General features: G+C 31.7%; 3 protein-coding genes and 2 long non-coding RNA genes across 6 annotated transcripts; 2 read left to right on the forward strand and 3 right to left on the reverse strand.

Moving 5' to 3' along the window:
- Nucleotides 1–9,298: 9,298 nt before the first annotated feature.
- On the forward strand, nucleotides 9,299–14,370 carry LOC145322002 (uncharacterized). The gene is made up of 2 exons (XR_013880481.1): nucleotides 9,299–9,477; nucleotides 13,940–14,370. It is a non-coding gene; the product is annotated as an uncharacterized LOC145322002 (long non-coding RNA).
- Nucleotides 14,371–23,864: 9,494 nt separating this feature from the next.
- On the reverse strand, nucleotides 23,865–29,926 carry LOC145322009 (uncharacterized). 2 transcript variants are annotated; one of them, XR_013880482.1, is made up of 5 exons: nucleotides 29,796–29,926; nucleotides 29,386–29,528; nucleotides 25,597–25,637; nucleotides 24,907–25,049; nucleotides 23,865–23,934 (listed from the first exon to the last, which is right to left on the reverse strand). It is a non-coding gene; the product is annotated as an uncharacterized LOC145322009 (long non-coding RNA). The 2 variants fall into 2 exon arrangements; XR_013880483.1 differs by lacking the exons at nucleotides 29,386–29,528; nucleotides 29,796–29,926 and adding an exon at nucleotides 28,924–28,979.
- A 360-nt stretch (nucleotides 29,927–30,286) lies between these two features.
- LOC145322997 (solute carrier family 49 member 4-like) lies at nucleotides 30,287–36,238 on the reverse strand. Its single transcript, XM_080165383.1, has 13 exons — nucleotides 36,147–36,238; nucleotides 35,668–35,743; nucleotides 34,698–34,813; nucleotides 33,945–34,014; nucleotides 33,129–33,186; nucleotides 32,774–32,827; nucleotides 32,557–32,581; nucleotides 32,337–32,446; nucleotides 31,769–31,827; nucleotides 31,516–31,648; nucleotides 31,163–31,204; nucleotides 30,758–30,840; nucleotides 30,287–30,382 (listed from the first exon to the last, which is right to left on the reverse strand). Exons 1-13 carry the CDS (start codon nucleotides 36,155–36,157, stop codon nucleotides 30,287–30,289), a joined length of 933 nt encoding a protein of 310 aa, XP_080021509.1. The 5' UTR covers nucleotides 36,158–36,238.
- Nucleotides 36,239–39,780: 3,542 nt separating this feature from the next.
- On the reverse strand, nucleotides 39,781–42,949 carry LOC145323292 (solute carrier family 49 member 4-like). Its single transcript, XM_080165720.1, has 5 exons — nucleotides 42,851–42,949; nucleotides 42,370–42,445; nucleotides 41,891–42,006; nucleotides 40,968–41,037; nucleotides 39,781–40,055 (listed from the first exon to the last, which is right to left on the reverse strand). Exons 1-5 carry the CDS (start codon nucleotides 42,859–42,861, stop codon nucleotides 39,981–39,983), a joined length of 348 nt encoding a protein of 115 aa, XP_080021846.1. The 5' UTR covers nucleotides 42,862–42,949; the 3' UTR covers nucleotides 39,781–39,980.
- A 2,748-nt stretch (nucleotides 42,950–45,697) lies between these two features.
- On the forward strand, nucleotides 45,698–60,627 carry LOC145322998 (solute carrier family 49 member 4-like). Its single transcript, XM_080165384.1, has 17 exons — nucleotides 45,698–45,709; nucleotides 46,027–46,095; nucleotides 46,397–46,492; nucleotides 46,915–47,006; nucleotides 47,269–47,378; nucleotides 47,578–47,637; nucleotides 47,791–47,865; nucleotides 48,264–48,314; nucleotides 48,449–48,488; nucleotides 48,865–48,940; nucleotides 50,854–50,920; nucleotides 51,505–51,587; nucleotides 52,035–52,162; nucleotides 57,007–57,108; nucleotides 59,646–59,730; nucleotides 60,075–60,115; nucleotides 60,410–60,627. Exons 1-17 carry the CDS (start codon nucleotides 45,698–45,700, stop codon nucleotides 60,591–60,593), a joined length of 1,371 nt encoding a protein of 456 aa, XP_080021510.1. The 3' UTR covers nucleotides 60,594–60,627.
- Nucleotides 60,628–60,948: the final 321 nt, after the last annotated feature.

Consider the following 60,948-nt stretch of genomic DNA (forward strand, 5'->3'; position numbering starts at 1 on the left):
TTAGAGATTTTTCTTTGATATTTTCTCTTTGATTACATAAGATGGCCGGTGTTTTCCCTTATAGTGCCTTGTTGAGCATAGGAACCCCTCTTATTTTCAAAAGATATCCTATAATATAAAGTAGTAAGCTTTATTGTCTGTAGCGAAGGATCTCGCTAACCGCTAAACCGATATGGAACTCCTACTCATTGAAGATTCTTATAGTTCCAGGGAAGGTTTTCAACAATAAAAAATGTCTCCCAATAACAAATTTTTAAAATTTTTTTATTCAACGTGCTTCTAAGAGTCTTCTAGGGGCGTAGTCGCTAGTTGAAAATAAGAGGTTTTTCTTTATTTTTTGGAAATTTGGTTAGTGATCCCTGCAGGGGTTAGGCATAGAAAAAATAACCTCCCCTTAACTTTATTTTTAATTTATTCAAAACTAGCGGCTTTGCTCCTAGCCTCTAGGGGCTTAGCATCAAAAGGTAATTTTAAAAAATGTAGTACATGTGGTGCATCTTTATCTTTGTCATTGTTATCTGCATCAAAAAAAATGAAGGAGATTTTTTTATTTTGGGGGGTTGGGGGTGTCCCACGCCCCAAGAAAATAGCTTAAAACAACCACAGAACCAGTAGGTATATTCTCTGAAGAGTAGCTCCGATCGGTTTAGTGGTTACCGAGATCTTAAGGGACAGACAGACGGACGGAAAGACATCAAGCTACTTTGTATTATAGATAATGGGTCCATTACTCGACAAGTACTTTGATAGATATCACCGTATGGATAAACTTTTTTCTTAGAAAATAAATTATGAATGAAACAATAAAGCCTTTGAAGTGTCGAAGAATTTAAAATTAAGAATAATAAATCTTGTTCCTAAAAGATACCATTCATTAATTAAGCATTTTTTCATACATCCTTAATTTATAAGGTATCTGTATCCATTGATTTGCTGGAGGCGAAGCTTTCTAATTTGGTATGTCCGTTCATCTTTAATTCATGATTCATAGAACAATATGTTCAATCTAATATGGTATTTTTACCTTTTACCTAATATCTTTTCATAATTGAAATCATTTTATCTTTTAAAAAGCTGAATTGGGGATTCTTAATACGATTGGCCACGCTATTATTACTAGGAAACGCTTTAGATATGACTTAAAGGTAATTATTTTGAAATTAGAAAATAGATGATAAAAAACACAACAGGTGGTGATATATGTTAAAATAGATTAATTGTCTTAAATTAAAAGAAACATTATCTTATTTGTTGGAATTTGTTTTTAAGGATATTTCCATCCTTGTTTATTCATATAATCATGATAGCTGTACTTAAAATTTATAAAGAAAAGAAGCCAAAAAGGTTTAAATATAATCAATGAAATTTTTTTGTCGGTTTCATTGAATGAAACTCATATGAAAATTATGGTAGTTTTAACTTTAAACAAAAGATAACTGAATTAGTCGTTTAAAATAAGGCTTCTTATACCAGGTAAATTTTTTATTAATAGGGTCAAGTCTCTCCATTGACACAAATAAAGCCACGGTTGCTGAAAGTAAATAAGGGTTTGCATATTTGGCAAATAGAAGGGATCTATAAAGATAAGACAAAGGCCGATAAATTGATAAACATCCCCAATGATGATACACAAAATTACCCCTTCTGTAAATTAAAATAAGTGGTTGAAATGTGTGAACACTCAACTTAATGAAACAACCAATCCAAATTCACAAAAGTCCCCAAAGTTATTAGGCAAACGAATAATTATAAAAGAATATTATAAAGCTTTGGGGACCAGAGTAATAAACAGCCCATTGTCCCCTCTCTCTCTCTCTCTCTCTGGGCAGCTAGTATAAAACCGTCTAAGACTAGTCTGAGATCGACATTAATTTCTGAGGCTGCAACTTCTTCTTAGTCGTGTTGACTGGGAGCTATGTTGACTGTCAAGCCTTAATTTTAAAATACTTCATTTAATTTTTTTGATTTACAGCATAAAGATTTAATGTTCTTCCTGAAGAATTTACTTTAATTATTGAAAGCGGGCACATTAATTAAAACAATTTCCATTCTTAAACAAAAATGGTAATTATAATAATTTGTACAAAATTAGATCAGCTAATTGCAAATAAATTAAAAACAAATAAAAAAACAATACTTCTATTAACAGAGAATCAAACACCTATTAACAACAAGGATGATTGTGTTCTTATGTTGCGCATTTTCGAGAAAAAAAACAAAAAAAGTTGAAGTTGTCCCGAAGGTTTAAATAGCATAAAACCACATTAGAACACATATGAAGCTTTTGAAAAAATGAGAATCCAATCGATTCAGTGGTTGGCAAGATCTTAACTGACAGATATAAAAGCTTTTTTTTTCTAAAAAGAACCAAAAGTGAAATTTTCATTGAAAAAATAATAATCTTGATTAAATAAAGATTTACATCTAAGGGCATTTTACTTGACTAACAATGATGAAATGACAGACGAACATGAAAAACAAACCAATTTTTTGGAGTAGATGCTCTAGTAAAAAATTCCGTAATAATTTAACTTTATCCCCCCCTTCCCTCTTTTATAAGCCCCATTATTCTAATACCCTCCCCTATAACTCTTTAATCCCCCTTCCTTTGTCCTGAAGTTTGAGTAGTAGATGATGATTGTTGTTATTGTGCAATTATGAATGAAATGAAGCCTAGCTTTGTCGGTCATAATCAACTGGATTAACATTGATTAACATTTCAGTTCTTTCATTTATTTTCCATCAATGAAGGCTTATTTTTAGTATTGTTTTCTAATTCAAATTGTTGAGTAATTAATAATATCACCTATCATAAAAAGTAGTAAGGTTTTCTTTATGAAGCGTAATATCTAGGGAATTGCTTGTCCGAACTGGTTTTAATTTTTAAAGAAGCTTTAAAAATGTTAAGGGGTGTTTTTTTGTGCTAATTTTCTTACCTCCTTACCCTACTCTAGCCTCTAGAAATTTTGTATTTAGACTTGAAAATATTCCAATATTTTAAAATGAAATAGCCTAAAACTATACCAAGATCTCTGTGGAGCTTCCCTTAAATTGAGAACTTAATCGATTCAGCAAACAGAATTACAAAAAAATCACTTTTTATGAAAGTTTAGGATTTGAAACTGTCGTGATTATTTTACTACAGTTGTGCCATATCTTTTGTAAAAAGTCCAAGTTTTACCCTAGCCTAAGAGTTTCCTAAAAAATATTAATTCATGTCGTAAGGCAATTCCTAGACTGAAATTTTGAAATCTTAGTAATGACATTGCACTATAATTTTAAATTTTCATTTTGATCTTAGCCAAAAGGCCGAAACTGCGTACACATTCGGCAACTATTTTCAGTTCATCATTTATAGACAATGAGAACGTTATTAATTGACATATATCATTAACTTTTAACATGTATGTATAACTTCTCGTCGTTACTAACCCCTTAGCTATTTAGTATTTGGTGTTGTATTAAATAGCTATTAATTATTGCACAGTAATTTTATGTTTATGTAGAATGTTCATGATTTTTATTTTAATATGTATGATATTTTTTCCAAAAGTTGAAATATATCATTTTAAAACAACAAACAATTTTAAATTTTCTCGAGCAAAGGACATAGAGACTAATGTTTTAAACTGTTTACAAGTTTTAAAGAAATATAAACCATACAAAGTTTGAAAAAGTATAGAAAAATATAAATCAATTTTTTTTTTTATAGATTCGTCATAGGATTTCACTAGAAGTAGAATAAATGGTAGTTCTAGCTTACAATTTTTATTAGCTTCATGATTTTTGTGCAACAAAAACGATACAAATTATCCAGTAGTAGTTAGGAAGGGAGGTTACACAGGACTGTAAATTATAATTGTACCTACAGTTCTATAACTTATTTTCTCGTATTCATTCGAATCTGGTGGATAGGAACAGGTTCTCATCCATACGAAAAAACTATGTTTAGCATCGTATTATATCCAGCTTTCTACGAATATAAAAATGTACAATCATAAGATTAAAACCAGTTTTTTAGCCCCGAGGTGCTAAAAAACTGGTTTTAATCTTATAATTGTACATTCTATATCCGCGGAAAGCCGTTTATAATACGATGCGAGAAATAACCATTCTCATTGAGATAGGTTGGTACAAACAAGTAGAGTCAAAACTTTTCCTCCAATAATTTTAATCTGCAAAAGGGGTGATTATGTTTATCGTAATTGGGGATAAAAATCAATTTATCCCTTAAGATTTAGATATTAAATTGGATTTAGGTACTTTTTTATTAAGATACATTTATCCTATTATACAGTGTGTTTTTTTATGAGCACTTTTTTGAAAGCAATTTTACCCCACTTATAGTTATCAGAATTTAATGATTAATGGCTTATTTTCTTCGTTTTTAAGGGAAATTATGAAACAATAAAAAAAATTACAGTTTTTGTTGAAAAAGTACAGTAAAGTTGAAAATTAAAAACTTAGGTGTCAACATCTAAAAATGGTTTTAGCGCATTTTTCTTATGCTCAAATAATCAACCTTTTGCAAGAATGGCTGCTAAACACTTCAAAGTTGAGATATAGAGCTAAAAATGTATACAGATACTATTAGGGACATGTACTAGAACATATCAAAGTTTGAAGGTCATATCTCAACCAGGGAGGGAGTACTGGCCCCCCAAAGTCGACTACAGAAAATCCATTTTTTAAGAAAAATGCGCTAAAACCATTTTTATATGTTGACACCTAAGTTTTTAATTTTCAACTTTACTGTACTTTTTCAACAAAAACTGTAATTTTTTTTGTTGTTTCATAATTTCCCTTAAAAAACGAAGAAAATAAGCCATTAATCATTAAATTCTGATAACTATAAGTGGGGTAAAATTGCTTTCAAAAAAGTGCTCATAAAAAAAACACACTGTATAAGGTAGTATTTAGTAGTTTTGTCTGTAGTTTTATTTATATTTTGATAACTACTGAAACCATTGAGTTATCTATTTTAGGAAGCTTGGAAGCTTCACATTTGTCCCGTGATGGCTTTATGCAAATTTATGAAGGTTTTTGGATTGTAGCTTAAAATTTTGATATTGACTAAAAGGAAACAATTGAAATGTTTATTTTAGGGAAGTTACACATTGGTCCGAGTTTGGGGCTACTTTATTTTTAGATTTAATAAGTTATTGATGTTTATAGGCCATTTTATTCACTTTCCATTCCCTATTGAATTATCCTTAATGCAAGGGGCAATAGCAATATGATACACTTTTCAAAAAATTTAAAAAAGATGTGTGAATTTACTATTTTTTGTGCTTGTTGAAGGAAGAGCGATTATTTTCACTTGTTGAAAATTTTAAAAATCTCTATATTTGTAAATAAACAAGGATGACACAAACCACAAAAGCGAAGCTCTAAAATAAAACGGTGGAACAAACGAACATGAACACTTGTGGAGTGTAATAGGCAGAATATTAAATAAAAGAGCTACCCATTACGCGACTTACAGAATGACGCAAATCGTAAGACTTATTAAGGTTAAATTTTAACAAAACTCAGTTTTCGTTTCGTATGAGCTAATATATAATGAATCTTTTTATATAGCATAATACAAAAAAACCTGTGATTTACTAATTTCTTTGAAACCTCGATAAGCTTATTCTTAAATTTAATTTTAGAATTAATTAGAACTGATTTTTTGGTAGATTTAAGTAATAATTAGATAAACTTGTTTGGTTCATACATATATAAATTGATCTGGATTTCTTTTTTAATTAAAAGAAGCCTGAAACCTTTTTGATACTAAAGATGTATAAAAATGAATTTTATCAAGAAAGAAGTCAGACGTTTATTTTTAAGTTAAACCCTTCAAAAATAAATGAATATGTGTTTTTGTGCGAAAAAATCACGTACCAAAAGTTCGCACCTGCTACTACGACACGGCTTTTGAAGCGCGTGTGTCGGTCAACCCAAGCACCTTTCTCTTTGTTCGTGCTCGCGTGCGCGACAATTCAACCACTTGTGGTAGACACACTGCTCTCGCCACGCGTGTCAACCTAACCTGCCCCCACCCCTTCCCTCTTTTTCTCGGCATAACCAGACTTGGCCTGGCGCCCGCGCAGATCTATATCTTTGGAATAGAAACATTTTAAGACCTCTTTTAAACTTGCTCTTTGTGTCATGTCAAACAAGAATAATCATAACCATAATATTAATAGCGCGTCTAAAAATATATTTTTTTTTATAAGAAAGCTAAACAGTAGATTGTTATACAGTAAAAAAAAGTATAAATGCTGCAGGTAAATTTGTTTTAAAATTACTTTGAATTTGGATGAATTAGAATAACAATATATTTTTAGCAGGTATTGTAAATAAATTACAAAGCATAACAGTTAGATCAAACACAATCCACCAATAAACTGAAGTTCGTTCAGACGCACGTATGTATACATACCTTAGTTATAGAGTAGCCTCGCTCCTTATAAAGATGTGTATGGGAGGTTTATGAGCCTTAATTTGACATCTTTACCAAACAGATTGTCTGCGATAATTAGATTCTTATGGCAATTTCAACCCTTAAGTATTTTTATCAAGATTTTCATATATTTTGCGCAACCTTTTACACATTTTATCAATAGCGCGACTACCTTATAACCAGAAACTGTCCGATGACGTACCAGTATTGAAACTATTTTCTCATTTGCCTAACTTAAAAAAATCTTCAATTATTTATTGATAAATATTAAAACATTTATCGCATTAAGTTACTAAATGTTTTAAGTTTTCGTTATAATTTTCCTCAAAAATCAGAAATGTTGCTTTTGCTTTTGCTTAGAGACTAAATGTTTTCACTCCTTTTAGATAAATTTAAAGTTTTTTCTTATCTGTTGCGTAGAAAGTAATGATCCTAATGAGTTCTGAATTATAAATAAATTGATGTATATACCCAATGATTATACACAAAGTTACCCCTCTCTAATCTAAAATTAGTAGTTAAAACGTTTGAACACTCAACTTAATAAGTCATCAAATAAAAATTTACTTAAAGCCCCCCAAAGTTGTTAAGTCGACGAATAAAAAACATTATTATAAAACTTTGGTGACTAGTGTAATACCAGCCTATTGTCCCCTCTCTATCTGACATTTAACCAATATTTTAAAAATAAGTTAATTTTTCCTTCTCTTTAAATTTTGCTAAAAATATTATTTATTGTTTTCACTGCAAAATAAGAAAATAAGTTAGTTAGTTAGCGTCCTTCAAGCGATACACATCTTCTAATGTAGAGCTGCTGTATAAGCTTCCTACCCCTTTTTTGAGTATTGCTACCACCCCTTCTCCTCCCCCCCGTTCATCTACAACAGTGGAGGAGAGCCTACGCTATACACACACACACACACTACACATACACACACTCTAGTGTTGGAGCCCTGCCATTGGTTGGGAGTTTTTTCTGTGGAGAGCTGTGATTGGTCCTGTCCTACAACTGGTGCCATCTCATTGGTCAACTTTATTCCTCGCCCTCACGTCATTGGTTCAGGTTACCCCTTAATTGTGGCCCCTCTCTACTACGCTTAGTCTTACCTATACCACGCATCTGTGAACATCTATCTGTGCTTTAATAATTATTATTTTTTGTCGGCACTTTTTTTTGCCGTCACTATGTCTAAAGCCAGCAAAGGCAACAAGCTTAGAGCTGCCATAGCGGATGAGGAGGCCGCCGACGGTTCGGCAGATGGTGGCGTTAATCTTAGCCCGGATACTTGGGCCAGGATGTCTAAGCTCATTGATACTTCTGTGGCCTCGAAAATAAAGGAGTACACAGAACAAACAACGAAGAGTTTCAACAGCGTGAACCTGAAGTTGGTAGATATAGGTAAGCGTATAGAGGGGTTACAGGGGCAATACCAGACCGAAATTGACTCTATTAGGGCTCGACTCGAAGACCCGGACGTCTCGCCTGATGAGGCTACAGGCCTCAAAATCAAAGGCCTAGGGGCGCAAATTGATCTGCTATTGAAATTACGGACGGAGGATAGAGAGTGTGACCGTTTTATTAATTATCATCATTTATGTCAGGCAGTCAAGAGGGAACAGAGGCAGCGATCCTGGTCCCTACGGATCTACGGATTCCAGTCGCCGTGGCGAGCCACCACCCCTGACGTCAAGGATGTTTATGAAGAGGTCATCGAACCGGTCCTACGGTCAATGATACAGTCAGGTGATTCTGTTGCGTTCAACACAAGTTTTTACTCTAATGTTGAGTTCAGCCATCCTCTTGGCCCTAGCCGCAAAGGCGCAGTCCCCCCGATGATCTTTAGATTCTTTTCGCGCAGGACTTTATTCCTGTTTATGTTAAATAAACGGGAGCACTTGATTAGCCTAGAGAAGCGTGCGGCGGACCGTAGCCAGTGGTCATCAGCGGCGGCGGCGGTCAAATACGATCCCAAGGTGAAGCTTAGGGTGTCACATGATCTAGCGGACATGAACCGCCAAGTAATGTCTTTCCTACACACAGCCAAGCTTGCTCACAAATGCAAGACCACGAGTGCAGGGGTCTCTTTCATGCCCCTTGGCCACAAGGGTAAATGGATCAAGATCCACAACCCCTTTTCCCCCACAGTCCTAGGCATGGTAGAGCCTCTGCCGGAACTAAATTCCCTCCTTAGCGCCAAGTCCATCGTGTTGGAGGCCTTCAAGGCCAACGTCCCTAACAAGGCGTTGTTCGACGGCCTTGATTTTAACCTATCAGATATTATTAAGGTTGCTGATCAGCATGCCAAGCAGCAGCGCCCAGAGGAGGATGGAGGATCAGATCCTGGAGTCACAGTCAGACAGGAAGGAGGGGCAGAGGGTCTCCCACCAACCGGTGGTGCGGCACCTGGAGCCGACGCATTTCCAGCTTTACCCTCCCCCCACACCCCCAGAGATGACGTGCCCAAAGAGGATCAGACAGCGCCCACAGCGATAGCGGCCAGTACGCGAGCTGCCGCAGCAGCAGCTGCAGCATCGACGGTGTCAACCTCTAGTCCTACCTCTACAGCTCCAACCAAATGAAAGGACAGTATAAGTTTTATTAATCTTCCATACAAAACATATAGAACTTGTCCTTTATAAACATTAATCACTTAGTGATATAGATTTTTATTCAAGTTAATCTTAAAACAAAGTTTAGTAGCAGTAAGTCTTATCCCTCATTTCCAACCTATTGATAACTATTACTAACATCTCTACTAACAACTAATGTCAATATTAATTTGAATTTGGTCCTTCTTAACATATTAATTAGGATTATTATTATTATGTGTGTACATAGAACTTAAATATTTATAGTTAATATATCTAACAAGGCTAATAATTTAACAATTGTATAATAATAGTCTAAGCCTTGTAAGCCATTAGTCAATCTTATAAGTTCAGTAGGTACCTAGATACCTCATTGATTTTTGGGTATGATGCTAACATTACATTGTATTATCATGTATTCATATAATTGTGTTTCAGTATGTACGCAGCACACGGGACGCTCTAGAAGTCGAAGTTGGAGGGAGAACCTTATCGGTCGAGCAATGCTTTCTGGATGTGAACCTTTGCAGTATGGTTTCTCAGGTAGATAGTAGCGTAAATCAACTTAATAGCAATCCGAATTTTAATATTACGTCGCATATTTATGGGGACATTTTTTCGGACTTTTCAGAGGAGCTTAATATAGACTCCTATTATATTACAGAGCAGAATGCAATAGAAAAAATTAAATCACTCAACAGACCGGTCTTTTCAATATTTAACTTAAATTGCAGATCCATTAATTCGTGTTTTACAGAGCTTAGTTCCAGCATAGACTGTTATAAAAATTCGGGCGTGGAGCCCACAGTAATTAACCTGCAGGAATCTTGGCTTAATGATAACAGTAATCTAAATTTAATTCAACTTAATGGGTATGACTTGTTCTCTAAACCTAGGCCCCAGGGGAGGGGGGGGGGCGTTTGCACTTATGTGCAATCTAGGTTCAAAGTTGAAGAGATTTTTCCAAATTTTTTTGAACAATCTGTCTTTGAGTGTTTGATTTTAAAGATAAGTTATAGCAATTTTAAGGGAATTGTAGTTAATATTTATAGGACCCCCAGTGAGGAAACCATTCAACCCTTTCTTGAGAAACTTCTTGAACTTTTTGATAGCTTAGACAATTATGCCAATTATCCTATTTTCCTCACGGGCGATATGAATCTAAACCTTTTCCAAGCAGTTTTACCGGGTAGTTCGGCAGCTCAATTTCTTGATAACTTAATTATGTATGGGTTTATTAATATAACCCTTAGATCTACCCGTATACACAACTTTAGTCATAGTTTATTGGATTTAATTTGTTGCAAAAACTTTATACAGAATGTAGCCCTGTCAATGATTGTACCCACAGACTATTCAGATCATTTTTTAACTATTGGTGTTTTTTACGAAGAAAACTTCAAACAGACAAAAAAACCTCAAAATTTCACAAAGCGCCTGTTATCAGATGAGAATTATGATAACCTTTGCAATGCGCTAAATGATACTGATTGGTCTGTGGTTACTACTCTAAACAATGTTGACTTAGCCTATGAAACGTTCCTAAAGATATTCATTGACCTTTATAACATTCACTGTCCCAAAGTTTCTATTAGAAACAACAGGCGTTGCATCCCCCAAGAGCCCTATATCAATAATTACATTTTAAAATGCAAAGCCTTCAAGAACACACTTTATAGGATAAAATGCAATGATCCTTCTGAGTTTAATACTGCACGGTACAATGCGTACCGCAATGAGTATTTTAGGAGCGTCCGTAGGTCTAAGAAAAATTATTTTCAGAATCAAATTAAGTCTGCGGGTAAGGATGGGAAAAAAGTATGGTCTGTACTTAGGGAGGTTCTGGGGGTGAAAAAGCACACAAAAACAATGGATTATCTTGAGGTCGGTGATCGTAAGATCACCGATAAACAAGAAATCGCTAATCATTTCAACAATTTTTTTAGTAATTTGGGTGCTAATTTAACCCCAGACATCCCTACTTCAAACAAAAACTTTAGGGAGTTTCTCCCTCCACGAATTGAAGATACCATCTTTGTTCCCCCCCTTACACTGCAGAAAACATTTGAATTAATAACTAGTATTAAGCCAAAGGAAAGCCAGGACTTCTTTGATGTATCCATGAAATTATTATGTAGAACAGCGGGGCCGATTACGGCTCCGTTGCAATACATCTATAATCTGAGCATAAGCACAGGTGTTTTTCCCGATCTCATGAAGATTTCCAAAGTAGTCTTAGTATATAAGAGTGGCCCTATTTCTGTTGTTGAAGCCTATCGTGGCGTCAGCATGATAGCGTCATTCAGCAAACCTCTGGAAAGGTATTTATACACTTCCATTTATGATTTCTTGGATGAGCGAAATTTTTTCAATATGCGTCAATTTGGCTTTCGTCGCGGCTATAATACTAGTCATAATGTTCTGAACTTAATGAATCTTGTTGCAAAGGCTTTCATTGATGGACAGGTATGCAGTATACTGCTCCTGGACATCAAGAAAGCCTTTGATCTTGTTGACAGGGACATATTGCTGGCTAAATTATATCATTATGGGATTAGAGGTGTCATCTATGATTGGTTTGTTAGTTATTTTTCTTCTCGTAGGCAGAAAGTTTTTTTTGGGGGGGAGTACTCCTCCACTCTGGAGGAGATACTTATCGGCATACTCCAAGGCAGCTGTCTGGGCGTATTAATGTTTTTGATATTCATTAATGACCTAGACAGCAGCTGCAGAGAAGCCATTTTTAACCTTTTCTGTGATGACACCCTAATCTTTTTAAAATCTGACAATTTCACAAATTTAATCCAAACAATAAATAGAGTCCTACCTCAAGCAAATGACTGGTATGCTGCCAATAAATTAATTATAAACTCCTTAAAAACAAAAATTATCCTTTTTAAAACTCCTAGACAAGTTATTCCTGCAAATGAAATTGACCTTCTTAATGAATTTCCTGTTTATATTGATTCTAACAACTATGGGGAAAGGGATCCTGGCAAAATTGTCAAGCTTGATTAAGTCGACTGCAACCATGAAAATGAAAAGAATAGATGGGCTAAGCACTTAGGTATTAGGTTAGATTCTAAGTTGAAGTTTACTTATCACTGGGGGGACCTGCACAGCAGGCTGCAGCGCGCAATCTTTAGCCTCCGTGTCATGAAGAACGTGCTCGACATGCAGCATCTTAAGATGCTGTATTTCGCGTACGTACATAGCATTATCAAGTATTCAATAATAGTTTTTACAGGTGTAACTGACGGACAGGCAAGTATTATACATAAACTACAAAAAAAGTGTGCTAGAATAATCACAAACAGCTCCAGCACTGCACACAGTGCTCCTTTGTTCAAACAATTGCGTATTTTACCATTCAAAGAGCTGAGAGATTATAATATCATGCTTTTTATGCATAAATATATTAACGGCCAACAGCCGGACATTTTTGATAATACTTGGCAATATAGACGTCAATTACACTCCTACAACACACGTCATAGAAATGATTTACATGTGGACAGTACAACTAGAAATTTTATATTCAATTTACCTTTAATTCAATTTCCAATAGTTTATAACTCTTTACCAGAAAATCTGAAAACTATCCAAGATTTTAAACTTTTCAAAAAAAGAGTTTTTGATTACTTACTAAATAGAATTGTGTAAAATGTCAACCACAAATACGTTATTTTAACTTGTTTTAATTTAACTTCCATTTTCACTTTCTTAGTTGCATTTGAATTAAACTTAAATTTAACTTTTTATGACGTGTGACAGATTAATATTATTCCAACCAATTTATTGACTACTTTTTAGTCATTCTTAATTTATTTAACTCGAAGCTAAGTTTGTCCGGGGGCAGGGATTGCGGGTTGCGGCGGCGGATGGAAGAATATTCTTAATATTCTTAGTTTTATAAACTACATTCCTGGTTATAATTTATCTTTCCTTCAACTTAAGCTGTTTACTAATTCTTTCTGTTTTAGGGGGTTGTCGTGAGCAGGGACTGCGGTTTAATGCTATGGGGTTGGTTGGAGAAAATTGTGGTGAGTGACTCCAGCCGCGACGGTAGCAGCGTTCTATGCCATTTTCCGAACAAAATGTGTTATTTTTCTCGCTTGAAGACTTTTTGTCCTTGTTCTGTCAAAATTGAATTTTGACGCAGTTTTTTGTTGCAACAAACAACACGTTTTAGAATATTTAATTTTGAATAATTTTGAATATTCTCTGTTGCATTCATGAATATTGGAACTCATCCAATTTTCAAATTTTGTTAATTTTATTCGTTTATTCTTCATGACTCATGATTTTTGACGCATAATTGTTCGGACCTTGGCAGGTGGGGCGCGGCAACCCGAGCGGGGGGGGTCATGGACACACTTTTCTTCAACCCTTCTACGCTTGAATATACATGAATATTCATTGAATATTCGTTTATTAGGATCGGACCAAAATAAAAAACTTAATCAAAGCCAAAAATTTTCAAATTAATTTATTCTTTATGATTTATTTCAATTTTAACCTTTCTTTTGTCCATATTACTCGAAATTATTTCTCCATAGCGTGGTTATTAGCGTGGTTACTGCAAGCAGAATTCTCTAGGTACCTATTCTTAAGTTTTTTTTTTAAGACTTTTTTAAGACCTATTGACTTTTTAATTTTAACTTTATTTTTTTGTTTACTTTTTTATAAATAGGTACCTAGTCCTACTGAATATAGACGTATGGGATAAATTATGGATTGTTATTACGAGTTGCGCTTCTATCTATTTGATAACCTTGTTCCTTGGTCCTAGGACCAAGGAATTGTATTAACTTTACTATTTAGGAATCACATTTGGAGGCATTGCGCGGCGGTGGGGAACAACCAAAGACGGAGGCGGACAGACTTCTGGGGGTGTAGCAAGCATATTGAAGCATAATTGCGGAATTTTATCATTATTGAACTATAACAGCAATGTTCAAATTCACTAGTCCGACTATGCCGGCCAGCAATAGCGCCTGAACGTCATCAAGGGCGTGCTCCAGCCTTAGGGCTACGTACTGCACCTGGCTAGTCAGACATGGGCATTATCCGCTATCATTATTAAATTGTTTAGTCATTATTATCGCTAATAATATGTCATAATGATTGGATGGGAAATAAAAATAAACCATCATATAATTATAAGTAAATGTGATAATATGTAATTAAATCATATATAATAATCTAATATTATCATTAACATGTATTTTATCATGTAAAATCTATCATTTTATTTTCCCGGTGGAGGATAATTGTCCAAGATCGGGGTTTGTCGGATCTATGGTTAATAAATTGAATTTGAATTTGAATTTGAATTTGAATTTGAAAAATGAATACTATCGTTAACTAGAAAAATGAGTTATTTTTAGACATAAAAAAAAACTTTATATGAATAGAATTAATATAATTTAAGTTAAATTGTACTAGTTTTCCTAAGAAAAGATTATTTAAATTAAAACTTTACCCAAAATGAATTTATTTTCAATAAATAAGACATAATGAAACAAATACATGTATTAGCGGTCAGACCATTTAATGTTTTATAAGTCGTCAATATTTCATTCTTAGATATGTACAGCATATAAAGTGTACTTATATATGATAAAAATTATAATAAATGGATATTTTTGTATGCGAAGTTACTCTATATGTCTTAAAATTTTGATGGAGGTGGGATGGTAATTAGATTTTAATGTATTATGTAATAGACAAAATGAAATAGCCTAAAACTAGCCGATATTCCTTGGATATTTTTGACAAATCGGTACACGATTTTATTGAACACACACTCTTAAACATCCTGTTGCTTTATACAAATGTATAAACCATTGAAATAAGCACAGCAGACCAATTATTTTGTAAAGACTAAAAACATACATGTATTAGCGGTCAGAGTTTCATTACTTGTGGCTGCATTAAAAACCTCATTCATATGAGAGGGTCTAAGAGCAGGGAGGGGTTTATTTTTTGTGGCTGTTTATTACACTAGTCCCCCAAAGTTTTCTTATTCGTAGGCTTAACAACTTTGGGGAATTTTCATGAATTTTGTTTGGTTGGTTCATGTAGTTGAGTGTCCAAACATCTCAACCACTAAATGTAGTCTAAAGATTGGATAATTCCGTGTACCACCATTGGGGATATGCATAAATTTATCGGCCATTGTCTTATTCCTTATGTCCCTGGTGTTCGAGTGAAGCATCCTTATGTTTGGACAAATCTTTAAAAACAATAATATTGATACTCAAATAAGTGTTGATACATTACAAAATTCATAATTTTGTGTAAATACCCAAATGTTAGATATATTCGGTGCCGAAGCAACTTTTGAAAAAGAATATAGTTACAAAGCAATTCAGATCAATGCACGATAAACTGATTTACATCATTTTCGAATCCTAAAGAAATGACTTTATCAAAGTACCCAAAGTTTTTAAGCCAACAAAAAGTGTATCGTGTTTATAAAACCTTTGGGACCAATAAAATTTTTAAAATAATAAAAAAAAACTAAGAAGTTATCAATTAGGTTTGGCTAAAATTTTACACAATTTCTTAGTTGTTTTCAAAACAAGTTTTTTTATATTGATTAAAGTTGTTCATACATATAAGTATAAGATTATTGCATATTTGTGTATTTTGTCATTAGATTATCATTGACAAACACTTATTGTTTTATAGTCAGGAATAATCAGAAAGGTATATACTACAAATTAAATTTTAGTTACTTTAATTTTGAAAAATAAATCTGTATGGTTACTATCTATTCAACTTTTCATATAAAGTAGTAAGTTTTTTTTTCTTTAGCCTAAGATTTTAATAACTTATTAACTGTTAAATTTAAGTTGGCCTTGGGTTAGTTTTAGGCTATTTTTTTCCTCCAGACACATTTAAAAACATAGACACTAGAAGCTAGAGGCGAAACCGCTATTCTATCAAAAACTACTAGACTGATTTTAAAATGTTTTGTAATAACCGTTATATGTAAATTTTAAAGACTAAATGAGTCGCTAGTGAATCCATATATTCATGATCAATATATAAATCCACCCCCTCCCCCATTAACATTCATAATTTTAATGTCTTATTTACAACAACATAGCTTCAATTAAAGTCATTCAGACACTAGTCTAGTCATGGTAATAATAAATATAAATATTTTTCATTTTTTACCACTCGTAGGAGATTTTAAAAAATACATTTGTTTGTTTTAAAATCTTAAATGAAGATGTTGAATAAATTATAAAATTTTTCTCTTTAGGTAAGTTTTTACAAACAATTCATATGAAACGTAATAAAGATCACAAAAATGCTAAATATAGCATCTGTAAGTATACAAATGTTAGAAACTAATTGTGATTTTCAGTGAAGCTTTGTTATGATCATAAAGCAAAGTTAAATGGGTCTTTTAAGAAAAGCTTTAATTTGAAAAATACAGAGTAATATATAAAAAATCTGTTCTGTTTAAAACACTACAATAAATTAGCTTTAAATGTTTATGAGTGGGGTTGGATTAGGATTAGATTTTATAAAATAACAGAATACAATTCTTTTAACAATACTTTTCATCTGGAAAAGTAGTAATTTTATTTGTTACAATTTGTTGGATATTAATTTATCGTCCATTGTCCTAACACTGCCCCCCTAATCAAAATCTTTAAATAAAATTCTGAAAATAATAATGTTTATAGCTACTTGTTTTCTATTCTATTTTGATTGATATAGACCTGACATATTGGGTAGCAAAGAAGCCTTTCTTTTGGGGGGATAAAGAGATATTTAGATCAACGAAAATTAAACCTTATTTTTGGACGATAGCAAAAATGAGAGAATTATGAATTGAATTCTCAACTATAGTTCTTACAAAATTGACTTACTGTGGCTTTTTAAAAGATGGAATGTTTTACAATGGTGGTTTTGACATTATATCTATCTCAAAATGGGGATGCTCATAACCCAAGGACGTCCAAGCTTTTTGTTTTGTGGATGGGGGGTAAAATGAGGTGTGAAAGTTGTGAGGGGGTTAAAATGAGGGGTTCCAAAGTTTATGTTCTAACCCACATAAGTTTGACCAAATTGTCACCTTTATGATTAAATAAACTTATTGTTTCTGGTGTAAAAGGTTTAAATTTATGTATCCCTTTGTCCCTCTTGCTTCTGGGGATAAATTAGCATTAAATCTGCAATATAATAAAAATTTGTCAAGAAAATGCTGATGTTTAGACCACCCGCAAGTTCAAGTGTAGAGAAACGCAGGGATCTAAAGGGATAAGGCAATGGCCGACAAATTGATGTACATCTCTAATATTGATACACATAATTGCACTTTTTTTGTTGATTACAATTAGTGGTGAAAACTTTTGGACGCTTAAATTTATAAATTAACTAGAGTTGGCTCGATATAATTATCTCCCTATTGGCTAGTTTTCTAAATGCATATCTATTTCTCAATAAATCTATTTTCCTCACCCGGCATTACTATCTAAAAGAAAGTAAATATTTAATAATCTAAATGATTTTAAAAAGATTTTTTAAATTATATTTTTTTCTTTACATTACCATCACCAAAGGGTTAATGATGATGATTATAATTTTAGTTTAATATTTGAACACACAAAGTGTCGCCACAATCGAATTCTTTTAAAACAGAGTTTTCTTAAATTTATTATATTATAAATTTAAATTTTCTTTTTTATGATTAGAAATTAAATACATTGATATAAGGTAAATAGCAACATGAAATTAAAAAAAGGAATTTATTTTTGATAAAGTAAAATAATGGGTCTTATCGTTCTGGGCAATGAGAGTTTATTATGGATTATTGGAGCACTATGAGTTTTAAATAAATATTCCTTGGAAAACTTGAGCTCGTTTATAGACATTTATTTCCTATATAGATCTGACATGGATCTTGAAGCAATTAAGCAGGCCGTTTTGTACATGTTAAAAATTGGAAGATTTCATTAAATAAAAGTTATCGCATATATACTTAGTAAATAAACCAACCATTTAAAGTTCCCCAAAAGTTTTGAAGCCAACGAATAAGAAAACTTTATTATTAAAACTTTAGGAACTACTGTATTAAACAGACCATTGTACCCTCCATCCCTGAGAGAAACGGCACACTTACAAATAAAAACAAGGACAAATGCGCCTGTGAATTGCGCAACTTAAATAAACAAAGAAAACAACAGTAAACTGTATAACATTAAATGTGCGGTAGTTTTTGAAATGTTAGTATGCTCTCTTGCGGTCATGAAGGTATCTTAAATATGGACGGTAAAATGGGGTACAAATTGCTTCTATGTCAGGCTCATGACAGTAATTGTAAGGGCAGGTTCAACGCATTACCATTCACTGTTGGGACTTTTGAAATAAGAGTAAGTTGTATGTTATGTTTTTCATATTTATGCTAAAATGTTGTTTTGTTTGCTTATTAAGATTCAAAAACGGATAAAATACATTTTCAAAGAAAGCATTTATATCTTATTATCAGAAGAAAATCTTTACAGTATACAAGAGTATTAAAATGTTTGAATGAAATTTTGCTAGATGTACATCTTGAAAATCTTATCTATCTAACATATCTATCTATGGATTTAGTTTTTACAAAATTCTTAAAAACTTTGATCAAGATGAAGATAGGACGATTGGAATTACACATTCTTGTGTTTTTATAGTGTAGATACTCTATAAGTAGATGTTGCCGCATGATGAGGACTGATAAAAAATAAAATACTAGCGGCTGCGCTCATAGCATCTAGTAGCTATGTATTTGAAGGAGTAAGGATTTTGAGAAAATAGCCTAAAACTAAACTTAGATATAATATTACCACCATCCATGCACCTATAAGAAGATTCCATAAAATTGAGATCTCAATCGATTCAGTCAGTAATAATACTAAATCTTAAGCTTAAACAAAAAAAACTTACTACTTTATTAATGAACGATGAATTTTATAATTCTAGTTTTAAAAAACGAGAAGTTAAGAATTTAAATGTTTTACAAGCGATAACAAGTTAAGTAAAGAAAAACTTATTTCATTGTTTGTTTTAATTTTCCTAGCAAAATAACAAAAATACCATTATCTTTTTTTTCTTAAAATTTTATAATTTATTAAAAAGGGAATATGCATACTGTTTTTAACTGTCAGTCAAATGCGGCTTTAGCTGATTTCAAAAGAGCTGTTAGCTGCTATAATGGGTAGAGTCTTAACTGCGACTAAAAATGGGACCGTGACTGAACATAAATTTGGAAAAATATGCATGAAGAGTATAAGAGTGATAATAATTCGGCAGTGGCTTTGGTTTCCACACTATCTATATATAAACAATACAGATTAATACAAACACCCGCAGCTGCCGAGCCCTTAAAAACAGTATTACATTTCTTATTATTACACTTGAAATTTAGTAACAATAATAAAACAGTTATAAAAGTAGAAAATTAAATCATTACAAGTCATTACACAACAAAGACATTATAATTATCCCACAAAGGCTGGAATGGGGTTAATTTTGTCACCAACTAGAAAGTAACCTAAAAACCAAAATTCATTCAGGAAGAAGGGATGTGAAAGATATTTTTGTAACAATCTAATAATTTTCTACAAGAATGTCTGTATATAAAAGTGAGTTGTGAAATTTTCAACTAATATTTGAGCTGTTAATTTTGTTATCACTTGTCTTAGTAGCCTTTTAACATTACGTTTACCTATTCACATAGCATTTTCTAAAAAAAAATATTGGCAATGATTTACAGTAATAATGTGTAAACTTTGCTGCACACCCCTTACTTTTGGTAAAGTATCGCATCCACATAAAAATAAACATAGATTGTTATCTGAAAGATAAAGTCATTATAGAAATAATTGGGGTAATTAAGGATGTCCCCATAAAAAGGTCAGTTATATTACCACGCCCCCTTCCCCTCTCACCCCCTCCTATGAAAGGAATCTGCGACTTTTGCTTTAATTTGTCTTAGAAAGTTCTTAGGATCTTTAAAAAAAAGCATACAATAATACAAAAATACAGCCAATTATCAAAAACATTTACTTATGATCATTATGTACTACCATGGTAATACTATCGAATGGGCCCTTAGCACCAAGAAGCTTAGCATTCGAAGGGGAAAAAGAGTTAAACCGTTCCAAGACTTGAATTTAATATAAAACAGCCAAAATCCATCCCCAATAACAGTGGTTGGCAAAATCTAAAGGGACAAATAAAATATTCTCACAACTTCTTTAGTAAGATAGTAAATTTATAAACTATTTTGGCCCTTTATCAACAAATTACCATACCGGAGTCTCCTTTTTGCTACTGATACTCTTACTTACTACATACCCCATAAATGGGATCATAATACCCCCCCTCCCCCCCCCCCAATATTCCTTAAAATAGATGCGCGGATATGAGGTAGAGATTGACCGTTTTATCTTGTCAAAATAAGATTAAAAGAGTTGAAACAAAATGAACGATGATAGGATAATTCGCAGTCCCATATTATACATTACAATTGCTTTTTACAAATATTGTTAAGTAGGTTTATTGTGTACAAAATAAAGAGATGTTTAGACCAAACATCAAACGAGTGGTTACTTGCCTTTGTACTTTTTTCCATGCTTGTGTACATTTTTGGTCTGCTATTGTCTGTAATCAGATGAAAAGTAACAAGGTTTTACAACTATAGTACCAAATATTTATTTATTTGCAATTTTGGGACATAAAAATGACTAATGAATACAGACTTTTTAGTCCCAATTTATTTGTATTGTAAGAAAAATATTTTTTTTTATTTATATTTTCACTTAAAAATCAATAATTTGAATTCTTTATAATCTTTCTCCTTGCAAATGTTACCATCTAAAATTAAAGTAAGCCTTAATGAAAAAACATGTAATAGTACCTATCAATTTTAAAAACTTCTCTCCCCCGATAATTTTTATTATTGAATTAGTCCCTGTTTTGTTGAATTGGATCTTCAATAAACAAAACCTTAATCCATAACCATTCTTTTGAACAAACTATATGCATTAATTAATATCATACATCATAGGGTCATAGAATTACATTGTTTTCTTTGTAATCAAATGAACTTTTGATAAAATCTTATTATATCCAAGAAGACTATGCAATGTATACGCAATGTCATTTAATAAAATTAAAATAAAAGTTATCTGTACATCTTGCAAACAATAATTAATCACCATCTCTCTATTGGAGGTCAACTAATAATCTTATAAGCTATTTGACAAATTTATTATAGATGCTTATTAGATAGATGAAATCAGAATACCATTTACTTAAATTTTTAATGTAACTTGTAAGATGCGCCTATAGCTTAAATAAGCTTTGCATAAATGGGGTGAGTAAAATTTAAATTAAAATAAAATGTATATTCTATATCCGCGGAAAGCCGTTTATAATACGATGAAAGAAATAACTATTCTCGTATTCATTCGAATCCGGTGGATAGGAACCGCTTTTCATCCATAATAAAAAACTATGTCTAGCATCGTATTATATCCAGCATTCTACGAATATAAAAATGTACAACCATAAGATTAAAACCAGTTTTTTTAGCCGGTGCCTTCGGCACCTCGGGGCTAAAAAAACGGGTTTTAATCTCATAATTGTACATTCTATATCCGCGGAAAGCCGTTTAAAATACGATGCAAGAAATAACTATTATCTATGAATGGTTAGGACTCAGGAAGGGAGGGGACATTGGGCTCATTGAATTTGGGGACTTTTATTGAATTTTGATTGGCTGGTTTCAAATTAGTCGAGTTCAAACCTTTCAGCCTGCAATTTTCTCTACAAAAGGGTAATTTTGTTTATCATCATCCATAATTTTTTCTAAATTTATCGTCCTTTGTCTTATCCCTTTAGATCCCTGACAACTATCCATCTATCTGTAAATGGTACGGACAGGTGTAAATTTATGTGATGGTCATATGGACAGGTTAATACTTCTTACAGAAACAGGGATAGGACAATAAAAGATAAATATTCATCCTATTATGGAAAGTCAGGGATCTAAAGGGATAAGACTATACTGATAAATTGATGTACGTCCCCAATGATGATACACAAAATTATTAAGTTCATAGATTAATATTAGTGGTTGAAATGTTTGGACACTCAACGTAATTAACAAACCAATCAAAGTTCAATAAAAGTGCCCAAAGTTGTCAGGTAAAATCAAACAAATAAGAAAATATTATTATAAAGCTTTGCGGACTAGTGTAATAACAGCCTAATGTTTATATCTCCGTGTAAAAAGTAGTAAGGATTTTACTTTTTTGTCTGCAGCTTAAGATATCGATAACTATTCATCAGATTAACTTATCCATTTTAAGGAAGCTTTTCAAAGGTATTGGGATGATTTTAGGCTATTTTGTTCTTAAATTCAAATCTTAGTTCTAGTCTATTTTTCTGCCCATCCTTTCCCTTGAAATACTAAATGCTAAGGGGATGCAAGGATAGATAAATGATATCAACAAAACAATATTTTTGTTAATTTAAGGGTCGGTCGTCTGTATTAAACTTAATAAAGCACGATTTAGTCTAAAAATGGATTCATTATTACTTGTATTTTGCACCAGATTAACATGTACTCTAATAAAGTGAAACTAATAGCAGACTAAAATAACGATATCTCCCTCCACCCCCTTTACTCTCCTCTCCTACTGGATGAACGAGCTGACCAATAAATGACAGGGGAAATAGTAACCTAAATTGACGACAATATTTCCCTTGTCATAATAACCCCGTATATTCTATAGCCACCATTCTAAGTATATTTGGAACAATAGATGTTCTAAATGTAGGTTATCGTTTGTACTTTGTATAACAAATTTTGAAAAAAATATCTCAATTTCTTTGGAATAAGATTATTAATCTTTTTATTGTTGTTGTAAAGTTCAACAAAAGAATTACCATGAATTAAAAAATTAGAAATAAAAAAAATTTTCTCTAAACTTAGGTATATTTTTCAATTTCTATCTTTATATTAAATCAAAATTTTCCTAAAATTAAAATTTAGGTTTCAAGGTTTTCATAACAACGTTCTCTAATTCGGTGGCTCAAAAACTTACAACCTTAGGCAATTTTAATTATATTAATTGTGGATGTAAATAATTTCATCCACCATTTTCTTATTCTTTTAGATCCCTAATACTTGTGGTTTGTCTGTATTTATATATTTATATTTAGCAGGTGTAATCTATATTTTATTGACGAGGTTTAGTGATTTCGTTAGATATCATTTACATTTGACTGTCCTTTTCATGTAACCTAAAAACAACATTTAAAAAGCGTTTCAAAAATGGCGGAAAGGGGACAATGGGCTATACATTACACTAGCACCTAACGATTTTTTAGGTTACCAGTTTATTTCTTATTTATAAATTTAGGTACTTTTATTAAACTTTGATTGTTTCCAAAGAAGGTGTATCAACTTTTTCACTTTTTGTTTAAGATAGCTAGCCGGTGAAAAAAAAGTGAAAAAGTTGATACGCCTTCTTTGTAGTATTTAAATATTTGAATTAATAATTATTTTCAACATTGGAAAAAAATTTGCTCCCACAGGTGCTTTAGGTGATAAAAATTTATCCTCCCCTTAATGTATAAGAAGGATTCAGCAAGTCTCCTAAATTTACCTAAACTGCTAGGAAATCAGAACTGACATACATCTGTAATACTTCGGACATTTTTTTAAAGGGGTCATTTAGAAATATAGTATAAAGTTTAATATTATAATTTATATTTTTCAAATAAATAAATACAAAAAATTAAACATGAAATTCACTTAACATTTTTTTAAAAAATTTCTCCAAAAGTCTCCTTTATGACTTCTTGTTATATATGTTCCCCTAAAATTAAATAATATATCAATGTATAATGTATTCTACTAGGCTACTTTCCTTTCCAAATTTAAGAAATAAAAAGGCATATATGATATCATTATTTGAAGGGGAATAATAAATTCGCACATTTCAATCTCATATAATTTTGAGTTTTACTTTGAAGAAAGGACTCAAAATAAATCTGTATTATAAATGTACAAGTACATGTAAATATTAGACTATAAAAGTTGGAAAGATTTTTAATCAATATAATAGATTTGAAATCTGCATAAAATCTTAAGGATTTTTTATAAAATTCGTTTTTTATATAATTCTTTATTTAAAGGCGCAAATACGATTTAAGTTAATAAATTTTGACCAATAGGATAGCTGGATTGGAAACTACCTACGCTCTAATTGGTTGAATGATGTACGTCACTTAAGCTTCTCCAATCAGAGCGCAGATAGTTTTCAATCCACCAATCATAGATCTTAAAATTATTTAACTTAATTTGTATTTGCGCCTTTAAATAAAGAATTATATAAAAAACGAATTTTATAAAAAATCCTTAAAATTTTATGCAGATTTCAAATCTATTATATTGATTAAAAATCTTTCCAACTTTTATAGTCTAGTAAATATGGCAACGCGTTTTTTTATGCTGCTTCGCAAGACATATGTATTTTGAGCCTAATCTTTTTTTCTATTTTTGTATATCTAATTCATAATTACGGCTACGCTCTGAGAGGGGGAGTCGATCAACCCCCCATGTTTTCGCTTAGAAAAATTAAAATATTTTTAGGAGGATAGGTTATTTTTTCTTGGGGCGATTTCTCTTGAGAGGATGATTGTAACCTCCCCTATAACTGTTAAAAACCTTCCCATGATCTATAAGATGCTATATTGTAAAGAAAAACCTTTTATATAGACAAATACACATTCATCTTGTTACTTTTCTATAACCATTTCAGGATATATATCCATTGTAAATTATAAACCTTGAGGATCTGAATTCGGAACCTTTTCTCTCTGGTCCATATTGGATCTGTTGTAATCCATTTTAATGGAGAGAAGGAGTATAAATGGAAGCAGGGTGAATCCAACAAGGAAATAATTCATCCATTGTACTCCAGGTAGGAAACTGAAAAATTAAACAAGGATGATACATCTAGAAATAGCGATGTTTTTCTAGTAATTTTTAACTACAGAAAAAATAATTATCCATATTAATTATCAAATTTTGTTTCTTTTAGATGACTTATTTATTTCTCAGTTTCATGACACGTTGTAAAGACCCGTAATTTTACTGCGTATTGCATATCAACTATCCTACTGACTAATGGTACATAGCTTGGCTTGACAGACTCATCCGCAATCAGTCGCACAGCTTACTTAAGCCAACCTATAAGTAATCAGCAGCTTTTTTTCAGGTACTGCCACTCTTAGCAAAATTTAGCCACTCTAAGTAGCTATCAATACATAATCGTAATTTTGAGGACCCGGCAGCCGCGGCTAAGCCTTAGATTTAAATCATTTTGGATGCCATAAGGAGGGATTGCCATATTTGGGTCAGGTTTACACTTTCAGCTGATTTTTAAAATTATAAACAGTTTAGGCTTACAGGCTGCTTGCACGCGGCTGCCGAGCTCTAATAATTTTCCTTATTTAAAAAAAAATATTAAATTTACCTAAACATTGCCAGAAAAACAGCAACAAAAACCCGTCCAATCTAAAGAAAGCAATTTAAAATTATTGTTACTTTTTTTTGGTTCAATGAATCCATTATATTGATTTTCAGAAAACAAACTATTTTTAAAGGTAAATCTTTTTTATTGTAAGGGTTCTTGACAGTTACCTCTTTTCGTCAATCTAAACAAGTTAAAACTGTCCTATCGGTTTAAAATTTGCATGGTGATTTCCATAGAGTTAGTTACAACATAGGAAGCATAGTAACTATATATAATCGTTACCAGAAAGTCCATTTAAAAAATCAACAAATTTACGCACCATTTTGTTTAGACTTATAAATCAATGGTTTTCTTGTTAAGCTTTGACACTTTACACAAGTAATTACTTTTTGTTTAGAGTATCGCTTTTATGGATGTTGTCATCCTTGTTTTATGAAGGAGAAATAACAAAAATATGAATAAAAACTTTAATTTGACCTCATTGTTGTAGAAAAATTAGCAATTGCAAAACATAAAATTGTCGTATTTTATAATGCTCAAAATAAGTAAATTGTTACAAAGAGCTTAAAAAATTTCTTTATTTAATTTTTATAGTTTTTTATGTCTAATTTTAGCTTATTTAACATTTTTTATTAATTCTTTCATTATTTTTATGTATAATAAGTCTATTTTATTTGATTATTTGATTAAAAATCGTTGTACATGTGTACAACAAAACCTGTTCTTAAATGTAAACAAAAAATTACTGGGTATATAAGCATAGGTCAGGGCATATTTCTTTAGTGTATTTTGATATTTCAATCACTCAACATTTACTTTTATCTATTTTAGTTTTATATATTCATCATTTTATTTATTCTTATTTATTGTTTATAGGAACATTTTATTATTTTATCAATATTTATTCATGACCCATTGCATTTCTTTGCGTTTTTTTGTCATGTTATTTTATTGAATTTTAATCTATAACCGCAGTTCTGTGCAGTTTTAATAGATTATTTTTAAATTTTATTCCCATATTCAATATTTTATGTCTAATCAGCTTATTTTAGTTAACAAGTTAACACTGGTGATAGTGATACCAAGTATAGTTCTTGTTTTCATCCCTGGATTAGCCAGCTTAAAAAGTAAGAATAATTATTTGATATTTTTATTGATTATAAGTTTATTTTATGTTTTATTCGTCATTCATAAACTTATGATTATTTCAGTTCAACACTGTTAGAGTTTAGCTGTGTTTTCTGGATAATTTCTACCTATATTTTATATATTTTTTAAATATTATGTTCAAAAAATCTTCTAAAATATTTGTAAAAATCCTTTAAATTTAAATTCATTTTAAACTTTAGTTTTACATTGACATCTGAAGAGTGCAAACATGCACGAAACAATTTGTAATGTCTGAATAAAAATGTAAAATTCATATTTTGTTTGTGAGTTAACCTCTTATATATTTTATATACTATATTTAATGCTCTTATTTGTTGTTTCATTTTATTTTTATGTAAATATATGTGATATTTTAAGTCTCTACTTAGTTCTTTACTCATTAGTTATCATGCACATTTTTGTTCTTGATGCTATTTCATTTTAGTCCTGTAGCTATTCCAGAGTCTTTAAATGAATTGAAATTAAGCTGTCCCCTAAATTTTGATTCTACAACACTCATTATTCTTTTTATACCAGAATCTATATAAAACAAGATAGATTTATTTTGATCTTTCTTGAGAAATAGTCAATAGATATAAATACACACCTAACTTGAAAAAAAATGAATACATATGCCTAACCCCTGGGGGTACTATATTGTACTATAATCTAACCTATCCTGAACTAAAGTAATAAACAAACAGATAAAAAATACCGCTGACCCCCTTTAGTGAGGAGTGTTATTAGAGCTTAACAAGGTACTATGTGTGAAAGCACTAAATAGTCTCAAATTAGTTTGAAGATCTTGTAATATGATCTTTTTAAGAAAACTTAGTTATTGCTTAATCTTTAGAGGTTAATGCACAATTGTTCGATAAGGAAAGCAGTCATTCTTTTAAAAAAAATATTTCAACTAGAATTACTGCATAAAAAAAATACGGATCATGTTACTTGTCGATGCAGCGCTGCACTTACAAGTAACATGTTTAACTTTGCTGCACTTACAAGTAACATGTTAAAGGGAGATAAAAAAAAGGAGATAGGCAGACAATGTTAGTTATATTTTTTATTGAAAATAAGCTTTTTAGTCATTTCTAAAGAACTTCAAAACCCCAAACAACTTCCTTCATCTTAAACCAACATATCAAAGCAATGAGAGGTTGTTACAGAACCTTCTTACAAAGTTATTTGGATGAATACATGTGGAGGGATCGCTATAATGATAATGTATTTTACAATTTGTGCAACCAGATTGCTATTCAATATCATGTGTAATTATTTAATAATATTTTTGCATATATTCAAAACCATTACTAATACATTAATCTTAATTGTTTCTATTTATAATTATATTAGTATCTCTATAGGGAATGGAGGGGTGATATTGCTGCATCTACAAGTAACATGTATGAGTTTGCTGCATCGACAAGTAACATGTGATAAGCGCTGCATCGACAAGTAACATGATCCAAAAATACTCAACATTTATCAACTAAATTTAAATAATGTTGTATTTTATTGATATTAGTAAAGCATTTGATAACTTTTAAATCAATAAATACCATTTGTTTAAAAGGACGCTTTATAGAGATAATGAAATTAACGTATGTTTATTTCAAATTTTGTCCTCTTTGTCCTTGTTGATCTAGCGAAACCTTTTCTTGATCCAATTCAATACAAGTGTGGTTAATAGTATTCCTAATTTCATCAAAACAAAATTTGAAAGGTTTAGTGACTTTCAGAAAAATTATTATGTAATACCTTAAAACAAATATTGATAGTACGTCCAATACATAGAATACGTAATATCGCTCTGTAGGTAACGACTTATAATCATTTTCAACGGGAAAAATCACAAGGTTTAGCAGAAAATACAAAGGGATTAATAAAAGATTCCAATGGTCTGTTTCAAAGACATATAAAATTTGATTTATTTACATGTCCAAGAGGGGAAGGGGGGGGGGGCGGTGTAAAAAGGTGTTTACCTCACCCCAATCTTTTAAATCCCTTATTTTGCTCCTCTAAAAAAAAGCTTAGACTGTGACAAGAGGCTCAGGGGTAGGATAGTGTTTCTCCATGAGTAGTTCATAGACCATGTTACCTGTCTCCAGACAATTGTTACCAAAGGCTCTGGGGTAGGATAGTGTATCTCCATGAGTAGTTCATAGAACATGTTACCTGTCCCCAGACAATTGTTACCAGAGGCTCTGGGGTAGGATAGTGTATCTCCATGAGTAGTTCAGAGAACATGTTACCTGTCCCCAAACAATTGTGACCAGAGGCTCCGAGGTAGGATAGTGTATCTCCATGAGTAGTTCATAGAACATGTTACCTGTCCCCAAATAATTGTTACCAGAGGCTTCAGGGTAGGATAGTGTATCTCCATGAGTAGTTCAGAGAACATGTTACCTGTCCCCAAATAATTGTTACCAGAGGCTTCAGGGTAGGATAGTGTATCTCCATGAAAAGTTTCCAAAACATGTTACCTGTCTCCAGATAATTGTTCCAAGAGACTCCGGGGTAGGATAGTGTATCTCCATGAGTAGTTCATAGTACATGTTATCTGTCCACAGTTAATTGTTACAAGAGGCTGCGGAGCAGGATAGTGTATTTCCATGAGTAGTTTATATAACATGTTACCTGTCCCCAGACTATTGTGACCAGAGGCTCCGGAGCTGGATAGTGTATTTCCATGAGTAGTTCATAAAACATAGCTATGACACAGCGCAAGGCAACCATACTTGTCACAGAGGAGATGTAGATATGCAGTTTTTCTGATGGTGCTAAATAAAAGATATTTGGTAAAATGAAGCTTTTTTTACAGTACGGGTTGAATACAACGTCCCTTCATCCATAACGGATAGCTCTAAATAATAATTTAGGCATGGTAGAATTGTCCTATTAATTTCAAACAAGTGTATTGCTTTAAGTCAGGTGATATTGGATTTGTGTAATCCCGCGGGGCTAGGACACTCGGAGGGGTTAGATATAGGAACCATCAGGGTATTTAGAAAATAAGGAGGAATTATTGTTAAGATGATAAATTTTACCTATTTCAAAGCAAATCAATGCTAGCCAAATTGAGAATCCAAGGCTGATAAACAAAAATATGGCGATAACTGTCTTCAAATATCCATAGAATTTATCAGAAATAGCTAAGGTTAAAGCTTGTCAATTTTGCTGTTCTGTTTTTACAAGGTTGGAGAAGATGTGGGAAGTAAGAGTAGATGAATAACTTTTCAATTTTGGTGCACATTAAACCTAATCAATCCAAAGCCTTTAAACTATTATCAGAGAACCATGAATTTACATGTCCTACTACCAACTCATTGGATCAAGGATCTTAAGGAATACGACATAGGCGATAAATTAATGTATACCTTCAATTATGACAAACAAAATTACCCTGAATGTATAACAAAATTATTGGTGTAAAAGTTGGCCACTGAATGTTTTACAAGATTTAATAAGGAAAATCAACAAATGAGAAAGTATAAGTTAACTTTAATCAATATCTTTAATCACTTTATGTGCTAAAACGTTAATGGCATGCCACAATTGACAAAATTCCTGAGTTAATTATATTCATAAGAAATGATGCTGTTATAATAAATGTTCCAATATATCCTGTCTCTACCTAAACAAAATCTCTTATAGTGCCTTTAAAAAATGATGTCATTCAATGCAAATGTCCAATGATAGACCAATATATAGACTGAATTACCAATGACAGGCCAGCATACATTTTAATTGACCAATGCATGGTAGGCAAGTATGACGCCATTTTTTATAGGCAATATAAAAAGCTTTGCTAGAATCATATAATGTCTTTGCGGAAATTTTATCAGAGCTAAATCAGCTTATATGCAACTAAAATATAATATGGTTCTCCTTACTGTAAAACATCCCCCCCCCCAAAAAAAAAAAATAAAAAAAAATTAAATTGAATGTTGAGGGGTCCCCTGTCCCCTACTCAAAATAAATGCCTTTAGTGGAGCTTTACATATTTTACCTGATTCATTCCTAAAGGATTTAAGTTTTGATTCACTACAGCTATCCACATCAAGGGAACAGTTACGCTGGCAAATGCAAGGCCTGAAAGAATCGTCCTATTAAATTTATACTATAAATGAATATTTCTTGAAGACAATAAAGAAACACTTAAGACTATGATAGTTTTTTTTTGTTTCTATTTCTTTTTCCTAATCATTGAGGGGCCCTAACCCTACGAGGCTATCCATTACCCAATACAACCTACCCTAACCTGACCTAAAGCAATAGGTAAATCAAAAACCAAGCCCCTATGCTTCAATCCATTTAAAAAATAAAGGATGGGGTTTCTGTGCTCAACAAGGCACTTTGAAAGAAAATGCCATTAAGTCTGTTTTTTTTTATTTTTAGTAAAATTAGGATATACCTGCTATTATATTCTTAGGCTGTGTAAATATCTGTTTTATTCCCTGTTTTAAGAAATCCTTAATTTTCAACTCAAAATACTAAAAGGATGTCTGTTTATTTACGTCTTTTTTTGTCAGATCTATAGAATGACTTGATTTAAAAAAAATATTTAACTTTAAATGGAGGATATATGTAAAATTCTAGAAAAGAGTAAGTTGTGTATGTTTATGTCTCAAAAGATCTAGTAAACGGCTGAACCGATCGTTATTCATTTTTTAGTGGAGTTTCGTAACACAAAAGAGGTTTTAGGCTATTATTAACAAATATTGTAAAATAAAGGAATTAAGGACTTTTTAAGGATTAAGGATGTTTCCTGGAAGAAATTGTATCTATCTGCTTTAGCACTTGCTGACGGAGGACTTGGAGGATGGGAGGGGAAATACAGAAGCATGATGACAAATAAAAGGCAGGAGAGAACAGCTTCCCCATACAGAATATAGGATACCTAACAAAAAAATATATATTCTATCATGATGAAATTTACAGATAATGCAATAGTTTTTAATTTTTTTTAAAGTTTGTTTTAGATAGTGCAAGTCTAATTTTACCAAAGAAATATATTTACCTCCGATTTTATATTGTTTTTGATTTCTTCAGAGCCATTTTCTTCAGTTATCGACATGCCTTAATTAAGAAAAAATAATAGTACAAGAGGAGGTATGAGTCCTGTCATTTGTACTCCAATACTTGTTTTTATACCTGGATCTGTAACTATTCTAGGAAATTTCAGAGATGGAGGTATGAGTCCTGCTATTTGTACTCCAATTCTTATTATTATCATTATTATACCTGGATCTGTAATAATGGAGGTATTAGTCCTACCATTTGTACACCAATATATATTATTATTATCATTATTATTATACCTGGATCTGTAACTATTCTGGGAAATATCAGGAATGGAGGTATGAGTCCTACAATTTGAACACCAATATTTATTATTATTATTATACCTGGATCTGTAACTATCCTGGGAAATATCAGGGATGGAGGTATGAGTCCTACCATTTGAACACCAATATTTATTATTATTATTATACCTGGATCTGTAACTATCCTGGGAAATATCAGGGATGGAGGTATGAGTCCTACCATTTGTACACCAATATTTATTATCATTATTATTATCATACCTGGATCTGTAACTATCCTGGGAAATATCAGAGATGGAGGTATGAGTCCTGCCATTTGTACTCCAATGCTGATTCCTGTGGCAGTTGTTCTCTCTCCAGCTGGAAACCATCTTGACATTAAGTTTGCCTTTTTCATTTAATTAAAAAAAAATAATAAAATGTACAATTTGAAGATAAATTTGACAAAATAAAGCAATGATAATAAATATAACAATCATACCTAGCAGACAACGTAGTTAATGTCCCTAAAACAATATATGAATTAAATAATCAATAATCTAGAAATATATACTGGATTGTAAGAGTTAATTAATAATAGAAGTGCCGACCAAAAAAATAAACTTTTTTACAATAATTTTGATTACAAAAAAGAAGAATTGTATATTTGCAAATTTTGAATGAAACTATCCCCTCAGGGTTTTCTGATAAATCCCAACCTTCAATCATTGCAGCAGTCCACCCATTTAAAGCAGAACAGATCAAACTTGTTACTAAATATTTCAATTTCAAAATATAAAAAAATATATAAAAAAAACTAGAGTTTAATAGTTCAAGAGTTTACAAAGACCTAAAATCATCAGTTTCTATGTTGTTTGAAAGAAGAATATTTACATATTCTATACATCCACCAAAACAAATTGTTTGTTGCTGGTGATTATTTTTCTTCATAATTAATTAAATTGTTGATTTCCTCCCATTATTTCTTAAGAAAGGAAATTTTAAAGTTTAAAGTTTAATAAACAGGCGTCTACCTACCTTATTATCAATTAATTTATTATGAAAATTATTTTCCTAGTAAAATAGTTGGATCCAGTGAAACACATCTTAATATAATTCCAAGGGCATGTACTCCTTTGCAGTTTTTTAGTTAATTTTATTAGAGGGGAAACCTTTCCTGGAACTAGAAATATCTTTACTATATGGCAAAAACATTGTTGGTCCAGCAGTTCGCACTTAAGCTAAATTAAGCTTAATTTTATTCTTATACTTATAACATATGAAGTACTGTTTAGGTAATTCTCCTGTTTTAGAGTTTATAGTCGGGGAGTCAATTGGTTACTTTAGTTAATTATAGAAGCTACGCCCCTAGAAGCCTCTAGGGGCACTGGTAGGAGGGGGAAAAGTCGACCTCATCCAATTTTAAATTTGAGTTTCAAAAGAGTTAAAAAATATTTTTTTTTAGGGAAGGAGGGTGAAAACACCCTCTCCAAAAATAGTTCAAAACCTTCCAAGGATTTATAAGAAGCATCACAGTAAAGGAAAACAATATCGGTTCAGCAGTTAGCGAGATCCTTTGGAACAGACAAAAAACGCTTATTACTTTATAAAATAGGATTTATAAAGAAAAATTAAAGGGGAATTATCATCCAGGACAATTTCTCTTAGGAAAGTAAAGGCAAAGTTACCCAAAATATTTATAAACCTTCCTTAAAGCTTCACTATCAGATGCAAGCAGAAAGGGTCAAAACTCTCCATAAACCTTACACACATCAAGGTTTACATCCCCCTGGCGAAGTTCACGCCACTGTTCAATAAAATGGAGAACCAAATCGGTTTAATATCTAGATAGCGGTTACTTTATTTAGGGATTGATCTTAAAAAAACTGTTCCTGCTCCCCAGAAGACCACTGTACTACGGAATCCAAATTTTTGGAGGACAGGGTACGCCATGGGCAAACTAAATTAGTAGGATAAATTTTATGTTAACATATATGTACTCTATTCAAAGATTGTACTGAAAAAAAGCTAAAAATCACACCAAGACTTTAATTTAGTGGTAATAAACTAGCCTTACTTTTCAACCAATAATGTTAATATACTTAATTAAAAATTGTATTTTTTGGAAAGAGGGTTTACTACAAAAATTTATCTGTCATTCTTTAATCCCTTTAATCCCTGAATTTTGTGTGCTTGTGAAATAAATTAACATAAGATTGAAAAATGATTACTTAAATTACTTTATATTTTAGTTTAAAGATTTTTTCTGAGATAGCATTTTTCTAGTGGCGATACTAAGGAACTATATGAGGCTACATTATTAAGGAGAACCAAATCGGTTCAGTGGTTAGCGAGATCATTAAGTACTTACACAGATCCTGTTACTTTATAATAAGTACTAGCTGCTACGCCCCTAGCATCTAGAGGCTCTATGTTTGAAGTTATATGGAAGGGCAGAAAAATAGCTTTAAATCATAACCAGGCTTTTTTATAAAACGTAAAATATACTAAAACCATCCCGGGACTTATATGAAGATTCCCTGTAAAGGAGAACCATATCGGTTTAGCGGTTAGTGAGATCCTTCGCTACAGACAAAAAAAAGCTTATTACTTTATATAATGAGTATATCTGCAAAGATTTACCTGACCATACCAGAAATAATCTGAATATTTGGAATCCAGGCGACAGCTGCGTCTGACCAACCAAATCCAGTTTTAGCAGACTGTGCCAGAGGTCCCCAGGTATTGAAGACACATGCCTTTAAAAATGAGAATTTTACAGATCAGGGAGAGTTAAGGGCGCCTCAAAAAAAAAGGAAAATGGTCATTAATGAGACAAAACATAATGTAACTTTCTAGTAACTTTTATTTATAACTATGCTGTTAATGTCATAAATATTTTTAATCTCTATCTGGAAATTAATTAAACCATTATCAATAGAAAATTTTTTTTTCTCTCATATAAATGTTTTATGGGCGTCTATGCATCGCTATATTTCCCCAATATAAGTCACATAGAGGATTACAGACAGACCGACGGACCAGGTGACTCTTTGATTAAACGCCAATAAGCCAGCAGAATGTTAGGGGGAGAGAGTCGCTCAAAAAATCAGCATGTGACGTCATAAAAATGAGGAATTATCCATCTCTTTTCCACTCCTCCTCTAATCGTTCCTCATTTTTTGAGCGACTTTCTCCCCTCGTAGCAGAATCATCAAAAAATTCATTTTGTAAAAAGTCGATCCTTTCTCATTTGGAACTCCAAATGGATGTAAAACAAACAAAGGAGATATAGATTAGCTTCGCTACAAATAAATGAGTAACTTCATTCCTCATAATACCATTTTAATCTATATTAAACTTTTACGAATGGATATAGGATATTCAAGGATATATTGACAGGGAAAAATTTATCGTCAATTTTAGTTGCTAATATGGACCTCTTTTATTAGTATGTTCGTTCATCTAATAGGAAGGGAGAGGATTGGGTAAAGGGATTGGATTTTGGTATCGTTATTTTAGCCAGCTACGAGCATCACTTTCTCAGAATACATGAAAATCTGATGCAACATCCAAGTAATAATATATCGAATGTTTGAAGTTAAAAGCTTACCTCTGAAGCCGCAAAAATAGAGTAAATGCCTAAGATATACCATCGCACCCCATAACTTTTATACTCAACGCTCACACTTAAAAAATAATATTTTTATTAAGCAATTATGAAATAAAACAATGAATCCCTACCAACTTTTCTTTGGACGGGCACTGTGACTTTACATATTGTTTCCAGTTTCGATGTGGGCAAAAAAAATAGCAGTTTCGGCTTTAGATTGTCATGTAGCTGGTATAAAATTGCAAATTGTACTGTGTTTGTTTGTAAAACGAAGGTCTATCAAGATATGAAAATATATTTCTTCCATTAATGTTGCTTTAAGATATATTAATGTCTATTTTGATTTGCAATTATGTTCTAGATTTCCTTCAAAACCTCTCTTAATAACGACACTGATAATTATTACATGACTTTTACTTACTAAGCAATAATTAACATGATTTATAAAAGATTAGCTTTTAATGAATGTAACATAGTACCTTTTTTCCATAATTACTCTTAAATTCTAATTATTTATCAATCTGTAAACTTAAGATCCGAATTTCATATACCAGTCATTTTATGTTCATCTGAAAAAAGCACAAAAACAAGGGCAATACTGTTCATAAGTAGCACAGCAGGCAGAAGCACACAAACCTGCAAAAACACTCATTTACACATTATTCTGTCATTTATATAAATTTTTAAAGCGTAGCTTTTTACACTTGTGTAGGTTCTTTTTTTGTGTAAAGTAAATCTTTTATCGTTGATAAAGGCATGTAATAATTGGAATATAGCTTTCATACTTTAAATGGTGATTCCTGATACAGTTAGTTTTGAAAGGATGATTTCTAGGACAATCAGGCAATATTTAACAAGTTTAGCTTTCCTATGATCAAGTTTGCTAACCTTGTTAAGCTTTGGTTGTTCTAATTCCTGTTTTATAAAGATATTTTATTTGGTACAAAAAACTTTTATTTACTAAATTTGATCCTATTTAAAGTTGACTAACTCACATTCACTTTTTGAGAATCCACCTCTAAAATGTACTTTGAATTCACTAATTAATAGTTAGAACAGTTTTGATAAAAAGAACTAATCAGCAATTATAAGCTATTAATTTACTTATTATTTCAACCACAAAACTCTTATCTAAACAAATAAAGAGGTTAACTAGGGTTGGTGAAAATATACTATTAAAAAAATTGCTTATCAGGGTTCAATCTCAAGGTCCGAGGCTTTTTTAAAAAAAATCTATGATGTAAATATTAAAGACAGATTTCCACGGATATTAGAACTAAAAATCAATAAGATTAAAACCAGTATTGGAAGCCCCGAGGGGTTGAAGGCCCATGCTAACAAAACTGGTAATAATCTTTTGGTTTTTATTTTAGTTTACGAGAAAAATTTCTGTAATACGATGCTATACATGATTTTAAAGTATTGCTGAGAACCGGTTCTAATCCAGCCAGCGGATGTTAATCGGTTTTGAAGCCATACTGTAAAACTCATTTTTCATCTGTGCACTCTATAGAATGCAAATCTATTCAAAACTTTGATTTGTCTGTATCTTTGGAAAATTCATCCCTTGAATTGGTCCCTGATGGTCCCTAATTACGCAATTCTTATTTTAAATGCGTCAATTTTGCGTCTAAAGATAGCCAGAGTTTCAGCATTATTTTCGCCAACAAATGAAATAAAAAGTAAAATTTTTTTATGATAAAATGAGAAAAGAATACGTAAAAATAAATAAATAGCAAAACAAATACAAAATTTCGTGAATAAAACTAGATTAGATCATTTTTTATGCCTTATAAAATGCGCATTTCTCATGAAAATTGTAATGAAATTGTACTTTGAGTAAATTATTTACAAAATTCCCGCGTCTATAAGTACACAGAGTCCCTGTGATTGATATTAATCGGTTTCCAACCCGTACAGGTATATATTTTTTTCTGCATAAATAATCCTTTTTGAAAAATGATTTTCAAATCAAATTAAATTCTTGACAAGCCTAACCTTTCAATTATAAGTACTATTTAAGTTAAAGAAAGTACCACCGGACAGATATATATTTATTCTATTTCTGATTGATAATCTGTAAATCAAGAAATACCTTGTATGACAACATCTATAAAAGCTAAACACTCAAATGAGACACTTGAACAACGAACACTTGTAGAATTTAATAAGTATGTTTTAAATCGGCCTACAAACCTTTCTGGTAACTATTGGAACTTTAGACTAATATGCTTTTTAAGGACAGACAAGCCTACACTTTTCTTACGTGTTTAAATACATGATTTACAATGAATTTTAAAAAAGTATGGTGTTTAATTTTCAAGAAACATTTGACTATCATTTTTTTAACAGTTGTTTTAGAGTATTTATATCTATCCAAGAAAATTTTAAGAAAATCCTAAAGTTTGTTATAAATATGTGGTTTAATTAGTACAGTGTTGTCTAAGATATTGTACTGACAAAGAAAAATAAATTAGTTAATTTACAAACATTCAAAAGTTGGTGGACATCAGTGGATAAATGATTAATTAAGCGGCTGTTCTACTATTGACAAATATAAATATTCATTACATTATATCATATTTAGTAGTTCTCTGAGTAGCTTTGGGTTCGAGCCTCAGCCAAAATCTCTTTTTTTCTTTTTACTATAGACAATAAATTCTTATTTATACTCGCCGTCTGATTTTTGTGTTATTTGCATGAATAAATTGTATTTATTAGTATGAAATGATTTTACTATATCTATAATACAAAGTAGAACGATGTCTGTCTGTCTGTCTGTTTGTTTGTCTGGTTGTTTGTCTGTTTGTCTGTTTGTTTGTAGCGAAGGATCTCGCTAACCGCTAAACCGATCGGGTTCTCTTTTACAGGGTAGCTTCTCATAGGTCCCAGGAAGGTTTATAACTATTTTTTGGGGGGTGGGACACCCACAACCCCTCCAAAAACTGAAACCCCCCCCCCTATTTTTTCTTTTTAAAATTAAAATTAAAATAGTGGGATCGACTAACCCCCCCCCCCAAATTTTTTTTTTTTTTTTAAATCTAAAATACGAAAAATTTGTTTGATCAAACCTCTTAGAGGCTAGGGGCGAAGCCGCTAGTCTAAATTACAAAATAGAACGATGTCTGTTTGTCCGTCTGTCCATCCGTCCCTTAAGATCTCGGTAAACACTGAACCGATCGGATTCTAATCTTCATGGAATACACCTACTCGTCCTGTGATGGTTTTAGGCTTAAAAGAGAAGGCATGAGTCCTGTCATTTGTACTCTAATACTTATTTTTATACCTGGATCTGTAACTATTCTAGGAAATATCAGGGGTGGAGGTATGAGTCCTGCCATTTGAACACCAATATTTATTATTATTATTATACCTGGATCTGTAACTATCCTGGGAAATATCAGGGATGAAGGTATGAGTCCTACCATTTGTACCCCAATACCTATTATTATTATTATTATATCTGGATCTGTAACTATCCTGGGAAATATCAGGGATGAAGGTATGAGTCCTGCCATTTGTACTCCAATATTTATTATTATTATTATTATACCTGGATCTGTAACTATCCTGGGAAATATCAGGGATGGAGGTATGAGTCCTGCCATTTGTACTCCAATGCTGATTCCTGTGGCAGTTGTTCTCTCTCCAGCTGGAAACCATCTTGAAATTAAGGTTGCTTTTTTATTCAATTTGTAATAGATTGGAAAACAAAAAAGTTAATTTTGATGTCGATTTTGACAAAATAAAGCAATGTATATAACAAACATACCTAGCAGACAACGTAGTTAATGTCCCTGAAACAACAAATGAATTAAAAATTTAATAATCTACATAGAAATATATACTAGATTGTAAAAGTTAATTATTAAAAGAACTGGCTACCAAAAAAATAAACTTTTTTGCAATAATTTTGATTACATAAAAAGAAGAAATGTATATTTGCAAATTTTGAAGGAAACTATCACTCCAGGGTTTACTGATAAAACCTCACCTTCAATCATCGCAGCAGTCCAACCATTTAAAGCAGAGCAGATTAAACTTGTTACTTAATATTTCAATTTCAAAATATAAAATAGTTTGATAGTTCAAGAGTGTACAAAGACCTAAAATCATCAGTTTCTATGTTTTTTGAAAGAATAATATTCACATATTCTATACATCCACCAAAACAAATTGTTTGTTCCTGGTGATTATTTTTCTTCATAATTAATTCAATTGTTGATTTCCTCATATTATTTCTTAAGTAAGGAAATTTCAAAATCTAAAGTTTAATAAACAGGCGTCTACCTACCTTATTATCAATTAATTTATTATGAAAATTGTTTTCCTAGTAAAATAGTTGGATCCAGTGAAACACATCTTAATATAATTCCAAGGGCATGTACTCCTTATCAGTTTTTTAGTTAATTTTAGTAGTTCCTTGGAACTAGAAACATCTTTACTGTAAAGCAAAAACATTGTCATTCCAGCAGTTAGCAGTTTAGCTACAGAGACACAGAAAGACATCATGTTACTTTTATTGTTACTAGCGGCTCCGCCCCTGGCATCTAGGAGTTCTATATTTGAAGGGCAGAAAAATAGCCTAAAACCATACCCAGGCTTACTTATAAAAAAATAGAATAGCCTAGAACCAAATATGGACCAATAAGAAGCTTCACTGTAAAGGAGAACCATATTGGTTCAGCAGTTAGCGAGATCCTTCGCTACAGACAAAAAAAGCTTACTACTTTATATAATAGGATACATATAATAAACAGGGGTAGCCAGTCTAACCAACAATTCTACAAAAATCACGAAACCTTATTGATTATCTGGTGGTAATTTTTGTTTTGTCATGTAAGTGAAGATGGGTTGGAAAGAAGGGGAGGAAAAGTTGAAGTGGGTTGTGGGGAAATTTTCCTTTAGAGTTGTTTGTCAGACTACATTCCCTTTTCACTGATAACAAATGAAGTACTGTTCATGTAATTCTCCTGTTTTAGAGTTTATAGTCGGGGAGTCAGTTGGTTACTGTAGTTGATTATTTATAAAAAAAAATCAAAGGGGAATTATCTTTCAGGACAATTTCTCTTGAATGGAAGGATGTATAACTTACCCAAATTGAAGCTTCACTATCAGTTGTATACAGAAAGGGTAAACACTTAAATTTGGAAGAGCTGTTATCCCCATTTTTTACCCCATCCAGGTTTTCACCCCCCTGGTGAAGTTCACGCCACTGTTCAATAAAATGGAGAACCATATCGGTATAATATCTAGATATAGCGGTTACTTTATTTAGGGATTGATCTTAAAAAAACTGTTCCTGCTCCCCAGAAGACCACTGTACTACGGAATCCAAATTTTTGTAGGACAGGATACGCCATGGGCAAACTAAAATAGTAGGATAATATTTATGTTAACATATAATGTACTAACGTCAATTCAAAGTGATAGTGGTTTCTCCCCTAGCATCTGTATGAGACTCTCTATTCAAAGATTGGACAGAAAAAAAGCTAAAAATCACACCAAGACTTTAATTTTGTGGTATTAAACTAGCCTTACTTTTCAACGAATAATGTTAATATATGTGCTTATTTAAAAATTGTATTTTTTGGAAAGAGGGTTTACAACAATTTATCTGTCATTGTGTGATTGTGAAATAAAATTAACATAAGATTGAAAAATGATTACTTAAATTACTTTATATTTTAGTTTAAAGATTTTTTCTGAGATATCTAATTACAGAAATAATTGGTTTATGTTTCGCTCAAGTCTCTTTTTCGGGAAGGGTAATTTTTTTCTAGGGGTGATTTCTCATGATAGGGTGGTGGAACCCTCCCCGAAAATAGTTATTAACCTTCCCGGGACTTATGAGAAGGAGAACCCGATCAGTTTAGCGACACAATACAATCTGTCCCGATTTTGTATTACTTTTGAGGAACATGATTGCAGTTACGTCATATTTTTCTTTCCCGAAAAAGGGAAGGGGGGAAGAAAATCTCTTCAAAAGAGATGGGGAAAACCCCCTTTTCTCCCATCTCTTTTTTCTTCCCCCTTCCCTTTTTTTCTTCCTCCTTCCCTTTTTCGGGAAAGAAAAATATGACGTAACTGAATCATGTTCCTCAAAATTAATACAAAATCGGGACAGATTGTATTGTGTCCGGTTTAGCGGTAAGCGAGATCCTTCGGTACAAACACACAGACATCCTGTTACTTTAGTATACGGATATCTGCAAAGACTTACCTGACCATACCAGAAATAATCTGAATATTTGGAATCCAGGCCACAGCTGCGTCTGACCAACCAAATCCAGTTTTAGCAGACTGTGCCAGTGGTCCCCAGGTATTAAACACACATGCCTTTAAAATAGTAAAATATACAGATCAGAGAGTAAAAGGGCGCCTCAAATAAGGTAAAAACGGTCATTACTGACACAAAATGAACTGTAACTGTACTTCTCAGTAATTTTTCTATATATATTATACATGACTATGTTGTTATTGTCTAAAATTGTATGGAATGCATTTATGAAAATCTAAACCATAATAAAAATTAAATAAGCTATTTTTTCATATTAAATGATTAGGGGTTGCTTACATGCTTATCTGCCATCTGGATGGGGGTATCGTTCTTTTAGCCAGCTACAACTTTCTCACAATGCATGAAAATCTGGCGCAACATCCAAGTAATAATATATCGAATGATTGAAGTTAAAAGCTTACCTCTGAAGCTGCAAAAATAGAGTAGATTCCTAAGATATACCATCGCACCCCATAACTTTTATACTCAACACTCACACTAAAAAATTAATATTTTTATTAAGCAATTATGAAATAAAACAATGAATCTCTACCAAATTTTCTTTAGACGGGCACTGAGACTTTACATATTGTTTCCAGTTTCGATGTTGGCTAAAAAAAAATAGCAGTTTCGGCTGTAGATTGTCATGTAGCTGGTATAAAATTGCAAATTGTACTGCGTTTGTTTGTAAAACCAAGGTCTATCAAGATATGAAAATATATTTCTTTCGTTAATGTTGCTTTAAGATATATAAATGTCTATTTTGATTTACAATTATGTTCTAGATTTCCTTCAAAACCTCTCTTAATAACGACACTGATAATTATTACATGACTTTTACTTACTAAGCAATAATTATAAAAGATTATAAAAGATTAGCTTTCAATGAATGTAACATAGTACCTTTTTTCCATAATTACTCCTAAATACTAATAATTTATCAATCTGTAAACTTAAGATTTTAATTTCATACATTAGTCATTTTATATTCATCTGAAAAAAAGCACAAAAAAACAAGGGCAATACTGTTCATAAGTAGCACAGCAGACAGAAACACACAAACCTGCACAAACATACCTGTCTACACTCATTTACACATTATTTTGTCATTAAAATATATTTTTTTAAAGCGTAGGTTTTTACACTTGTGTAGGTTCTTTTTTTGTGTAAAGTAAATCTCTTATCGTTGATAAAGGCCTGTAATAATTGCAATATAGCTTTCAAACTTTAAATTATGATTCCTGATACAGTTTTTTTTGAAAGGATGATTTCTAGGACAATATTCCTGTTTAATAAAGATATTTTGTTTGGTACAAAAAAATTTTATTTACAAAATTTGATCCTATTAAAAAATAACTGATTTTTATTCACTTTTCAAGAATCCTCCTCTAAAATGTACTTTGAATTCACTAATTAATAGTTAGAACAGTTTTGATAAAAAGAACTAATCAGCAATTATAAGCTATTAATTTACTTATTATTTCAACCACAAAACTCTTATCTAAACAAATAAAGAGGTTAACTAGGGTTGGTGAAAATATACTATTAAAAAAATTGCTTATCAAGATTCAATCTCAAGGTCCCAGGTTTTTTTTTTAAATCTTTGATATAAATTTATCGGATCGTATTAAAGACAGATTTCCACGGATATTAGAACTAAAAATCAATAAGATTAAAACCAGTATTAGTAGCCCCGAGGGGTTGAAGGCCCAAGCTAACAAAACTGGTAATAATCTTTTGATTTTTAATTTAGTTTACGATAAAAATTGTCTGTAATACGATGCTATACATGATTTTAAAGTATTGCTGAGAACCGGTTCTAATCCAGCGGATGTTAATCGGTTTTGAAGCAATACTGTAAAAATCATTTTTCATATGTGCACTCTATAGAATGCAAATCTACTCAAAACTTCGATTTGTCTGTATCTTTGGAAAATTCATTCCTTGAATCGTCCCTTATTACGCAATTCTTATTTTAAGTGCGTCAAATACCTTAAGCATTACTTTCGCCAACAAATGAAATAAAAAGTAAAATTTTTTATGATAAAATGAGAATACGTAAAAATAATAAATTGCAAAAAAATAAAAAATTTCATTGAATATAAGTAGATTAGAGCATTTTTTATGCCTTATAAAATGCGTATTTCTTATGAAAATTGTAACGAAATTGTACTTTGATCCCGCGTCTATAAGTAAACAGAGTCCCTGCGATTGATATTAATCGGTTTCCAAGCCGTACAGGTATATTTTTTTTCTGCATAAATAATCCTTTTGAAAGAATGATTTTCAAATCAAATTCAATTCTTGACAAGCCTAACCTTTCAATTATAAGTACTATATAAGTTAAAGAAAGTAACTACACAGGACAGATATATATTTATTCTGAATAATAATCTGTAAATCAAGAAAATACCTTGTATGCCAACATCCATAAAAGCTAAGCACTCAAATGAGACACTTGAACAACGAACACTTGTAGAATTTAATAAGTATGTTTTAAATCGGCCTACAAACCTTTCTAGTAACTATAGCACTTTTAGATTGATATGCTTTTTAAGGACAGACAAGCTTACACTTTTCTTACATGTTTAAATACATGATTTACAATGAATTTTTAAAAAGTATGGTGTTTAATTTTCAAGAAACATGTGACTGTCATTTTTTAACAGTTGTTTTAGAGAATTTATATCTATCCAAGAAAATTTTAAGAAAATCCTAAAGTTTGTTATAAATATGTGGTTTAATTAGTTCAGTGTTGTCTAAGATATTGTACTGACAAAGAAAAATAAATTAGTTAATTTACAAACATTCAAAAGTTGGTGGACATCAGTGGATTAATGATTAGTTGAGCGGCTGTTTTACTATTAACAATTAAAAATATTCATTACATTATGTCATATTTAGTAGTTCTCTGAGTAGCTTTAGGTTCGATCCTCAGCCAAAATCTCTTCTTTTCTCTTTACTAGACAATAAATTCTTATATATACTCGCCGTCTGATTTTTTTGTTATTTGCATGAATAAATTGTATTTATTTATATGAAATGATTTTACTATATCTAAAACTAGCGGCTACGCCCCTAGAGGCCTCTAGGAGCACTTAAGGAGGGGGGAGTCGAATTTGATAACCCAATTTCTTATTTTAGATTCTAAAAGAAAAATTAAAAAAATATTTTGGGGGTTGAAACCGCCCCCCCCCCCATCATTTTTAATTTTAGTTAAAAAACGTTTTTTTTTGGGGGGGGGGGTTTAAATTTTAATTTCTTTTAAAAACTAAAATTAAAATAGTGGGGTCGACTAACCCCCCCCCCAGCATTTTTTTTAAAATTTTTTAAAAATCTAAAAAACGAAAAATTAGTTTAATCAAACCTCTTGGGGCAAAGCCCATAGAGGCTAGGGGCGAAGCCGCTAGTATACTTATATATCTATAATAATACAAAGTAGAACGATGTCTGTCTGTCTCTTTGTTTGTTTGTTTGTCTGTTTGTTTGTAGCAAAGGATCTCGCTAACCGATGAACCGACCAGGTTGCTTCTTATAGGTCCCGGGAAGGTTTATAACTATTTTCTTGGGGATGGGACACCCTGAAACCCCCCCAAAAATGAAAAATATCTCCCCTCCTAAATTTTCTTTTCTTTTTATAACTAAAATTAAAATAGTGGGGTCGACTAATACCCCCAACAACAAAAAAATTAAAGGGGCAAAGCTGCTAATATTATAGAAAATAGTTAAATTACTTTTCCACTAATCATAATGAATTCAAAGGTAGAAGTTTTGGTAATTAGCTTCATTTCATTTCTGAACGTAGTTTTCACGTACATCATGTACATGAACGGAATATCCCATATTAAAAAGTTGTTTCCGTGATTTCTCTCGAAGGGCAAAGTTGAGCCTTGCACTCCTTTTTTGTAAATTATAAATAAAAGGGGTTTATCGTGCCAGGTTAGGAGATGTTGCATTGGGTAAATGGAAGCCCTGCAGTGTTAGTGCACTGCAAGAAAAGGCACAGAAAAGAAACTACCGCATTTCACTTTTTAAAAACAAAAATTAGGGTCTAAAAAAGTATAATAATTTTTTTTTAGGGCGATTTTGATGTTGTAAAAATAAGATGGTACATTCTATTAATCTATTCTATCTATGCTAGCTTTCAGGTAATGAAGATCCAATGGTGTTGCCATATATTTAGGTCTATATTATGTTTATAAAAAATCAAGAATTATATTTGAAATCCTAAATCAACAAAAATAGTCTTAAATTCATTTAAAGGGTGGTATTATCTTCCCAAAAAATAGTTATAAACCTTCCCAGGTCATATAAGAAGCTACATTGTAAAGAAAAACCATATCGGTTCAGCTGTTAGCGAGAACACCTGGTACAGACAGACAAACATCCTGTTACTTACTTATGAGGATAACAAAGTAATTAATGATTGTGATATGATATTTTGATTAGGCGTGCATATTTAACACCTGGGGGCCGATAGCACAGTCCTTGAAAACAGGATTCAACTGGACAGATGAAGATATTGCTTGGATGGGCAATGTGAAGGTTATAATCACTAGTGGCTTTGCTTTAGGGACTTAACCCCAAGAGATAATTGAGAGTCCCCCTTAAAAAAATAATCGTTTTTAAATCCATAGCGATAAAAAAATTATTGTAATAAATTAGCTCTCAGGCAAAATCAAACCCAGGATAAAACTTTTTTTACAATTTACAAAAGTTAACACCGCCATGAGGTCTGGTGGGGGTTCCCATAGTGTTATTAAATTCTTTTTGGGGGGTTTGTTTATTTATTTTGTAATTTGAAAGTTTGATTTAACAGAATCTTCAAATTAGTTTAATAATAAAGATTGTGACTCCTAACATTCTAACAGTTGACGAAATATCTAGCTACTTAAGTCCATGGCTTTGTTTAAAACTAGGTGAAAACCATCAATAGCTAGTTTTTAGAAGTTTGTTGCTGTTCTTAGATAGTAGCTGGAGGCTTAACAGTACCTGTGACATATCCAATTGTACAAAAGCTTGGACTACGTAATACCGTTGTCTGGAGTGGAGTTGCCAGGTAAATCAAACTTCTGGATACTCGATAATTCTCTATCCTACAAGAACTATTTGTAGACTTAGTAACCATATACTGATAATGTAATATAATTAAAATTATTACCATGTGGATATGGTTCGAAAAAGAAACAGTTGTCTCTCTAAATTCCTGGATTACTGGACCTGACATTAATGATTATACTGCAATTCACAAAATTGATTAACGAGGTAAAGACTTACAAAAACCTAGCAACTAATTAATAATAATATTTTTTTGTAATTAGTTTATCTGTGAGTACAGCTCTTCGTTGTGTGTCTATGGATGCTGAAATACTCAAGATTACTGCTTTCATATGCGCAGCTTGTAATGGATGGACCAGTATTATGATTGAAGGTATACTATGCTATATAAGCAAGAAATAAGTCACTGTCTGTGTGCTGATACTAGTATAGGTTACTCAATGATAAAGCTTTGATGTATGCATATTGTTAAGTTTAGAAAGTTTACATTGTGTAGGATATTTTCAATGTAGAAATGATTAAGAATGAATCATACAGTAAAAAAAAAGATTTATAAACATTCCAAAAATCAGGAACTCTGACACTGTTGGTGGTAACCTGGTTTCCAGCTGGAGAAAGAACTACAGCTACAGGTATGTTGATTAGGATTAATGTAACTATTTGTTTTATTCATATCAAAACCTTAGTTAAAAATCTATTAGGATTTTAGCCTTTATTGATATATTTTCAATATTTTTCCATAAATAGATAAGTTTCAAAGATCTGATTCCAATTTGTTTATTTAGGAATTATAGTAGCAACTCAGATGTTAGGACTTGTGCCTCCCTCCATCTTGTTTCCAATTCTTGTAGACGATCCAGGTTAAAGTTTTACATTTCAATATTTTTTCCAATCTATTAAAAGATGCATGTATGGTACTATTAACTATCCTGTTCAGAATTCCCATACTAGATATAGGTACAAAACCTTAATTCATAATTAAATTCTGGTAAAAGGTCTGGCTATGACTCTCCACTAATACTGTTCCAAAGTAAGTTAAGAGATCCAGGTATAGTAACTCCAACCATCAAGTTACCGATTCTGGCAAAAGACATTCAGGTAACAGAAAGAACAAAAGTTGGGTATACAGGGTGATCAATGACATGTCTCTCATCAATTTGGCAATGTATAGCATATCAACAAAGCAAATAAGAATTCAACTCACCTGACATAAGTCATTTCATGATTTAACATTTTCTATTAATTAAAAATATTTTAGGCAAAACAACATCACAGTTAATCAATGATAATTCTTTGGCTGACACTATTCAGGAAACTAAACTTGATCGATATTTTTTTGGGTTGACTTTTTTTAAAGTAATCAAGAACGACATTTGTAAGTGATGAACTTAATTGAATTAATCGAGAAAATAAAAAAAATAACAAAAAGTTTTATTATTGGTTAGAGTCAAGTCTCCTATATATTGTATGTGGAAGCTGCTATAGGAATGAATACATAAATGTAAATGTATGAATAGATGAGCAGTAGGGTGTGTGTATGTCTGTGAATTCATGGTCTCCTTATTTTTTTTTCTTCAATAATTGGAACAATATAACTTTAATTTATAGAAAAGTTTTGCATTGGTTCATCAAGTGTTATACTGCCAACGCAATGTGTCCATTACTTTAAAAAAAAAAAAAATATTCTTAAGAAGAATGAAGAATACATATTATAAATTTTGATACACCATTTAATTGTTGGGTTCAATTGTAGGAAAAACAGATTTTATCATTTTATCTTTGATGGTTTAATGAATATACCCGAAATTAACACCTGAATAAAATTGAAAAAAAACATGTATTTATTTTTCATTATGAACAGGAATTTTAATTTTTGTTTGTGTACTATTGTATTTTCCAAATAATCCTCCAAATCCACCATCACATACAGCTCAGGTTATAAAATTATAAAAATTTTGTATGGCAATTTTAACCCTTAACGGTCGGGGGGGGGGGGGGAGCGTTGAACGGCCCCCCATCCGGTTTTTTCTATCTCATTTTCTGTGTGTGAAAGATAAAGAGCCCAAACAGGGATAAGGGATAGGAAACCTGGCCATAAATTAGGTCTCGGCCTGGTTTTGAAAGGGATCATGCAACTTTTACCATTTGCCTAATTTAATGACCTTACTGGCGGACGGCTCATATTGGCTACCGCTCTAAACCAATAGTGTTCTGTGATTTGGGCTTGTTTTGTATCAACCAATCACCAATTGGCGGAGCCAATTGGTGATTGGTTGATACAAAACAAGCCCAAATCACAGATGGCGGAAATTTTACAAGCAGACAATTCTAGAAAAAATAATGATTTCGTCTGCTACGAAAAAATAAATATAAATGGTGTTAGATCACATTAGTTTAATTATTAAATCTGCTTAGAGTTAAATATTAAAAAAGGGCCACATAGAAAAAACAAAAATAACGGGATTATTTTTTTGGAAAGAAGGTAGCTACGAATTTTCATTTGGTAGTTTATAAATTAGATGTTGTATTTTGAATTTTAAAAATTTAGTACGGAGTTGATACAACACCTTCACCCTAATTTTTGTACAATACAACACAGTACAGATATATCATTACATTATATCCAGTATAGTATCCAAAGAACTTGATAGAATGTTACCCAAGTGCATATTTATTTATTTATTTTGAATTTTAATTAGCAATGAAATTTTCAAATAAAATTTTTACTCATTAATAAAAATGCAAATAATACAAACTAAAATCTGTCTGAGGGAAACCCAACGATAGCTTTCTGACAGTTTAAATTACCAAAGTAAAAGATAAAAAATTTTGGGAGAGAAAAAACTTCATTTTAACAAAAGCCATTAATATATAGGTTTATAAAAAGTTATGTTTTTTACTTTAAACTAGCTACCTGAATTTGATTCTATACTTTATCTACACACACACACACAGCTTTTTCATTAGCATTTTATACGAACCACTGCGCTATCCCAAAACTGGTTTATTAGGCTAGAAATAGGCCTAGGCTTGAAATAGGCCTGAAATAATATTTTCCTACGTTTCCCATCCCTTATCCCTGAGCCCAAACTTCTTATATTTTTAAGTGTGGGTATGAGACATAACTGAGAGTTGAAATTTTTTGAATATCTCCATCCTGGCGGGCACAGGATGCCAGCAAACCTGGCAGGGTCATCCAGGTAAAGAGCAAAAATATTTTTTTTGACTTAAACAAAGCATTTTATCTTACCAAAATACTAAAATTTCCTCTAGTAGTACATCCTCATATTAAATACAGGTTTTCAAGTCAATTTTAGGTTCCAGGTATAATCCTGCAGGTCCTGATCCTCCAGGTCTCCAGAAATCTTTAAAAGGTTTCTGTGGCCGCAATTTTTGGACCTAGAGACTTCAAATTTCAAACTTAAGCTTATCTTACATGTCTATATAATGTATTAAAATTTCATAAAGATCTGCCGCCAACTGCGGCGGCTGGCAGCTGCCAAGTACAGCTGTGGCCGCTGAAATTATATTTTGATATTCATCAAAATTCATTAAAAGTCCTTAAGGTTGTTAAGCAAACAAATAAGAAAGCGTTATCATGATACTTTAGGAATTAGTGTAATAAACAGCCCAATGTTTCCTAACTCCCTGTTTGACAGATAGATTAGATAAAAATGGCAAACATAATGAAGACGCTGAAGAGTCAGTTTGCTAATTATTAAACATTTTAAAGAAAAATATTAATTTACCTAATTATCTTTTGACAGACGTTAGGACTAACCCAATTTTAAGAACTGCGCTATTGAATTGATAATGAATGCATAAATCTGAATTAATTTTCTTTTCAGGCTGAAAGAAAAAAGATCTTACCAGGATTAAGATTGATATTCACAGATTGGGGAAATATGGCTTCAGGTTATTAACTTTAGATTAGTGTAGCTTCTCTAAAACAAGAGTTTTTTCAAGCAGATTTGCAATTAATCTCTATCTCTAAACAAACAAGGGTATAAATAAAATATCATTATAAGAGTAGTTTAATATGATACAAACATTTTACTCCTAGAAATCCTAATTTTTATATTATATAAACACATCTATCAATTGTAAATCTTTAACAGAAACAAAAAGACTTTCTTCATTAAAGAGAATCCAGTTTACAACTTTTTTGATACGTCGGTCAGTCAGTAATGCTCTGAAACAAATTGAATTAGTAAAGGGGAAAAGTGATTTACTCCTCTGTTTTAAGCAATGAACAACTCATCTATAAGTCATTATATAGGTCTGTCATTAATCACATTGCTATATCAAAATTTTTAAAAAGATATATGAGTTTTGCTGCATATGGATATTGTCATGCTTGTTAACTGAATTCATATAAATATATTAGTTAAAGCGTAGTTAAAATAAAAATCACGTCTTTCAATAGTTTTTTTTATAACTTTTTTCTTTTGTCTTAAATTCATATGAGATGAATATGCTTAATTAACAAACCTATGTAGGTCTTGCCTTTGCTTGTATAACAGTCCCCTTGATGTGGATAGCTGTAGTAAATCAAAACCTGGAACCTTTGGGACTTGATCAAGTAAATAGAGATTTTTTACTCATTGTTGTCATGAATAGACATTAGTTAGGAATGAATGTAAAACCAAGTAGTACAAAAGTAGGCTTTAAGCATAGTTGTTTTGAAAAAATATAATTCTACTAATTACAATATTCTAGGTTAAAACTGGGTATATAAGCACCTATATATTTGGAGTTTCCTATGTGTATAAATATTCTAGGTTGAGACTAGGTCCATAAGTACCTCTATGATTGGAGTCTCCTCTATGTTTAAATATTCTAGGTTGAGATTGGGTCTATAAGTACCTCTATGATTGGAGTCTCCTCGATGTATAAATATTCTAGGTTGAGAGTGGATATATATGTACCTCTATAATTGGAGTTTCCTATGTGTATAAATATTCTAGGTTGAGACTAGGTCTGTAAGTACCTCTATAATTGTAGTCTCCTCTATGTATAAATATTCTAGGTTGAGACTGGGTATATAAGCACATCTATAATTGGAGTCTCCTTCATGTTTAATCTTATAAACTCAAGATTGGCAGATATTTTCTATGGAAATCTCAAGCTTGTAATTTGTATGTCTTTACTAGCAAGGTAGTAATTTTTGTCCTGTTCCAATAAACATGCACAAGTACACTCGCATTAACGACCAGTACACATACAGGCATAAAGCCGTACATGCATATTACAGTGTCCCGTCCTAGAAAACTTTTGTTAAAATTTTGGCCCCCTCTACCTCTACAACCTCTACAAATTGTACAATTCTCAATAAACTCTAAAAAATTGTGTTTTTTTAGTCATTTCTAAGGCTAGGAACGAGATATTTTAAACGGACAAAGTTTCCTAATTCTCCTCCTCAAGGCCTCTCCTGGAATCACCATGAAGCCATAGTTCTGTTGCAAGGAATTTTTGACCTCCATGAGAGGGGCCTAAAAATTCAAAGTGCCTGTACCGTCGCAATTATTGCATTACAGAAAAATATTTTGAATGGGTCATTTTTTTTGCATAAATCGACCATATTTTGGCTGAGGGCCAAAATTTTAACAAAATTTTTCTAGGATGGGACACAGTGAGCACTACAATACAAGATGTCCTTAATTATACCTAAGGATCTCCTATTTATGTATGATAGTTTGCTGTTATTTTGTATTTGAAGTAAAGAACAGAATGTAAATGTTCTAAATGTAAAAATTTTACGTCTTAAGTTAGAGGCCTCTTGGGACGTAGCGTCTAGTACATACGGTACTACGTCAAACACTAGATACGTCAAACAGTAGATGCCACAAACGCTAGACAGACAAACAGAAGATGCGTCAAACGCTAGACAGACAAACAATAGATGCGTCAAACACTAGACTACGACAAACAGTAGAATTTTTAATTTCGCGACAAACAGTAGAATTTTTTAAGTGCGACAAACACTAGAAGCGACATACGCTAGAATTTAAACTTATAAAATATTCATAGATTTTTTTGGTTCATAATAAATTTATATTACTATAAATGCAGGCATCTAAAGGAATAAATAATGGCCGAAAAATCTATGTACATTTAAGTTATAAAGCATAAAATTAGTGGTTGAAACGTTTGAACAATGAACTTAATAAACAAACCAATCAAAATTCATTAAAATACCAATGTTTAGCCAGCGAATAAGAAACCAATCTTATAAATCTTTAAGAAATAGTGTATTAAACAGTCCATTGTCCCATCTTGCTCTGCTATCATTGTCCTTTCCCTGCAGAAAATGTGATATAGCGAATAAAAGGTGATTTTGAAATACAGTTAAAACTAAACCAGCATGTGACTTTTTATTTATAGTCCTTACCAGTTTTTAAATTAAAGATACATCAAATAAGGTTTATTAAACTAAGTTTTATATAATTAAAAAGATAAAAAAAATAGAAATTTAATTATAATAAATTGAAATTTAAATATAACTATTTTTAAATAACATGTTTATTTAACTACAGTTGCTTTGTTTAAACATCAAAGGGAGATAGATATAAATGGGTGGAGTAATATGTGACATTAGATATGAGCAATATTCTATGAGCAATAATTGTTTGACCATTTATGACTTCCTCTTACAACCCTTTTTCAACAGCGCAGCTATTAAGTAATACGGGTATATCAGTACATCTATAATTCTGAATATCCATCGCTTGACTGACACGTTTTTATTTAACCTATATAGGCCGTGGATTAGATCAAATAAATTTAATATATATAAAATTTAATATATATAATAATTTCAATTGTATTGAAATATTCATTTTGTACTTACACTATTTACTAAGTATATTTGCGATTACTTTTATTTAATGAAATCTTCCAATTTTTAACATTTACAAAACAGCCTGCTTTATTGCATCAAGATCAATGACAGATCTATATAGGAAATAAACGTCTATATATGAGCTCGAGTCTTCCAATGGTAAAGTGTTTAAAACTCATAGTGCTCCAATAATCCTCATTAAACTCTCATTGGCCAAAGCGTTAAGACCTTTATCCTATTTGTTTATGGAATGAATTAAGTTTTACACTTCATTTAGATATTTGAATTACATTGAAGTATTTAATCCTTATTTCATAAATAAAAAATATACGTTCATAATAGAGTAAATCTAAGAAAACTGTATTTTAAAAGAATTCGATTGTGGCGACACTTCCTTTGCACATTGGGGCAAATCAACCAAAAAGGGGATTTAATTATTTAGTAACCTTAAAATTCATCTCACAAAAATTTCATTTTATACTTTTTTTTGTAGGTAATTTAACAACAAACAAATTTGCTTTTATGTTTTTTTCTGTCATTTGAAAAGAACATGGAGATAAAGGTAATTTTATGAAGGTAGATAGAAAATTACCAGATTAACCCCTCCCGAAAATAGCCCCCCCTTACCCTATCCATCTATCTATCCATCAATCTATCCATCTATATATCCATATATCTATCCATCTATCTATCCATCTATCTATCCATATATCTATCCATATATCTATCCATCTGTCTATCCATCTATCTATCCATCTATCTATCCATCTATCTATCCATCTATCTATCTATCCATCTATCTATCCATCTATCTATCCATCTATCTATCCATCTATCTATCTATCCATCTATCTATCCATCTATCTATCCATCTATCTATCCATCTATCTATCCATCTATCTATCCATCTATCTATCTATCTATCCATCTATCTATCCATCTATATATCCATCTATCTATCCATCTATCTAACCATCTATCTATCCATCTATCTATCCATCTATCTATCCATCTATCTATCCATCTATCTATCCATCTATCTATCCATCTATCTATTCATCTATCTATCCATCTATCTATCCATCTATCTATCCATCTATCTATCCATCTATCTATCCATCTATCTATTCATCTATCTATCCATCTATCTATCCATCTATCTATCCATCTATCTATCCATCTATCTATCCATCTATCTATCCATCTATCTATCCATCAATCTATCCATCCATCTATCCATCTATCTATCCATCTATCTATCCATCTATCTATCTATCCATCTATCTATCCATCTCTCTAACCATCTATATATCGATCCATCTATCTATCCAACAACTATTCATCTCTTTATCCATCACCTATAAATTTATCCATCCATCAATCTATCCCTCTATCTATCCATCCATCTATCCATCTGTCTATCCATTTACTTATCCATCTATCTATCCATATATCTATTCATCTACCTATCCATCTATCTATCCATCTATCTATCCATCAACTATCTTGAATTTCGTGTTTAAAATGTCTAATTAGGGGTTTTGGTTATCAGAGCAATATGAGAATTTTGTAGTAGCGCAGCTACCCTATCACTAGCTTTTTGGGCCCTTTAAAGTGTAACTAGGTTAATTGTAGTCCGATTTTAGTGTTCAAAGTGTCAAATTTGGGGTCATGGAATTCATTTCAGTAGGAGGGGAGGGGATGGTGTAAATGGGGGTGGATGGGGATCCTTATTTTAGCAAGCTACAAGTTTCACTTTATTTTTATGTTTAATAAATCCATTATAAATGTGGGCATGATTAACATAAATTTTTATTAACTAATATCTATATTTATAATGATATTATGATTCTTGTTTACTGTTTATATGTACACTAGCGGCTTCGCCCCTAGCCTCTAGGGGATTTGCCCCAAGAGGTAATTAAACAAGGATGACAACATCCATGAAAGAAGCATAGCTCTGAAATGGAAGGACAAACAAAAATTAACACTTGTGAAGTGTCAGAACTGAATATTAATGCATGTCTATACAAAATTGTAATTAAAACTGATTAAATACATGTTACTGTTTAAGGACATACTGACGTTTTTAGGACTTGATTATAGAGATGCTTCGCTTATAACAATAGACGTTATTGAAATAGGAATCAGTATTCAAAAAATCAGATGAATAGGATATTTTTAACATTCAAAACCATTATTTGTTGTCAAAATAGTAAAAATCAGCTTATTATAAATGGATGTACGGACTTTCTGGTAACGATTATAGAGTTGCTGTGCTTTCTAAGTCGTACCTAACTGTTGTAGAAATCAGCATGAAAAGTTTGAGATCGATAGGACAATTCTAGCCTGTTTAAGTTAAGTAAAAGAGCTAACTGTACCAGACGTACGGACGGACCAACCCTAATTATAGAAATATGAAAAAATTTATGGGGATTTTTATTTTTGAAAAAGATCTTTAAACAACCACAGGACCAGTAGATATATTCCCTGAAAAGTAGAATTTAATCAGTTTATTGGTTAGCGAGATCTTAAGGGATGGGCGGACAGACAAACAGACATCAAGCTACTTTGTATTATATATTAACACCTAGGGATCTAAGGAACAAAACAATAACCGATTAATATGTACATCCCCAATATTGATACATAGTTAATAAATTATATTACAAAATTATTTGTCTGTAGATGACAATTAGTGGTTGAAAAGTAAAGGGAGGGGAATATTTTTTTTTTTTTTTGGGGGGGGGGGAGGAGGTTATTTTTATTGGAAGGGTCGAGTTATCCACCACAAAATTAGTTAAATACCTTCCATGAACATTTATGAAGCTTTACTGTAAAGAAGAACCATATTGGTTCAGTGGTTAGTGAAATTCTTTGCTACAAACAAAAAAAGGTTATTAATTTATATAATGGGATAAATTCTAGCGTTTGTCGTATCTATTGTTTGTCGCCTTTAGAAAAAATCTAGTGTTTGTCATATTCTAGCGTTTGTCGCATTCTAGCGTTTGTCGTATCTAGCGTATGTCGTGTCTAGGGTTTGTCTGTCTACTGTTTGTCTGTCTAGCGTTTGTCGCATCTACTGTTTGACGTATCTAGGGTTTGACGTAGTACCGTGCATACATGTTTCTAAATGGTTATTGTTCTTTTGTCTTCTTAGTTGTTGCATGTCAACCTGGCTGGCTCTCCTATGCCTGGAGGTTCTCCCAGCAAATAAACATTCAGTTTTCATCTCAGCTATTGGCTCTATGGTTTTTATAAGGTTTGATAATAATTTTTGTCCACAAGTAAAACAGCAATAATGATATTCCTTTTTAATATAACTTGCTCTATAGTTCTTATAAGGTAAAATAATGAAAATTATGTCCAAAAGAGTAGCAATAATGATTAAAGATATGCATGTTGATAAACCTTCAGTTTTAATCTCCTCTGTGGTTTCAGTAAGGTAAAACAGGGACAATTCTGGTGCAACATTACCATGAGCAAGCATATAGTAAAGTAAATAATACCTAAGTTCTTATATCCGCTTTACTCTGTTGTTATAGGAAGTATCTTATGTTGTTACAAAGTGGCTAAGGTTATGCAAGCTTCATTTTGCTGTAATAGAGGTGTTAAAAATGATCCTAGACGTCAATTGTCCAGATCTGAGGCTAATTGCCAAAGAAAACAAATTTGTCTTAAAATTCCAGACCTAAAAAATGTACGTATTAATCAACATATATAATAAATTAAAACTAAAACCTATTTTTTACCAAAAAAATAAAAAAACACATAAACTTTTGAGACAAGATCTGCAAAGCAATTAAAATTGGTTTTTAGGTCAAAATATATTATATATCTATATGTTTTAGTAAAAATTAAGAATTAGAGTTTAATTAAAACCTATTTAGTTTGCATAGTTTACACATTAAACAGAAAAGTTTAAGGTGCAAATCATCTCTACAACTCTCTAATTCCACGTATGTATAGATTAGAAATATTGTTAAGACTTTCATAAAAAAATACAGAGTTGACTTTTAAATTAAATGTTAAAAAAGATTCCACCATTTTTCTTGACCAACACACTTTTTTCGTATTCCTGTAGGCTTGTTTGTTTTCTTCTGTGTATCCCTTTTGCTTTTCTGATGTACTGTTAAAGTTTCTCTAATCCATTTTTCTCTTATTTGGCTAATGCTTTTACTTGACCTTTCAACCACCTGTCATGAACTGTTTTCCACAAGCTATATGGATACACCATGAGTTTTATTGTCGGGTCTTGCGACACTAAGGCAAATTTGACAAAGATTCTGTACTTGAAAATTCTGATATGTTAATTGCATGCCTAATATTTAGTTTTGTACCCGCGACCATGGCTTACACGTAGCGCATACGCGTTAAAAATGGTTCCTACTGCTGCTATGTTTGATCCGCGGCATAAATAATCAGAGTAGGGAGAATGACAAAGGGTTGGTTGTCTGATGAGTGTTGATACCCTAGGCGATTGAGCGCGTTACATTGGAATTTAAAATGCTGAGTATGTTCAAAGATGACATGGAGAGAAATTGTACCCGAAGCGTCACCATGACCCTAGAGTCAATAGTCAATGCTTAATAGTTTAGAAGGGTAGGCATGTATATTGAAAGTCTTTATATTTAGAAGACTAAAGAGATGAATTTTCATATTTAATTGCAGAGATTAATGATGAGATTATAAATCACCAAAATATCATTAAAAAGAAACAAGCAAGTTCCGCTACACATAATTGTCCAGTGTTTGTTTTATGAGCTTTTCATCTAATTATGTACTTTGATAGAGTACAACCACGTGTGTCCTAAACATGTTTTGATTGAAAAAATATACAGAGAGTTGGGCTCGGTCACCAAACATGTCAAACCTATGACTTTGGCTAAATAAATAGATAAAGAACACCTGGATATCTTGAGCAGAGGAAATTTGTTGAAAATTTAGTTGGCTACAATGTTCCTCATTTAGTGGTCATTTTATTCATTCAGTAGGGGGGAGGAGATTAAGAAAAAAGGGAAGCTGCAGGTGTGTTGAGTAGCCCTGACATGGATCCCAAGGGATAAGACAATGGGCAATATAATGATGTAATAATTACTCATTTTAAAAAATAAAACAATCGATTAAAAACTAAAAGTTTAGTTTAAAAAACCAAGCAAGAAAAAAAATACCCAAAGTTTTTAAGCCAACAAATGAGACAACATACTTATCAAAAAACTAGGATAACAGTCCAATGTCTTATTCCGTACAGCAGAAAGTACAAGTCAATCTATTATGTAATTCATGTCAATTAATTAGCTATTCATTAAGTAAAATATCTAGGTTAATTTTTGTGTTTCCAACAAATATATACAAAAAATATTTTTCTGTAAATTTGAAGCACTTTTACATTTTCTGCATATTAATCCTAATAGCTTTGGCGGTAAATTTAAACATTAAATCCAGAAAAAAATATGGTATGTAGACGATTTATAGTATTGAAAAGTGTTGTTTGATCTTTTTATAAAAGTAACTGATGTCTGTCTGTTTTCCTTTAGAATTCAGCTTTCCATAGGTCCTGGGGAGGTTTTAAACTAATTTTGGGGAGTGTTCCACCACCCAGCCAAGAAAAATTGATCCTAAAAAGAAATTACCCCCCCCCCCAAAATCAACTTTACTTTTCTTTTTGAAAAGATAGGCGGCGATATCCCCCCCCCCCCTCCTCTCCCAACCTTATGTGACCCAAGGAGCGTAGCTGCTAGTCATAAATGAAGTGGCACACAATTGTTAGGAAGATAATAAAAAAATATATTTGTTCAGAGGTGTGATAGGCCTGTTTTATGAGCTTCTCATGGAAATTCACTTCCCAGTTCCAGAATCTTTAGTTACCCTTGCTTGGGGACAGGTAAATAAGCTTGAGCAAGGATGACAACATCCAATAGAAGCACAGCTTAACAAATGAAGTTCTATTTAAAAATGTAAAAAAAATATCTAGAATTCTTTAATAAAAAACATTAACCATTTTTAAACTGAAGGTACAGATCTTGTAAAATACTGGACTGAATTGGTTGTATCTTTTAGGGTAGCTTTAGAAATACCTTGGCATGATTTAGGATATTTTGACCTCCCCAGGAATGAAAGCTAGAAAAATAACATATAAAAATATCTTTACTTTTACTTTGTGATTGAGTAACAAACAGACGGAGGGACTTTTATAATAAATCTACAATACATGAAAATCTATTTTAGCTTGGAAGAATTTTTGCCGCCATTTTCCTCGGAATGTTTAGGTATACAATTTTAAATTTTTATGCACTGCATGGGATCTTATTAAACTCTATTAAATTGATTTATTGTTATATATGAATATGTGGATTGGGGCTCCAATTTTCCATTTTTTTCTGCGAATCTAAGCATAAACTCTAAATCTGTGACTTCTTGCTATCTAAAAATCATGATTAATGTAAAATAATTTAAATTATGGTCTGTTTCAACTTTCCAAGGACGTAATCACACCCATATAGAAAAGATTTAAAATTTTATTTTACAAAAAAGTAATTTTTCTTGATAAGATATATTTTTAGTGTGCTGCCAGGAGTGAGTTGGATGAATTATTTCTTGGTTGGATTTACCCTCATTCCACTTTTACTTCTGCTCTCAATTAAAATGGAATATAATAGATCTAATATGGATAATATTGAACATGCTATCAAACCAAAATATACAAATAAGTGTAATGAATTTATTTATGCCTATGATACATCTTAGTTTAATTGAAATTTATTAATAAAAATGTTTTTTTGGGTATAGTCCTTTTCACGACATCCCTCCATAAGGAGCGATTCTTCGTATTTTTCACAGTAGCTTTTCTCCTATTTCTAGCCCCTGCCGGGGGCTCTAACCCTGCGGGGCCAATTACCTAACCCTGTGGGGCAATAACCTAACACAATATAACCTAACCTAACCTAAAATAACCTATAAAAAGCCATTTTAAAAAAACGAAGAATCGCTCCTTATGGAGGGATGTCGTGAAAAGGACTATACCCGTTTTTTTTTACTATTAATTTGCATCTTAAATTTTTTTTATTAGTAAAATAAAAAGTCTTTTGGAAATCTTGCTCTT

The sequence above is a fragment of the Acartia tonsa genome, chromosome 6 (genome assembly GCF_053477335.1).
Source record: "Acartia tonsa isolate MP-2025a chromosome 6, ASM5347733v1, whole genome shotgun sequence".
In the NCBI taxonomy this organism is placed as follows: Eukaryota; Metazoa; Arthropoda; class Copepoda; order Calanoida; family Acartiidae; genus Acartia; species Acartia tonsa.

Excerpts from the sequence above, each read along its gene's own strand:
- LOC145322997 (XM_080165383.1), bottom strand. Across the intron at positions 31,828-32,336 it reads CAGGATAGTTACAGATCCAG|GCATGTCGATAACTGAAGAA; the intron begins GTATGATAATAA and ends TTCTTAATTAAG. Across the intron at positions 30,383-30,757 it reads ATCCTTTAGGAATGAATCAG|GTAGAGACAGGATATATTGG; the intron begins GTAAAATATGTA and ends GATTTTGTTTAG.
- LOC145323292 (XM_080165720.1), bottom strand. Across the intron at positions 42,007-42,369 it reads CTATTTTTGCAGCTTCAGAG|GCATGTGTGTTTAATACCTG; the intron begins GTAAGCTTTTAA and ends ACTATTTTAAAG. Across the intron at positions 41,038-41,890 it reads ATTATTTCTGGTATGGTCAG|TTTGCCCATGGCGTATCCTG; the intron begins GTAAGTCTTTGC and ends CTACTATTTTAG.
- LOC145322998 (XM_080165384.1), top strand. Across the intron at positions 46,096-46,396 it reads CTATCTATGCTAGCTTTCAG|GCGTGCATATTTAACACCTG; the intron begins GTAATGAAGATC and ends TATTTTGATTAG. Across the intron at positions 46,493-46,914 it reads CTTGGATGGGCAATGTGAAG|ATAGTAGCTGGAGGCTTAAC; the intron begins GTTATAATCACT and ends TGCTGTTCTTAG.